Raw genomic sequence first — 68,121 nt, forward strand, 5'->3', positions numbered from 1 at the left:
TGGAAACGTAATCTGGTAAGGAAACAACCCGGAATGAGAAGACATTGGATCTTTACAAACGATCATAGTGAAACTTTGCCGGAATTATCAAGTATATCGATCTCAAGAAGGCAACAAAATTTAGAATCATTTCCAACAACATTAGATCTATTTTTTCTAGTTAAATTAATGTCAATGACATTTGGAAGTTTCAGCAGTAAGCTGATAGCCTTTAAAAAGTGTGTGAAGGGGGGACTTAACAGATTTTATCTGTTGCCTGTAAGACTAATTAACAGCAGGGTCACTTCCACTCCTTCACTGAAATTGTGTCAATTTCATGTATTTGCGTATACCGGTTGTATTGGATTGCTTCTGTATTTTGTAAACACCTTTTGATATCAATATATTTGATTTGTGGAAAAAAAAAGTAGAAACGTGGACATTTGCAAACGTGATGGTTATTACTTATTAGTAAAATGAGTTAATGCTTTTATTATTTTTTTCTCTTTAACTTCTAAACGTGATGTTTAATAAATTAAGTTAGTGATTTTTTGTTTTGAAATTAGTATTGTTCTTAGAAATTACAAAGAAATATGGAAATAAAAATACAATTAGGTGATACAAGGTCGCTTGATTACTCAAATTAGGTAATAATTGATAACATTTTTGAGTTATATATGAGTTATGTCCCTAACTTATGGTAGTTTTCCCAAAAAAAAAGTTATGAAATACTGATTTTTGAAATTTGGTTAATGATCTTTAAAAAATATTTTATTTTAGAATAATAAGATTTTTTTGTAGAGTACCGCCTCCGGCCTCCTCATCTCTAAACACGGCTCTGGTCATGCACTATTTTGCGCTTGAGAGATTTGAAGAAGTGGTGTTCAGAAACCTGAAACAAGAAATGGAAAAGATGGGCATAGCCATTGCTACCGGTTTCAACATATTTTTGGCTGTTGGGTAGAAAAAAAACTCTACGATCAAATCTTTAGACACAAGTAATTCGGAGCAAGAGTACCACTAAAAGATATTTTAATACATATACATATACAATATCACATAAACGAAAGAAAAAATGGAAATAGAAAACAATTAAATGTTCATTTTGAATTCAAAGGATCTTACTTCTTCAATAGAGGTTCGGTGGCTAACAACGCAACTCTGATTTTCTGAGTCGACCAAAATTATACCAAACAAACAACAAAAACCTTTATACTCACCGCCGACCCTTGTGTTACATTTGTTAGGCCCTTTACACTTTACATTTATTAGGCAATTGTATTACAAGGTCCGACCCGGGATACTCAAAGAAGGATACTACTATTCTTTGTGGTAAAACCCTCCTTCACTAATTATCAGAGCATTTAACTAAGCCCTTGTCATTATTTCATGTTAAAAAGACAAAAAAAAAAAAAAATAAAAAAAAAAAAAATAAATCTAAGATCCGATTACATTTTTTTCCGGTTGGTTAACCCCACAAATCGCCAATGTCATTTTATGTTTTTTTTCTTTTTGAAATAGTCATTATCCCCAAAATTCATAAGACATATTTAAAAAAATTCATATTGCAACAACAAAAGTCATTATCCCCAATAATCTGCAGGATTGGTCAAATTGTACATGCAAGAGACACAAACGACCGCTTGATGGAGTCTCAAAACATCAGTCTCCTATAAATAACAACAACAAGAAAAAAAAAAAATTGTATTGATACCAAAATAACCAACCAAACTAAAAAAAATTGAAACCAAATATACTCACATTCTTGATATGGTTGCGAAGGTTGGGAAGAGTCTGTGTTTTGAAGTTATCTATGGTTTGAAGTAGTTGGGTTAATTCTGCCAGCGCTTCTGGATTTATCTCTCCCTCTGCTCCGTCATAAGTAGCTCGGTTGGTGATTTTAAGCATGATCAATTTAAGTCGATGGATGGAACGTCATAAATTTAAGTTTAAAATAATAGAGGAAAAAATAATTAGTTACAAGAGAAAAATTACCCCAACAATGTATTCATGAAGATTAACAAGTGTTTCTTCCTCAAATTGATCAAGACGCTGCGTGAGAGGACAAGTATTGTTCGCATTATCAACCAAATCATACAGCTGGGATAGGTTGATTGCAATATCTGCTAACACTGTGAGTATTTTAATATTAGTATCACATAAATCATTCAGATATTATGTTTTCCAAAAAAAAAAATCACAATAAAAATTTTTGACACATAAAATTTGGAGCACAATATCATTATAAGCTATTTTAATATTAGTATCACAAAAAAAAATGGAAAATAGAATAGCACAAAATGTACATATATTTTAAAAGATCTTCATCTTCGGATAATCTGATTTTAGGTTATTCCGCCAAACCTTTTTTGAAGAATAATTTAAGATCAGATTATCTTAAGATCTTTGGAAGTGTACATATTTTGCTTTCTATTTTTTTTCTGTGATACTAATATTGACATACCTTCTAATGATATTATGTACTCTAGTGATAATGTGCTCCAAATTTTATGTGTCAAAAACTTCGATCTAGTAATATTGTTCTCCAAATTTTATGTGTCAAAAACTTCAATTGTGATTTTTTTTTTTGGGAAAAAATAATCACTGGATGATTTTATTGATATTAATATTTAAAAACTCTTAGGGATCTGAATTTGTTTTGTATAAAAATAAAATAATATTAAATATCATTATCCAATTTCTTTTTTTTTTTTGCTTAGATTTATGAAAACTTCTTAATTGCTTAAAGTTACTGTGCTTAATTTTTTTTTGAGATCCTAAAACGTAATCACTTTAATTAAGGTAAATAAAATTGTAATTGGATTTCCTTCCATCAGATTATCTGAAATTGAATAATTTTTCTAATAACATTTACATTCACATCAATCACAAAAATTTCTAATGAAATAATTATTGTGGCCAAATAAATAAAACATATAACTGACATAATGTTGAAATCTTATGAAGTTGTGGAGTCCTAAGTATTGGGGTAGAAGGTCTCTGAAGCATTCTAGCAGATTGGTCCCCAAGAGATGATTGAATCCGTATAAGGGTTATTAACCATCTCATAAACTTTGTCACTAACTCAAGGAATTTGTTTCTTCTTGGAACTCCAAGATTCATTAATTGGATCACCACTTCAAGATTTACAAAATTTATGAACAATCCCGGGTCTTCTTTAACACAAACTAGAAAATATTAAACAAAGCAAAAAAATTAAGAATAATATTTGCTCTATAAAAAAACAATATACCTTTGAATTGCATCTATAAAACAATTTACCTCAGATCTTACTTAGACGAATTAAACCCTAATGTAAATTCATAGATCACTCTGTTACGTTTTTAGGCCTAAGCGCCAATATCTCACGTTGGTGGTTCCTATGCATAACAACATAATAGTCTACTTCACATATCTCCTCGTTCAACCTTAACTTCCGAGCAACAGCAAAGAGCGTGGGAAAGTTGGAACTGTCAAGTAACAGAGCAGCTCTCAGGATTCTCCATGATGATGTAATAGTTAGGCATTTCACTATCCTTTACTGCTTCAGATGTTCTTGAAAAATTCTTTGCTTCATCTACTAATTCAGGGGCTCTGAAAACAGGGGATGCCGGAAGAATTTTTACAGTTGATAATAAATTCTTCCAAGTCTGTCCAAGAAAGAATCTTTGCCACATATGAACAAACACCACCACAAGAATGTCGATACTTCGTATGATTGAGAATACCTTTCAGGACAGCTTTGCGGATCTCATGGTTCTTAGTTCTTACCATAGGTGGACCGTAAGTAATCCGAATGTTCCTCATCGTTTTGAACATTGACACATCTTCTCCTTTGCTCGGAACATAACCAGCTACGTTAAACAGTGTTTTCAGATGTTGAACAGAGCTGGCTTCAGTATCATTCTTGAAAAATCCATTTAGTAGTCATTGTGAATATTTTGCAAGAAATCAAATTAGTAACTATCAAAGTGACCCCGCCGTAGTAGTTTCCCTAATTACAAACACAATCTTGTTGTACCCACGATCTGCCATCTCGGACAATAGGTGAGTGGGCCTAGGCTGGGTTCGTCTACTGGGCCAAGAGCGAATTAGTGATCGGCCCATCAAGCCCGGAGAAAGGAAGAGAGCGCGGAGATGCTTCGTGCTGGTCAGTTCGCAGCTCGGTCCCGGTCAAAGATTCCCGCATTCAAGATGATTAATTAGACCGCGCAAATCGCGTCCTATTAATGGTGCATTAATTTAGTAATAAATTGGTCGGTATAAATATGTAAGGGGGGTGTCAGTTGTAAAGGATCGAATATTTTTTCCAGCAATAGCAATACAAGTTCTTATTCTCAAATTCTCTCAATTCAGTTCGGAACTGTTTTACGGCGATAAGCTCCTCCACAATTTAAATCACTTCGGAAGGAGAAGCTCGTTCTCAGTTCTCACATTTGGCGCTAGAAGGAGGGGAGTTATCGCCTGACTCTCGTCAGTTCCGACTTCACACGCAAGTACGTTTCACACAACCACCGCTATGGCAACCAGCTCTCCCAATGAGGCATCCTTGGAGGTGATCCAGAAGCTCCTGCAGGACTTGTCCGAAAAATCTGACCGTCAGCAAGCCGCCTCCGCCGCTCTTACTGAACGATTCGACAACTTGGAGGGCCAAATCTCCTCTCGTCTGGAGGAAGTTACGACGTCCGTAGCAGACCTCTCAGACTCCCATCGCGCGTACGCCGATCGGGTTGATCTCCTGTCCACTGACCAAAACCCACGTCGACGCGCTTTGGATTTCTCCGGTGTGACTCCACCTTCTACCTCGCAGGTGGCAGCAACAGATGCCACTCCGGGAGATGCTTTTCCACCTCAGACCAACATGCAAGCAGCACCGCCGTTGGTTGGTAGTGGCCACACTCCGCTGCAGCCCGGCGTCGTCCGACCTTCCGAGGTCCCGGTCCGCCTTCCTCTCCCCGTCGATGGAAACATTTCCACTTCGGGGTATGCTACCAATCCCGAGATCTTCTGCATGCAGAGTGAGATCCGGGACATGCGGTCTGTGATGCACAGTGCAACCACTTCTGCTCCAGACATATTTCGAGTGATCGAGGAGTCGAGGCGAACTCCTTTTTCCGATCAAATAGCCCGGGTCCGCATCAAGGATACTGGCAAAATTAAGTTCTCGAGCTACGAGGGAAAAGGAGATCCGACCAATCATCTCAAGACTTTCCTGCTGACAGCTAGCCGGGTGGACCTCGAGCCCCACGAAGCAGACGCTGGGTACTGCAAGCTGTTCGCAGAAACATTTAATGGACCGGTACTGCTTTGGTTCGCATCTTTAGCAGCTGGCTCCATAACAAACTTTACCGAGCTGTCGACCTCGTTCGTCAAGCAGTATTCTAGCCTAATCGAAACTGCGGTGACGGACGCTCAGCTTTGGAACTTAAGCCAAAAGGCTGGAGAATCTCTCCGGTCTTACATAACAAGGAGATCCAGGTCAAGATTCCTGGACTCTCGGACTCCACAGCCCTGGCCGCGCTTAAGAACGGCCTCTGGCACGAATCTCGCTTCCGCGAAGAGCTGTCCGTGAATCGGTTCCCAACCATTCAGGACGCATTACACCGGGCTTCGAACTGGATTATCGCGGAGGAAGACAAAATCGCCGCCGCACAAAAACAAAACGCTCCGCCGACAGGAAAACCACGGTTCGAAGCGCCCGCCAAAAAGACTCCGCCTACGACTCCGAAGTCCGGGCCGAGCACATTCGCAGTCACTCAATCTCCCAAAAAGAATTCTCCAAAGAATTCACCATCCAAACCTCCATTTTCACCGCGCTCCAAGAGTGGTGTACTCCCAAGTAACAAGTGGGTCCAGGATGAGGACACGTACTACGAGCTCCACAAAACCAACAGTCATTCTACTCGTGACTGTAAGAAGCTGATGCACCTCCTCGCAATGTGGCGGGAGAAATGCCAAACGTCACAATCGAGGAATTGGAGCAAAAAAGGGTTCCCGAAGTGGATGAGGATGCTCCACCTTCAAAGAAACTGAAGCAGTCTGATGGAAATGAAGCTCCCAAAAAAAGAATCGACGTGATAATGGGAGGATCGCGTCTTTTTCGGAACTCCATCACTGCGATCAAAGACCATCAGCGGAAGCTCACTGGTCCCCAGCCGAAGCGAGCTAAGATAATAGCAAGTGATCTACCTGAAATTTCTTTCTCCGAGAAAGAAACTGAGGGGTTGGACACTCTGCACGATGACGCGCTCGTCATCTCGCTTGACGTGGCGAATCACGAAGTCTGCCGAATCCTAATTGACACTGGGAGTTTGGTAGACTTGATATTCCTTGAGACGCTCACCAGAATGGGTATCGGGAAAGAGCACATCGTCGGACCGCCCTCACCTTTGGTCTCGTTCACTAGCGAAACGTCAATGTCTTTGGGCACAATCACATTACCGGTGTCCACTCAAGGAGTTGTTAAAATGGTGGAGTTCACGGTTTTCGACCGACCTGCGGCCTATAATGTTATTTTGGGAACTCCCTGGCTTTATCAGATGAAGGCAGTGGCCTCGACGTACCATCAGTGCGTCAAATTTCCGACCCCGCAAGGAGTCCGGGAGGTCCTAGAAAGTCAAAGGACGGCAAGGAGCTGTTACCTTGCAAGTCACAAGCTCCTGATCCAATAGCAACCACAACTCGACGTCTCCAAGAATCCAGTTTGGAAACAGCTAAAAGGTGACCTCACTGAGTCCATTTTCATCAATGATAAGTTTCCGGACCAGGAAATCAAGATCGGAGTTGGATTGGATAGCGAGCTCCGGGCCAGTCTGGTAACCTTCCTAAAAGAAAGAATGGCCACCTTCGCGTGGTCCGTAGATGAGATGCCCGGCATCAGTCCGGAAGTTATTTCCCACGAGCTGAATGCGGACCCTACGTTCCGACCTGTGAAGCAGAAGCGAAGGAAGTTGGGCCCTGAGCGAGCTGAAATCGTTAACAAAGAGGTCGAACGTTTGCTGAAGGCGGGACAGATACGCGAAGTAAAATACCCTGAGTGGCTCGCAAACACGGTGGTAGTCAAAAAGAAGAATGGAAAGTCACGAGTCTGTGTCAACTTTACCGACCTGAATAAGGCGTGCCCCAAAGACAGCTTTCCACTTCCGCATATTGACCGCTTAGTTGAGTCCACTTCGGGTCACGAGCTGATGTCTTTTATGGATGCTTTCTCTGGCTACAACCAAATCCTAATGAATCCGGATGACCAGGAGAAGACTGCATTCATTACGGACCGCGGGATTTTCTGCTACAACGTGATGCCTTTTGGGTTAAAAAACACGGGAGCAACTTACCAGAGATTGGTGAATAGAATGTTTGAGCATCAGCTCGGGAAGACCATGGAAGTCTACATTGACGACATGCTTGTAAATTCAATGGAAGCTGGCTTGCACCTCGCTGATCTGAAAGTTTGCTTCGATATCCTTGATCAGTTCGGGATGAAGCTTAACCCCACGAAGTGCACCTTTGCAGTCCCATCAGGGGAATTTCTGGGGTACATCGTCACAGAAAGAGGAATTGAAGCAAACCCAAGGCAGATTAATGCTTTCCTGTCTATGAGTTCTCCTAGAACCTTGCGCGAAGTGCAACGCCTTAACGGACGGATCGTAGCTCTCAACCGCTTCATTTCTCGATCTACGGACAAATGCCTCCCTTTCTACCAGCTATTATGGAAAGGGGGAAAAAACTTCTTGTGGGATGCGAAGTGCAAGGAGGCCTTCGCTCAGCTCAAAGCCTACCTGTCTGAACCGCCGGTTTTGGCTAAGCCCGAGTTCGGCGAGCCGCTCTTCCTTTACGTAGCCGTATCGGACAGTGCAGTCAGCGGAGTGTTAGTTCGTGAGGAAAGGGGGGAGCAGGGACCAATTTTTTATATCAGCAAGTCTTTCACTGGAACAGAGTCCAGGTACCCTATGATGGAGAAATTGGCCTTAGCAGTGGTCACTTCGGCAAGAAAGTTGCGGCCTTATTTCCGGTCCCATACGATCGTAATCCTCACGACTCAGCCACTTCGAACGGTGTTACATAGCCTGAGCCAATTTGGGCGGCTAACCAAATGGGCTGTCGAGTTGAGTGAATATGACATCGAGTTCCGGACTCGAATCTGTGCTAAGGCGCAGGTGTTGGCTGATTTTTTGATCTAACTCCCACTAGCCTCTTCGGTTAGCGGTGATGTCGAAGCCCAGTGGACATTGTACGTTGATGGTGCTTCTTCCAAGACGGGAGAAGGAATTGGGGTCCGCCTTACTTCTCCTACAGGCGAAGTGATCGAGCAGTCATTTCGCTTGGCTTTCAGCGCGTCCAACAATGAAGCCGAATACGAATCCTTCCTAGCTGGCTTACGCCTCGCAGTGGGGATTGGTGTACGAAGACTTCGAGCTTTTTGCGATTCGCAGCTGGTCACCAACCAGTTTTTGGGGGAGTACGAGACAAAGGATGGTCGTATGGAAGCCTATTTATCCGCAGCCCGGGAGTTAGTCACTAAGTTCGAGGAGTTCGAAATCACTAAGATCCCACGAAGTGAGAACTCCGCCGCGGACGCTTTAGCATCTCTGGCATCAACCTCCGATCCCGCGATGACAAGGATTATCCCCATCAAAGTCATCCAGCTCCCAAGTATCCGTCTAGAGAGTTCAAACGTCGTCACTCGGGCGATTAAAAAACAGTTGGCAGCTGAGGAAGCAGCTCGTAAGGCGGCTGCGGACTCCTTACCGTCAGATGGAAGTTCATCCACCTCAAGCAGAGCTAGACGCGAATTTAACTCTGGCCCAATCGAGCTCACCGGTCGACAATCGAGCTATTATCCCACATGCTGCTCCTAGCGGCACGAATTCTAACAGCTGGGAGGCAGATGACTGGCGGAGCCTGATCTGGGCTTACCTGGAAAAAGGGGAACTCCCAGCTGACAAATGGGCAGCTAGGAAGCTCAAGATCGTCAGTGCGCGGTACTGCGTTCACAACGGAATACTTCTACGCCGAAGTGTAGCTGGTCCTTATTTAACTTGTGTAGCTGGTAGAGAGCCCACGATGCTGATGCGAGCTGTCCACGATGGTCCCAATGGAAATCACTCCGGAGGGCGGACTCTGGCTTTTAAAATCAAATGGCAAGGTTACTTCTGGCCTACCATGGTCACGGACTGCGAAAAATATTCTCAGACTTGTGAGAAGTGTCAGAAGCACGCCCCGTCAATTCATCAACCTACCGAGCTCCTGTCTTCAGTGTCCGCACCTTACCCATTTATGAGGTGGTCGATGGATATCATCGGTCCTTTACATCGGGGACCAGGAGGAGTTCAGTACGTGCTCGCTCTTACTGACTATTTTTCCAAGTGGGTGGAAGCAGCAGCCTACGCGAAAGTAACAAGCGACAAAGTGGAACAGTTCGTGCTAAAAAATATAATCTATCGCTACGGGGTCCTTCACGAAATCGTCACGGACAATGGTCCGCATCTCCTCGAAGTTCGAAGAGTTCTGCGCGAAGTGGAAGATTCGACTCAGTAAGTCAACTCCGCGTTACCCGCAAGGTAATGGGCAGGCCGAGGCGATAAATAAAGTTATTCTTGCTAATTTGAAAAAACGGCTCGACTCTCGCAAAGAGCGCTGGCCAGACGAGCTGCAGGGCGTTCTTTGGGCAATCCGAACAATACCTCACCGGGCCACTAGTGAAACACCTTTCTCCCTGGTCTACGGAGTCGATGCCGTAGTCCCAGTTGACATAGAGGTCCCCGGAGTCCGTACCTCATTGAACCCACTCCGAGCTGAGGAAAATGAGGAGTTCCTACAGGATACTCTCGATACAATTAACGAGCGTCGGGACCAGGCGTTAGCTAGGATCCAGAATTACCAGAACGCGGTAGCTCGATACTATAACTCCAAAGTCCGAGGCAGGCCCTTGGCAGTGGGCGACCTTGTCCTCCGGAAAGTCTATGAAAATACCGAGGAGCTCAATGCAGGAAAACTGGGAATTAATTGGGAAGGACCATACAGAATTACTCGCGAAGTCCGAAATGGAGTTTATCAGCTCGAGGATCCAGAGGGAAAACCAGTCCCGAGGTCTTGGAATTCTCTACACCTTAAACTTTTTTACAGCTAATTTATTTGTATCAAACTACGATTCAGCTTGATCCCGATAAGGGTACGTAGGCAGCCCAGTTCGGGTCCAGCTATCCATATTAATAAAACTTAAAGTTTTCTTAAACTTTTTTGTTAATAATGGTACGCAAAAAAAAAAAAAAAAAAAAAAAAACAAACAAACAAACAACCGAAGTCTGACTTCGTATCCATCAAAGCCGAGGTTAACCTCGCAAAACCTAAACCGAAGTACTCACTTCGTACTCAGCTTTACCTTAAAAGCTTACTGTTGCGAAAACTCTAAACCGAAGTTCTCACTTCGTATTCCGCTTTTAAATCAAAGCGTAGTTTCGCAAATTTCTTCTTAAACCGAAGTACTCACTTCGTACTCAGCTTTACCTTAAAAGCTTACTGTTGCGAAAACTCTAAACCAAAGTTCTCACTTCGTATTCCGCTTTAAAATCAAAGCGTAGTTTCGCAAATTTCTTCTTAAACCGAAGTATTCACTTCGTACCTAGCTCTACTTATTAGGGTTGGGTGCCATTTTCGAACTATTTAACCGAAGTTCTCACTTCGAGTTCATTTCTGCTCGTCATCTTTTCAAAACCAAAGGTTGTGGAAATTTAGTTCGCATGGCATAACAAAATTTTTTATGGAGTGGTCACCACGACCAAAACACTCCAGAGAAGTCTGAAAATAAAAATTACAAACGGGGGGCAACTCTTGCCAAAACAACCCCAAAGTAAAAACTAAGGATTAGGGAGGGGAGGATCTGACGCCGCTTCGGATAAGGCCAGGCCCATTTCTGCGAGCTCCCCTTCCGACCTGGTGTTCGCTAGATAGTCGTCCACCCCCTGATTCGAGATCTGCCCGAGGTTAGTACCAGACTAATCGATCGTGACGCTAAGCGGATTCTCGTTACACAAGAGATCGGGCGTATCCGCCAAGAGGTCTGAGAATACAGCGAGGTCGAGATCACGGGGAGTTACCTTTGAAACCTTTTCGCCGGCTTCCTCCTCGTCAGTTTTCAGGAGCCCGAGCTCGGCCTCCATATCTTGGATCTCCCCCCTGGAGATCTCTTCGACCAGCATTCGGTTAGCCCTGATCTCGGCAGCTCGGATCTGGAGCAGGGCTAGTTTCTCCTAGGGCTGGGCATTCGGGTTACCCGTTTGGGTTCGGGTATTATCCGTTCGGGTTCGGGTTAATGAGTAATGGAAAATAGAACCCATTCGGGTATTTTACTATGTTTGGGTTCGGTTCGGTTCGGGTAGTACCGGGTTCGGATCGGTTTGGGTTATAATTTTCAGAACCCAATTAGTACCCGAACTACCGGGTACCCGAAAAATATAATTAAAATTAATTAAATTTAAATAAATTTAGTTAAAATTTGACTTATGTGACAATATATTTTAGATATTTTGATTATTTTTGATATTTAGGTATAAAACTAAATGAAATATTCAAAATTATAATCATAACTTTAGGGTAATTGCATTATATTAATGATAAATATTATAAATATGTTTATATGTTCGGGTTTATTGGGTACCCAAACGGGTACCGGGTATTACCCGACCCTAACCCGAACCCACGGGTATTAGAATATAGAACCCAATAGAGTTTTATAGGCAAACCCGAACCTAACCCGAACCCGGTTTTTCGAGTCGGGTTCCGGGTTGGGTATTCGGGTACGGTTTTTATGCCCAGGTCAAGATTCCCGGACTCTCAGACTCCACAGCCCTGGCCGCGCTTAAGAACGGCCTCTGGCACGAATCTTGCTTCCGCGAAGAGCTGTCCGTGAATCGGTTCCCAACCATTCAGGACGCATTACACCGGGCTTCGAACTGGATTATCGCGGAGGAAGACAAAATCACCGCCGCACAAAAACAAAACGCTCCGCCGACAGGAAAACCACGGTTCGAAGCGCCCGCCAAAAAGACTCCGCCTACGACTCCGAAGTCCGGGCCGAGCACATTCGCAGTCACTCAATCTCCCAAAAAGAATTCTCCAAAGAATTCACCATCCAAACCTCCATTTTCACCGCGCTCCAAGAGTGGTGTACTCCCAAGTAACAAGTGGGTCCGGGATGAGGACACGTACTGCGAGCTCCACAAAACCAACAGTCATTCTACTCGTGATTGTAAGAAGCTGATGCACCTCCTCGCAGAAAAATATGTGGCGGGAGAAATGCCAAACGTCACAATCGAGGAATTGGAGCAAAAAACGGTTCCCGAAGTGGATGAGGATGCTCCACCTTCAAAGAAACTGAAGCAGCCTGATGGAAATGAAGCTCCCAAAAAAAGAATCGACGTGATAATGGGAGGATCGCGTCTTTTTCGGAACTCCATCACTGCGATCAAAGACCATCAGCGGAAGCTCACTGGTCCCCAGCCGAAGCGAGCTAAGATAATAGCAAGTGATCTACCTGAAATTTCTTTCTCCGAGAAAGAAACTGAGGGGTTGGACACTCCGCACGATGACGCGCTCGTCATCTCGCTTGACGTGGCGAATCACGAAGTCTGCCAAATCCTAATTGACACTGGGAGTTTGGTAGACTTGATATTCCTTGAGACGCTCACCAGAATGGGTATTGGGAAAGAGCACATCGTCGGACCGCCCTCACCTTTGGTCTCGTTCACTAGCGAAACGTCAATGTCTTTGGGCACAATCACATTACCGGTGTCCACTCAAGGAGTTGTTAAAATGGTGGAGTTCACGGTTTTCGACCGACCTGCGGCCTATAATGTTATTTGGGAACTCCCTAGCTTTATCAGATGAAGGCAGTGGCCTCGACGTACCATCAGTGCGTCAAATTTCCGACCCCGCAAGGAGTTCGGAAGGTCCTAGAAAGTCAAAGGACGACAAGGAGCTGTTACCTTGCAAGTCACAAGCTCCTGATCCAATAGCAACCACAACTCGAGGTCTCCAAGAATCCAGTTCGGAAACAGCTAAAAGGTGACCTCACTGAGTCCATTTTCATCAATGATAAGTTTCCGGACCAGGAAATCAAGATCGGAGTTGGATTGGATAGCGAACTCCGGGCCAGTCTGGTAACCTTCCTAAAAGAAAGAATGGGCACCTTCGCGTGGTCCGTAGACGAGATGCCCGGCATCAGTCCGGAAGTTATTTCCCACAAGCTGAATGCGGACCCTACGTTCCGACCTGTGAAGCAGAAGCGAAGGAAGTTGGGCCCTGAGCGAGCTGAAATCGTTAACAAAGAGGTCGAACGTTTGCTGAAGGCGGGACAGATACGCGAAGTGAAATACCCTGAGTGGCTCGCAAACACGGTGGTAGTCAAAAAGAAGAATGGAAAGTCACGAGTCTGTGTCGACTTTACCGACCTGAATAAGGCGTGCCCCAAAGACAGCTTTCCACTTCGGCATATTGACCGCTTAGTTGAGTCCACTTCGGGTCACGAGCTGATGTCTTTTATGGATGCTTTCTCTGGCTACAACCAAATCCTAATGGACCAGGAGAAGACTGCATTCATTACGGACCGCGGGATTTTCTGCTACAACGTGATGCCTTTTGGGTTAAAGAACGCGGGAGCAACTTACCAGAGATTGGTGAATAGAATGTTCAAGCATCAGCTCGGGAAGACCATGCAAGTCTACATTGACGACATGCTTGTAAAATCAATGGAAGCTGGCTCGCACCTCGCTGATCTGAAAGTTTGCTTCGATATCCTTGATCAGTTCGGGATGAAGCTTAACCCCACGAAGTGCACCTTTGCAGTCCCATCAGGGGAATTTCTAGGGTACATCGTCAGAGAAAGAGGAATTAAAGCAAACCCAAGGCAGATTAATGCTTTCCTGTCTATGAGTTCTCCTAGAACCTTGCGCGAAGTGCAACGCCTTAACGGACGGATCGTAGCTCTCAACCGCTTCATTTCTCGGTCTACGGACAAATGCCTCCCTTTCTACCAGCTATTACGGAAAGGGGGAAAAAACTTCTTGTGGGATGCAAAGTGCAAGGAGGCCTTCGCTCAGCTCAAAGCCTACCTGTCTGAACCGCCGGTTTTGGCTAAGCCCGAGTTCGGCGAGCCGCTCTTCCTTTATGTAGCCATATCGGACAGTGCAGTTAGCGGAGTCTTAGTTCGTGAGGAAAGGGGGGAGCAGGGACCAATTTTTTATATCAGCAAGTCTTTCACTGGATCAGAGTCCAGGTAACCTATGATGGAGAAATTGGCCTTAGCAGTGGTCACTTCGGCAAGAAAGCTGCGGCCTTATTTCCGGTCCCATACGATCGTAATCCTCACGACTCAGCCACTTCGAACGGTGTTACATAGCCCGAGCCAATCTGGGCGGCTAACCAAATGGGCTGTCGAGTTGAGTGAATGTGACATCGAGTTTCGGACTCGAATCTGTGCTAAGGCGCAGGTGTTGGCTGATTTTTTGATCTAACTCCCACTAGCCTCTTCGGTTAGCGGCGATGTCGAAGCCCCGTGGACATTGTACGTTGATGGTGCTTCTTCCAAGACGGGAGCAGGAATTGGGGTCCGCCTTACTTCTCCTACAGGCGAAGTGATCGAGCAGTCATTTCGCTTGGCTTTCAGCGCGTCCAACAATGAAGCCGAATACGAATCCTTCCTAGCTGGCTTACGCCTCGCAGTGGAGATAGGTGTCCGAAGACTTCGAGCTTTTTGCGATTTGCAGCTGGTCACCAACCAGTTTTTGGGGGAGTACGAGACAAAGGATGGTCGTATGGAAGCCTATTTATCCGCAGCCCGGGAGTTAGTCACTAAGTTCGAGGAGTTTGAAATCACCAAGATCCCACGAAGTGAGAACTCCGCCGCGGACGCTTTAGCATCTCTGGCATCAACCTCCGATCCCGCGATGACAAGGATTATCCCCATCAAAGTCATCCAGCTCCCGTGTATCCGTCTAGAGAGTTCAAACGTCGTCACTCGGGCGATTAAAAAACAGTTGGCAGCTGAGGAAGCAGCTCGTAAGGCGGCTGCAGACTCCTTACCGTCAAAAGATCCGGCTCCCGTTATGCCCACTCCGATGGAAGTTCATCCACCTCAAGCTGAGCTAGACGCGAATTCAACTCTGGCCCAATCGAGCTCACCGGTCGACAATCGAGCTATTATCTCACATGCTGCTCCTAGCGGCACGAATTCTAACAGCTGGGAGGCAGATGACTGGCGGAGCCTGATCTGGGCTTACCTGGAAAAAGGGGAACTCCCAGCTGACAAATGGGCAGCTAGGAAGCTCAAGATCGTCAGTGCGCGGTACTGCGTTCACAACGGAATACTTCTACGCCGAAGTGTAGCTGGTCCTTATTTAACTTGTGTAGCTGGTAGAGAGCCCACGATGCTGATGCGAGCTGTCCACGACGGTCCCAATAGAAATCACTCCGGAGGGCGGACTTTGGCTTTTAAAATCAAACGGCAAGGTTACTTCTGGCCTACCATGGTCACGGACTGCGAAAAATATTCTCGGACTTGTGAGAAGTGTCAGAAGCATGCCCCGTCAATTCATCAACCTACCGAGCTCCTGTCTTCAGTGTCCGCACCTTACCCATTTATGAGGTGGTCGATGGATATCATCGGTCCTTTACATCGGGGACCAGGAGGAGTTCAGTACGTGCTCGCTCTTACTGACTATTTCTCCAAGTGGGTGGAAGCAGCAGCCTACGCGAAAGTAACAAGCGACGAAGTGGAACAGTTCGTGCTAAAAAATATAATCTATCGCTACGGGGTCCCTCACGAAATCGTCACGGACAATGGTCCGCAGTTCATCTCCTCGAAGTTTGAAGAGTTCTGCGCGAAGTGGAAGATTCGACTCAGTAAGTCAACTCCGCGTTACCCGCAAGGTAATGGGCAGGCCGAGGCGATGAATAAGGTTATTCTTGCTAATTTGAAAAAACGGCTCGACTCTCGCAAAGGGCGCTGGCCAGACAAGCTGCAGGGCGTTCTTTGGGCAATCCGAACAACACCTCGCCGGGCCACTAGTGAAACACCTTTCTCCCTGGTCTACGGAGTCGATGCCGTAGTCCCAGTTGACATAGAGGTCCCCGGAGTCCGTACCTCACTGAACCCACTCCGAGCTGAAGAAAATGAGGAGTTCCTACAGGATACTCTCGATACAATCAACGAGCGTCGGGACCAGGCGTTAGCTCGAATCCAGAATTACCAGAACGCGGTAGCTCGATACTATAACTCCAAAGTCCGAGGCAGGCCCTTGGCAGTGGGCGACCTTGTCCTCCGGAAAGTCTATGAAAATACCGAGGAGCTCAATGCAGGAAAACTGGGAATTAATTGGGAAGGACCATACAGAATTACTCGCGAAGTCCGAAATGGAGTTTATCAGCTCGAGGATCCAGAGGGAAAACCAGTCCCGAGGTCTTGGAATTCTCTACACCTTAAACTTTTTTACAGCTAATTTATTTGTATCGAACTACGATTCAGCTTGATCCCGATAAGGGTACGTAGGCAGCCCAGTTCGGGTCCAGCTATCCATATTAATAAAACTTGAAGTTTTCTTAAACTTTTTTGTTAATAATGGTACGCAAAAAAAAAAAAAAAAAAAAAAAAAAAAAACAAACAACCGAAGTCTGACTTCGTATCCATCAAAGCCGAGGTTAACCTCGCAAAACCTAAACCGAAGTACTCACTTCGTACTCAGCTTTACCTTAAAAGCTTACTGTTGCGAAAACTCTAAACCGAAGTTCTCACTTCGTATTCCGCTTTTAAATCAAAGCGTAGTTTCGCAAATTTCTTCTTAAACCGAAGTACTCACTTCGTACTCAGCTTTACCTTAAAAGCTTACTGTTGCGAAAACTCTAAACCGAAGTTCTCACTTCGTATTCCGCTTTAAAATCAAAGCGTAGTTTCGCAAATTTCTTCTTAAACCGAAGTATTCACTTCGTACCTAGCTCTACTTATTAGGGTTGGGTGCCATTTTCGAACTATTTAACCGAAGTTCTCACTTCGAGTTCATTTCTGCTCGTCATCTTTTCAAAACCAAAGGTTGTGGAAATTTAGTTCGCATGGAATAACAAAATTTTTTATGGAGTGGTCACCACGACCAAAACACTCCAGAGAAGTCTGAAAATAAAAATTACAAACGGGGGGCAACTCGTGCCAAAACAACCCCAAAGTAAAAACTAAGGATTAGGGAGGGGAGGATCTGACGCCGCTTCGGATAAGGCCAGGCCCATTTCTGCGAGCTCCCCTTCCGACCTGGTGTTCGCTAGATAGTCGTCCACCCCCTGATTCGAGATCTGCCCGAGGTTAGTACCAGACTCATCGATCGTGACGCTAAGCGGATTCTCGTTACACAAGAGATCGGGCGTATCCGCCAAGAGGTCTGAGAATACAGCGAGGTCGAGATCACGGGGAGTTACCTTTGAAACCTTTTCGTCGGCTTCCTCCTCGTCAGTTTTCAGGAGCCCGAGCTCGGCCTCCATATCTTGGATCTCGCCCCTGGAGATCTCCTCGACCAGCATTCGGTTAGCCCTGATCTCGGCAGCTCGGATCTGGAGCGGGGCTAGTTTCTCCCTTTCTTCGAAAGTGACCTTTACCTCCTCAACCAAGGGGCGGAGAGTTCGCCTCATCGCCTGCCTTTCTTCCCTCCGTACCCTTTCAATCTCGCAGCTGTTGCCAACTTCGAGTAACTGATTGCGGAGCTCGATCTCGTGCAGTCTGTTTTTTGCTGCCTTGGCATCTTCCGCCGCCTCAAAGTAAAGGTTCCCCGCCTTCTTCAGCTTGTCGCGGAGGTCTTCATTAGCAACCCCGAGGTCGAGCACCTCTACCTCAGCCTTCTTCATCCGAGCTCGTATCCGCTCGGCTTTCGCTACGGTGTCAGCATTTTCGGCTTCCAGACGGGCATATTCCTTTACCTGAGCTTCTAGGTCGGCAATCCTTTCTTGAAGGAGATGCACTTCGGAAGATGACGGGGAAGCGAACAATTGCTCCTCATAGGAAGCCACCGAGGAGTTAAACTCGATCATTAGCTGAAAATGGCAGCTTAGTAAGCAACTGTCTGGCAAAAAAAAATATATATATATATATATACTTACCTCGCCGATTTTATCCGCGAAGCGAAAGAAATTCGCACAGTTGACCTCGGTCATGTCAGCAAATGCCGGAATTCGAACCCCGGGTCGAATGTAGCTCCTCATTAGATCGGCTGGGGATCCAGGGGGGGACTGAAAGATTTTCGAGCAAAATCATTTCAGTCATCAACTATCGAACAGTCAAAAAAAAAAATAATAATAATAATTTTTACCTCGGGCGGAATGACGTTGTTCCCTCAGAGGGTTTCTTCCAGAGGAATCTCCGGAGTCTTTTGGCGGTGGGGCCTCCTTAGATCTCCTCTCCGAGGAGGGACCCCTGTCTTTGGAGCTGGATCTACTTCGCTCATCCCCTGATGGGCCGGTGCGGGCTCGCCCCTTTTCGCGAGAAGAGGAGGCGGTCTCAGGCTCCTTCCTCTTCTTTGATGAATCAGTTTGCTGACAGGAGGCCTCAGCAGAGGTTTTCTTCAGTGCTGGAGGGGAAGCAGCGATCTCCCGCGGCTCATCACTAGGATCAGCAATGACAATCACAGAAGGAATCAATGGGCCAGCAGGAGCCCTTGTTGATTTTGTGCCAAGCTCGGGAGAGCCAGCTGGAGGCACGGAAGTCCCGCTCACCTCGGGAACGGTGGAATTCCTGTTAGAAATGCGAGCTTTGCCTTCGGCGAGGGCCATCGCCATCTGTTTCTTTGCCTCTTTTTCGGCAGCTCGGCACGCCCTTTCTTCTCTGTAATTCATCTCCGAAACGCTTAAGGGGGTGGAACAGACGAGAGAACGCCTTCCGAGCCTCGCCGTGGACTCTCTAATTCTTTCGCAAGAAAAAGAGTCCCAAGCAATCTGTCCCTGGCTGCAGAACCTCGAGAAGAACTCTGCGAATGTGGGGCAAAGCAATCCGCGCTCAAAGTGATCTGAAAAAGAAACAGCAAAAAGGTGAGACGGGACGACAAGCAACACCTAATCTGGACCTAGCAAGGAACTCTGTTCTACCGATTTTCGAAGTCCACTTCGATACGTGCGAACACACGCGGTGGCCGAAAGTGAGCTCGTTAACCGGGAAAAAGAAGTAGGACTTCCGCCACTTTTCATCCTTCTCGGGCAGATCGTCAAAGACCTTTAGCCCGGAAAGCGGGCTTACGTAAAGCTTGCCCTTGGTACGACCAGTCTTCACCGTGTACACCTGGAGGAAGTCGGCCAATGACAGCTGGTAGTTGAACTCCTCCCCTAGAGTTTGCAGGCACAAGACAGTCCGAACAAAGTTAGGGCACATCTGAGGAAGAGCGAAGCCCAGTTCGAACATCATCTTCACGATGAGTTCGGGAAGGGGGAATGACAGACCGCACGCAGAGAAGAAAATCTCGAACGCACAGCAGTACCCTGGAGGGGGGTTCTCCGGAGACTCATGCGCCTCCGGAAATCTGATTTCCACCTCCGACGGAATCCCGGTGGATCCTCTAATCTCGGCTATGTTCTCCGCAGAAAGATTCGACGGTTGGTGGGGGCCGAAAACGCCCGGAATCAAGGGTTTTGCGGTTTTTCCCGATGAGGATTTCGGTGGAGACATGCTTTTCCGGCAAGAGTGAAGAAGTTTACAGAGGAAAAGAAAGAAAATTGGAGAACAGAAAATACAAACACAATTGGGGATTAAAAGTGAAAGAGAGAGAAGCCGAGTTTACCTTTATACACGGAACCAGGGAGCAATGATTACCTGGGGAAGTGAAAGGTCTCGCACCGTTTTCTCTCTCTCTTATACTTAACACGCCACCTAGTGGGCCCCGAGTCTTGTTCGGGAAGGCAATTCCCATCATTACCACGATCAAATCGTGGAGATATGGGAAATATTCAGTTTCCCGAAATTGATCGCTTGAAGGTTAAAATTCCCCCGAACTGTTCAGCTCGGAAGACTTGGGGGGCAACTGTTGTACCCACGATCTGCCATCTCGGACAATAGGTGAGTGGCCTAGGCCGGGTTCGTCTACTGGCCAAGAGCGAATTAGTGATCGGCCCATCAAGCCCAGAGAAAGGAAGAGAGCGCGGAGATGCTTCGTGCTGGCCAGTTCGCAGCTCGGTCTCGGTCAAAGATTCCCGCATTCAAGATGATTAATTAGACCGCGCAAATCGCGTCCTATTAATGGTGCATTAATTTAGTAATAAATTGGTCGGTATAAATATGTAAGGGGGTGTCAGTTGTAAAGGATCGAATATTTTTTCCAGCAATAGCAATACAAGTTCTAATTCTCAAATTCTCTCAATTCAGTTCGGAACTGTTTTACAGCGATAAGCTCCCCCACAATTTAAATCACTTCGGAAGGAGAAGCTCGTTCACAGTTCTCACAAATCTGTAACAGTCCCAGCCACCCATCCATCCCAAAACAGTTTCAACAACTCAGTTTCTTCAAAACACATTAAAATAACTAGTAGAATCTACTTCATTCAATCCCCCAACCAAAAAGACATCGAATTTCAAATGGAAACAACTTGCTGTGAACCTTGAACGTCTCTTTCGCGATCTTGTCAACAAACTTGCACTCCAAGAAAAAAAAGTGAAAAAATTACAAGATTTTTGATCCATGAAGCAGTGTGACATAAGAACACAACTCGGCACGACCCTACACTTCTTTTAAGGTTCCAAAAGTCCACAAACAACAGCAGTTTCTAGTTTGGATCATTGTGAAAGATAACTCTAAAATCATTTGTTATCTCAAGGCCGGTATTGAGCTTTAAATACAGGTTTAACCAATTAGCAAACCAAAATCAACTAGTTAGCTTCTTCATACATTAGAGAAATCCACAGATAGAAATTACATAATACTAGAAGAGATTATAGAGTCATATGACAGACATAATGGGGGATAAGAAGATGAAAGAAACATATATATATTTATGAAGATGGATGATATAGCACAAAATCAATCAGACTTGTACTAGATCATTAGTAGAATTGATCAAATCTTGGAGGGTGTCAAGGACGAGTTGCAGCCGATCCTCTAATTCTTTAGGAAAAGCTTCTCTTCTCCACTCCCTTTCGTATGCAACAGTTTGCATAAAACGCTCGACGTCCTTTGAATATTTCTCATCCAGTTTGGACAACATCTCCTTTAGATGTCTCTTCCTATCCTCCTTGCTTCTCATTTGTTTCATCCGCTCCTCATGTAGCTTGTCACATTCCTCATTAAACTTCTCCTCTCGGCGTTTCGCAATCTTCTCCAAACCCTCAGGTTGGTCTTTCACGAAACCTTCGCATGCGTATTCCAATAGCCTCGACTCCACCACTTTTTTAAACCCCTGGCACAACACACCATCACATTCACATTCACACGTTCACATCCAAACACAAAGTTTTCTAATTTTGGAATAAAAATTTTAGTGGCCAAATATATAAAAACTGACATAATTTTGAAATAGTATGAAGTTACTGAGTCCTAAGTATTTGGGAAGAAGGTCTCTGCAGCATTCTAGCGGTTTCGAAACTATGAAAGTGTCTCCGTTTGGTCCCCACGAGATGATTGAATCCGTTGAAGGTTCATCAACCATCTTATACACTTTGGCCAAGAACTCGACGCATCTCTTTCTTTCTAGAGCTTCAGGATCCATTATTATTAGTATCCCACAGAGACCACTACAAGATCTACAACAAAAAAGAAAAACAAATTATGAACAAACCCGACTACCTTCAAGATCTACAAAAAAAATTGATGAACAAACTCGATTCTTTTTTTTTTTTAGCACAAACAGATTCATCATCAACAAAGCAAACAATTTTACGGATATTATTTGCTCAGTTTACCTTTGAATTGGATCTTCAGATTAGGGTTTTTCTTCAGAGAACGCTATTCAGATGATCTTGCTGCTGCGACGATAACCAACAAATAACCCTAAAATCGCCGACCCCCTCTGTTAATTTTATGGGCCATTACTCATTTGGGCCCAAATCAATATGGCCCCAATTTCATATTTCAGTAAAACACTATTTGAGTATGAATTTCCTTTTCTCTCGAGTATGATTATAGATTAATTCTTGAATGTTGAGAATTGAAGGATTAGTTTTTTTATTTTTCAAGTACTTAATTTTTCTTGTGTACTGTTTTTTGAATTATTTATAAAGGTTCTGTGTTTCTCTTCCATTCATTGCGACAAATGCTAAAGTGTTACTTTTGTTCTATTAAATAAAGTATAATTCTTTTTTTCTGCCTTTATTTTTGAATCCTCTTTTTAAGGTTTTGTGTATCAAAACTTTTACCTCAATTTTTTTAAAAAAAACAAACAACGAGAAGAATTATACTTTATTTAAGAAAAAAAGAGGAAACACTTTATTTGAGAAAACTTTTATAGCTACGAATATTAATTTTAACCCAAAAAAACAAAAAAAAAACAAGAATCTTAAGTAATTTGGTGGTATTTTTATTATTATTATTAATGCCGAATCCATATGCAATTGTGCAATAAGGCAATAATGATTTAGAGCAGTTCTACGATACATATTCATCGGACTCAGGCATTGTCAAGCGCCAATGTATTGCGTAGGTGGTTCCTATGCATACCAACATAATAGTCTACTTCACATATCTCCTCGTTCAACCTTAACTTCCGAGCAACAGCAAAGAGCGTGGGAAAGTTGGAACTGTCAAGTACAGAGCAGCTCTCAGGATTCTCCATGATGATGTAATAGTTAGGCATTTCAGTATTCATGACTGCTTCACATGCCCTAGTCAGAATCTTCGATTCATCTACTAATTCAGGGGCTACGAATACTGGGGAATTCATAATAGTTATTGCGATTGATAAAAATTCTCTCGTGTCTGAAGAAAGAATGTTGGCCACACATGAACAAACACCACCAAAAGAATCTTCATCATTGGTATGATTGAGAATACCTTTCAGAACAGCTTTCCGGATCTCATGGATCTTACCATAGGTGGACCGTAAGTAATCCGAATGTTCCTCATCATTGAACACTGACACATCTTCTCCTTTGCTCGGAACATAACCAGCTGCATTAAACAGTTTTTTCAGACGTTGAACAGAGATGGCTTCAGCATCATTCTTGTAAAGCATGATCACTAAGTAACCAAAGAAAGCGATCGACTTTTTGGGTTCTACCACCTTTGGTGGAACGATTAAAACCGTTTCTTGCGGCAGCTGAAGGAAAACTTATCGTCCGCACACTCCGACCCATAGCACGAACAGCTAGTTGCAAATCATCTGTTACTTCCGGCACTAAGCAACAGATCCCTCCAAGGTAATAGGTCGCTCTCTGATCCCTGTCTGTCAGATACGCATTCTTTGCACACTCAAGACTCAACTGAAACGCCGCATAGTTACGATTGGCCTCTGTTGTTGCAGCAGATGATGCATCACCAAGAATCATATCTACTTCCATGCTCATACTTTCAGAGAGAAGTTTGAAATCGAAACAGAACTACGTACTTTGTTTGTTGGCTTTAGAATAGAAGATCTCTATGATTAAGAGTTTTGAGTCGAGAACGTTTTATAAATACGGAAGGGATGGAAGTTGGAACGTTGATTGGAGTGACGTGACACTTCGTTACTTGTGTTGGGGTGAGTTGAGTACATTGCATGGACTCGAGTCTCAATATATTGTTCATTTGGTCTTTCCAGTTTCCTTCGTCTCCGGTGGGATTAATGCAAACGGGGTGTTGTATGCGTGGTTTCAAAAACTAGTTTTTCTACCTTTTCGTGTTTCAGTTTCAACTTAAATTTTCCTATAAATATGCATTTCACTTTATACAGTTATCTAATTTATTTTCTTTTATTAGTATTTGTTTTCCGATTTTATATAGAAATAATATAGATCTACTAATTCATGAGAGACCGACATCTCCAATTTTCACATAAATAATTCGACGAATTTTTTATCGCTAAGAATCTTATAATTTGGTATTGCTTATTATGCTTTTTATGCAATTAGTTGTGTGCTGTATCTATTAGTATTTCATTTGCACGCGGTTTTCGGATCGATCATTCTAAAATTTCTAATCATTTAACTGAGATCCCTCCCCATGTAGCTTCCTTTAGTTAACAATTATTTTCTTTTAGTTCCTTGAAATGAAATTAACTCTTCATTTATCCTTCAAATGGAACATTAAACAATGTCTTCATTTACGAATACGTATAAGTTGCTCGTGATCTCATAGAGAAAGGTCTGACTTTTAGTTTTTGTCACTTTAGCAAGAAAGAAAACTCATAACATGTTTTTGGCTGTTGCGCAGCCACTCGCTCGGTGAGCAGTGCACCGACACTTTTTAGTCCTCGTGCCAAACTATTTAAATATCTCTGATCACAATTTAAATATCTCTGATCACAATTTAAATAGCTTGTTTATCTTTGTGATCAAAGATATTTATATCTTACAAAGATAAACAAGCTAAGATAAGAATGTGAAAAAGACGCACGTTACTAGATTGATGATAACTTGTAAAACTAAATATCTGAATATTTATGCATAACTAGTTGTATCTTCAACTTCCAAGAATAATAAATTTTATCAACTGGTTAAACTAGTTAAATCTAGTTATTCAATCGGTAAAAACTTTTCTAATAAAAGAGAACATTTGATATATAGAAAACGGATCGTCGGATCCTATAGAAAACAATTACGTAGTTTAGTTTCTTGACGTTGGATAACCTAGCCTGGCGAATCTATTAACACACACGCTATGCCCAGTCACAAGTTTCTTATAAAAAATAAAAAACCTTTTATACAAATTAAAGCAAAAGAATAAAAAAAACAAAAAAAAAAAGCAAATTAAAAAAGGAGAAAAAAGTCATATTTTTTATTAGCAACTTGTGGATGTATCTATATAATGAAGAAGACAACAATGGCTGGCTTCCATAAAACTTCTAAAGCTCTCTCTCTGTTTCAGATTCCTCTCTATCCATTTCATTAACACCAAAAGAAAAGAAAAAACAAAACTATTCTTCTTCTCTCTAAGCAAAGAATAATTTAGAGGACTCCATTTTCATAAGGTATGCTTCGTTTTTCTGATTTTCCTTTTTTTTAACCTGAATTTATTGTAACCTTTTATAGTTCTGCATTTTGATCTGTACTCTGTACTTAGATTGTGTTCATTTAATGGAATTAGTTACGGCATTATAATACAATGGAATATTTGGTTTTAGTCTTGTTAGTTGTTACTTCGAAGTTAGAACTAAATTACCCATTTAGGAATCAAGAAGACTGCAAATTAAATTTTCCTATCATTAATGTGAATGCCATATGAGTTTTCTCGGCGAACTGATATGATTCAACACATTTCTTTGCGATCCAACAAAATGAATATTATGATTCTGTAAACTACTATATTCTTACAAAAGACAAGATGATGTGAAAGGATGTTTTTGGTATCTAAAAATACTAATATCCCATAATAGCGATTATTAGCAATGTTTAACAACGGATTAATATAGATTTGTAATGATGATAGTAATTGTTAGTGGTCTACACACTCTGAGCAAGGTAATAATTACAGACAACTAAAAAAGTTGGTATGAGTAAAAAAGCTAAAAGATTTCAAAACACGCACATGGAAGATGGATATGTCTTTTTTTGGTTTGTTTTGTTCTGGTGATTTACTTTTTAATAGTCTAAATTTTCAATAGAAGTAATCATGTCGATTAGTCGAATCCGAAAATAATGGGATAGAATGATATCATTCATTTTACAAAATAAAATAAAATCATAATAATTGGAAATTACACTGTAGCTCTGTAAGATACAATGTAGTTTATTTTATTCCAATCGAGATATAATTCGTATAACTATTATTGTTATAAAAGTAATATATTTGTCAGTCCTCATCTTACTATATTAAGCCATAATTTACATTGAAAACAAATACTATAGGCTTTCATTGGTAACATCGCATAATGGCAGAAATAAAAAAAAAATAAAAAGTTGCAGAATAAAAATCGCAGAATCAATTATTATGTCGACTGGATAAATATAGCAGAATAGCATAAACTAATTTCCAATATTAATTATACTTAAGATTAATAATTTCTTATATATAATATATATATATATTTATGTATTTCGACACATTATAAAACAATATCACATATCATCATAGATATTAAACATTTAAAATACTACTAGAAAGTGATATGTTTGAAGGAGATGGGGTTGTAGGTGTAAAATCCATAACAACAGATTTTTCTTTTTGATGATGATGTTGTTACAACTTACAAAGATGAGTACTTAATTTATACAGAGTGACTTATATGTGAACAAGTAAAGTTTGTAATTAATAAGATAAGTATAATATATTAAATGTAAGACACATTGGTTGGAAGAGAAACATTCGTTTGAATTAGTAACTTGTTGCTATTGACATGCATTAAGTTTTGGTTGATTACTAGCTGTTGTTATTCTTGCTGTTGACATGCAAGGACTTGGATTCTGCTGTGCTGGCGTTAATTCTCCGGCAATTAATGGAAAATTTAGATAGTTTAGGCAAAAGAACGGGTAAACACACACTTATTTGCCTAATCAACATGCATGTGTATTTTTTAGGCAAAAAAAGCAAGTTAGTTTTTGCCTTTTCTGAAATATTAGGCAAAATTTTATGAATATGGTAAAAAAACTTGCAGAATCGCATTAGAGAAAACGCCAATAGGCGATTATGCAAGCTACCGAAGCATCGAATTTTTGTTCTAATTAAAATCTTAAACTAATCGAAGCTTGTTTATTTATCTTGATAAAACTGTTATAGATCAATGGGGAGGCTTAAGCAATGTTGGTCAAGTCTGCTAGTGTTGGCAGTGGTGGTGATCGGTACCGGAGCTGTTCCCATTACGTATCTCCAGAGCGCCGTGGCTAAAGGAGCCGGTAATATGCAATAACGGTTTACATACATATTTTATTTATATACAAAACAAAAATTTGCATTTATATTATAATCAGGTAATTCAATAAGTTATTAAGCATATTCGTTTTTATTTAAAATTTATGTAGTGTGTTTGGATGGGAGTGCACCAGCTTACCATTTCGACAAAGGGTTTGGTTCAGGAGTTAACAATTGGATCGTCCATATGGAGGTAGGAAACTTAATATTGTGGCAAAATTTGAATCACTTAACCCATATATATTTAGTTCTTTATAGTTGTGTGATTGGTAAGAACTTAAAATTCTTTTGGTGGTTATTGATCATAAACAATTTAATGTTTATTTAATTTATCTCGCTGAAATCAAATTCAATGTAAAATATATAGAGTAAAGATGGTTGAATCGAATTTGAATGTAGTGTGTGTGTGTGTGTTAGGGAGGAGGATGGTGTACCGATGTTGCCTCATGTATTGAGCGTAAGGGTACAATGAAGGGTTCGTCCAAATTCATGAACAAAGACTTTGGTTTCTCCGGTATCTTGGGTGGCAAGCAAAGCACTAATCCAGGTCTAAACTAATACTGTATTAAACTCTCCTATATATATTTTCTTTCTAATGATTTACGTTTTGCATAAGAGCTATACTCGATTAGTTACTTGTGTCGACCTCTAGGTCTGTCTTTTCTTATTATAAGATGGGTTTTATTTTCTTTAGATTTTTACAACTGGAATAGAATCAAAGTACGATATTGCGATGGATCATCCTTCACCGGAAATGTAGCAGCCGTTAATCCGGTAATTTAGTAACTCGATTCTAATATATATATAACATATTGACCAAGTTTTGGATTTTAAATCCTAAGTAAAACATGTTCAATAGTATGTATGAATATGATTTTGCAGGCTAACAAGCTGTTCTTCCGTGGTGCACGAGTCTGGCGTGCAGTGGTTGATGATCTTATGGCTAAAGGAATGAAAAACGCTCAAAACGTATGTTATATGTTCATATTTCATTCAACATGAACATGTCTCTTTCTTTTGTATCAAAAATTTTAAAAATTCTTAACTTCTTATAACTAAATTAGATATACAACTTTTCAGGCGATACTCTCTGGTTGTTCAGCCGGAGCATTAGCCGCGATTCTACACTGTGACACGTTCCGGGCCATACTTCCCCGAACAGCTAGAGTCAAATGTGTTTCTGACGCTGGTTACTTCATACACGGGTATGTGTACATACTCTAGCTTAATCTAAATTAGGAGTTGGGCAAAAAAAAAGCATATGGAACCAAACCAAAAGTTTATATCTAATTATTGTCACTCATGGAACTGGATTTTATGAAACAGTAAAGATATCTCAGGAGGATCATATATCCAATCGTATTACAGTAAAGTCGTCGCCCTCCACGTATAACTCTTTATCTAATACCTCTCAATCGTTAATTATCTTAAAATCATGTAAACAAATCCTAAACTCATTTTTGCTTATTTTTGTTTGTTTTTTTCCAGGGATCTGCAAAGAGTCTTCCTATTTCTTGCACATCAAAAATGAAACCAGAACTCGTATGTACTAAAATCTCGACATTTTTTTTTGGCATCTATGGAGTGTTGTTATTAACGTACGTGTATTCTCTTATTGTTTTTGTGGCAGTGTTTCTTCCCGCAATATGTGGTTCCTTTCATGCGAACACCACTTTTTGTCATTAACGCCGCCTTCGATTCATGGCAGGTACGATACATATTACATACATGATATGTTTACTTATACAAAAACATTCATTTGATTGTAAAAATATACACAAAACCGGATACATATATTTAAATTTGGTGATTTTTTAATTTCAGATCAAGAACGTTTTGGCACCAACTGCTGTTGATAAGCGCAAAGAGTGGAAGAATTGTAAGCTTGATCTCAAGAAATGTAGTGCCGCTCAGCTCAAAACCGTCCAAGGTGAATTAAAACTTCTATAACTAAACCGGATTTCGGTATTATCTGTATTCTATTTCGGTTTATGCTAGTAGCTGTGTTAATTCTGAATTTTTTGGTTTGGTTTTTGGATACGATCAGTCTGGTTTTATTTGATTTAAATGAATAGTAAGTGATTAAACCGGATTGGTTTAAACATTATTCAGGGTTTAGAGACCAGATGATGCGTGCATTGTCACCGGTTCACAGTACACCGTCGAGAGGATTGTTCTTGGACTCGTGTCACGCTCATTGCCAAGGCGGAAGCGCTGCTTCTTGGTCCGGTGTCAAAGGTCCCCAAGTTGCTAACACGGTAAATTACAAAGCTTTCAGAAATTTATAAAAATCTTTCATTTCATCTTTACACTTATGGTTTTAATTTCGATTGTAATTTTGTTTCTTTGCAGAGAATATCAAAAGCAGTCGGAAACTGGTTTTATGGTCGGAGTGCATTCCAGAAGATAGACTGTCCATCGCCGACCTGTAATCCCACATGTCCTGCAATCTCTACTGAAGACTAGTATAATCATCTAAAAATGTTTCATTTGTCTAAAATTTTCAATTAAGATCGACTTATTGGGTTTTGTTTTCCAAATCATTGCAATTTTTATTATATCGAGGAATAAAGGATATAAACAATTTGAATAAAGAGTGTATTTTTAACTTTGATTTTAAGATTGATTTTTGTATTAATCTGAAAAAAAGTTAGTATAAAATTTATACGAATTCCAAGAGAGAGAGAGAGAGAGAGAGAGAGAGAGAGAGACTGAAGTCACTGTAGTACTCAATTTTCTCGGGTTTATAGGAAAGTAAGAGAACCCTAAAAAAATCATTGCTTTAACTTTGGAAACTCATCGATGGATTCGGCGTTTGTGGACAGAGCTTGGGACAAATGGGTTACTACGGGTAACGTTGGTTCTTCTGGTAAAGTTTTCAGATTTTTTATGCTCTCTCTCTCAATTATGGTTTTTTGGGAAGAAGAAGAAGAAGAAGAACCCAGAAAGAAAGAAAGAAAGATTCTTCCTTTTGGTGATTTGATTGTTGAATTTTATTTTTGGTTCAGGGAATCCATTGAAGGCTGCTATTTTGATTAACTATGATCCTTCAGGACCTTCTCGTCTCGTATCAACAATGTAAAGCTAATTCATAAAACTTCATACTCTATCGCTCTGTGTTTCTGCTTCACTTATTATTAGTCTTGAGGCTCAATTTTGAGTTTTATATTGCAGAGCTGAGCAAGAAGGGATCGATCTATGTCCAGTTGACTTAAAGCAGTTCCTTGATTTTATGAGACGTGGCAATCTTCCTACTGAGACCTTTGTTCTTGGATCCAACGAATGTAATGTTTTCTTTGCTTTTTTCTTTTCTCTTGTGCTTGGAGAGTATTTTTGTGGTTTGATGATAATAGGATTTGGAATCTGCAGACATAATCACATCTATTCACGAGAATTGGTTTGCTGCTCGGTGCTTAAACACTGCCCAGCCTGCTGGTGAAGGAGCTATTGTTATGCAGACTGCGGCTTACGTGTTGGTTGCTCTGTGAGTTCACTGAAACACTTTGCTCAATTGCATATTTTACTCACATTTTTCAGTCCAAAAGGAAGATGGTTATGATTTCTTCTTCTTGCAGGTATGATGGATCAATTGGTTCAGCTTCTCAAGCTATGGCCGCTGCTGATCACTTTGCATCGCAACTCAGTCGGAAAAACTTCTAGCTTCTTCATCTTTTGCTAAGATCACATTGTTCTCTGTCTTTTATAGTAATCAGCTTTGGCTATGATTTGTGAAGGATCTTTGAGTTGCGATAACTGGCTTTTCATTTTATCTCATCTCTTATAACTAGGACAGTCAGATATCAATTGGTACAAGCCTGTGAACAACCCATCTCTGCATTATACATATCACCCTGCAGTTACCAATTAGAGTAAGTAAGTGTCCATTTCAGAACCATTATGTTGTGTGAGAACAGATCATCATCAATATCATTAGACAAGAGATAAACCCTCTTAGAGAAGCATAGAGAAGGTTCAGTAGCGAAAAGAAGCAGTCAGTTTGATTAGCTGAAGTAGCAAGTATCGAGAAATAATTTTTCGTTCATTCTCATCTTTTATAACTAGAGAAGTCAGAAATCAATTTGGTACAATCCTGTGAACACCTCATCTCAGCATGTACATTCGTTTTGATTCAGTTCTAGTCCTGTAAGTATCCGGCTTCTTGAATTTTGATATCAGAAGCTTCGAACTTCATGTCAGAGTAATCAATGTGGCTCAGGTAATGGTAACCGTGTTTGTGAACGTCTCCGCGACATAGTGAATACATTAACCATTTAGAGCAACTGAGAGCTCATTACAGTAAGAACAGAGAGTTGCTGATCATGAATGAACCTAAAGCATACAGAAGATTAATGGATGGATGAAATGTGAAATCAGAGAATGAAGAAATTTATTAAAAAGTTTCTAAATGTTTCAACTAGTATTTTCTTTTAAAAAATCATTAAAATTAAATATAAATATTATTATTTGTTTGCCAAAAAAAGAGAGAGAGAAAGATCCAAAAAGGAAGAAACAAGATTAGATGCCCTGACTTGTAACCATTAGTTTCTATAGAGAACATAGAGGTTGGGGTTGTGCTTGAAAGTGAAACTTCAGGGCCTGACAAGAAAAAAAGAAAGAAAAAGTTTGTATCACATGATGCTTTCTTGTTGTTTTTTGTTTGTATAAAATTCCACACTTTGATCATCACTACTCACTCACTAACCAGGGTATGCTTACAAATTGGCTTGGACTGTGTTTTAAGAAATAGAAAGGAGTGTGTCTTTTTGTTGTTGTTGTTTCTATTTCTTAGTTGATTCTAGTATTATTCAGATCAAAACATCTATGACAAAAATTAACATATTCTTGCAAGTACACTTAGCTACAAAAAAAAAAACTATTCAAGGGAAACAAATCTTTGCCATCATCGAGTATTTTTGTAAGATCTTGCACAATTGATTTACTTCAATTATTAATGACAACAATGCTTAAATTAACACTAAACAAAAGACTTAAAAGAGGAGTAGCTGAAAATAAGGGACCCTGCCATTGACGAAACTGAGAGAACTCTTTTGACTAAATTGCTCAAATCTACTTCCCATTAGACTTGAGCACAAAATAACTTTTGGTTTACTTTACAGTTACACATACATAAATAGTGATTGTACACATTATAATTCAGTTTTTTGTAAAAAAAAATCTGTATAGGAACAAAAGATACAACAAGGTACACTGCAGTGAAATGCATAGTCTGAGACTGTTTCAACCTATTTAGATATTTAATACATACACATGATCAAATCAAACAACCAACCAACTTTATAAGTGACATTTATTATGTTATTTGGTTACGTTACTAACATCATTAATTGCACAATTTATTCCGCACTAACGGTACTAATCGAATTGGTTCTGTTTCTTTACTACTTCCACAATCCACATCATTTGTTCTCTTTAACAAATTCAGAACATTACATTATCTCAAAATGGAAAAGAACAAAAATTGAAACACTAAATAAAAGAATCTTCTTCAGTTCACATGTTTCCAATAAATCTTCTCTTCATCTCTTTTGCACAACTAACTTAACTTAATCATCGTCATCTACACAGACACATAGCGTACTGTTAATCCCTAATTCCAACTATTATCAAAAACACACGTATATAACAACAACAGTGTAAAGAGCATAACCGGTATAAACCGGACAATAGATTAGCTTCACAAAACCCAACACAACTTGGTAAAAATGAGAGTTGACTTTTACCCTTTTTACGAGTTAAAATCCGTTCACTTTGAATCTCATCATCGTCGCAACCTATCCAAAATTAAAACAATCAAAGCATAAGAATTAACTGTTACAACAGATTTAATAAATCTTAGAACTGATTACACCAACAAAATCACTATCATTTCAAGCCCTAGATCTTTAAATTCAAAACTAAAACAAAGATTGGGGCCAACAAAACAGAGATTAAAGATTATAAAAAAGGGTGAAATCAGATCAACATAACAACAGATTTCAAGATTCAAAGAAAAAGAATGTAAAAGAGAAGGAGATATATGTATATTCCAGATCTGCTGATTGGATAAGTGAGTATGGATTAGTGCACGGTCGGGGGCTCCGATTCAGTTGATGCAAGGCAGGATCCAATCCCTGCTCACAAACCAATAAAGAAAAAGGGGGCACGTGTGGCTGTGTCAGCCAAATTGGTTCCCGACCTGCACCAAGCGAATCCGAGCCCGACCGTGAGAGTTGAGTTGAGTTGAGAGAGAGAGAGATAAAGGAGGAGGAGGAGGAGAGATTTAGGCTTTTTATCATGTAAGAAGGAAGCCCTATGAAAACAGAGACAACCTTAGCCTCAGCTGTAGTAGGGTATTTATTACAGGTTAAGACCACTCTTTCACGGACACGTGTTCTTCTTCTAAAGACATCTTTGCTTTTCACACTGTTGGATGGGGGGGGGGGATATATGATAAGAGAGAAGAGAAGAGAAGATGAATTCTCCGACCTTTGTAAGTAGATTTCTTTCTACGCGAAATTACGGAAACGCCATTTAGTGATATGAAAGTATAAACCACGTGAGCGTGATCTGTACTGTACTTGTCTTGTCACGTGGACTACTTCTGGGCGTGGGGTGTCTTCCCCCACTTTTTGACTTTCTTATTATGTTGATAATCCTTTTTAACCTTTTTTTTCTTGTAAAACTTGGGGTTTTTAAAAACATATATATTACTCCCTCTTGATAAATGGATGTTTATGAGTTTTTACCCATTTTAAAAAAATAATGATTATTGTTTTAAAATAAATTATTTTCTCTCACTAAAAAGATATTATTTAATTATAAACTAATAACAATTTAGAAATTTAAATATTTTCAATAATTATTTCTTGAACTTTACAAAATATTAACTTTAGTTAATTTAAAATTATAAAAAAATTATTTTTTGTAGGACAAAAAAATATCCCAAAACATTAATTTATCAAAGATAGAGAAAGTATTGATATGCTTGTAAAATTCAAATAATAATTGTTTTAGTGAGCAATCTCTATCGAAAATATTGTTTTAATGGTTAAAAACCATACAAAACGATAATTAATATCTAAAAATATTATTTTGAATTTTATTTGTATTCTATTTCTTATATTTTTTACTATTTTATTACTTTAAATTTTTGTCTAGTATTATCATTTAGTTTTTCATTCAGAAATAATATTTTGGCAAAGTGTTATAGTGGTAATAGTTGAACGACTGAAAATCAGTCTATTATTTATTAAAATGTCAACTTTTTGTCGTTATCTCTTTCTGTCGCTAGTTTTAGAGACGCTAAAAAATTTAACAATTCTTAACGGTCATTTGTGATTCCTAACAAACAACCATTTTCTGTTCTTTTTTATGGAATCAAAGATGTTGCTGTTTTTTTTACACAAAATGTGTTGCACGTTCTTTTTGAATAATCGTGTTGCACGTTTTTCTTGAATAAAACGTGTCGCACGTTACTGAACAAAATTAATATTATATATTCTATATCAATATATGATCATTTATTCTCAAATATTTTTAAACTAAAACATCATTTAATATCTAAAACTATTATTATGAATTTTATTTGTATTCTAATTCTTTTTTTTTTTTACTATTTTGTTACTTTTTAAATCTTTTCTAGTATTAAAAATAAATAATTTTCATTTAGTTTTTCATTCAGAAATAATATTTCTATAATAATCTATTTTGAGAAAATGTCGCAGTGGCAAGTGTTGAACGACTAAAAAAATTATTTTTTATTTATTTCATCGTTAAAATGTCAAATTTTTGTCATTATATCTTACCATCGGTAATATCAGAGATGCTAAATAATTTAAGGATTTTTAACGTTCATTTGTGATTCCCAACAAACAACTATCTTCTGTTCTTTTTTTTATGGAATGAAAGATGTTACTGTTTTTCTTGAACAAAACGTGTTATATTTTCTTCTTGAATAATTGTATTGCACATTTTCTTTAATAAAACGTGTCATATATTACCAAACAAAATTAATATTATTTATTCTATATCGATATATAATCATTTTTCTCAAATATTTTTAAACTAAAACATCATTTAATATATACCAAAAAAATACGAATCAACCAATGAAAAAACAATTTACATTATATAGATTATTAAAAAAATAAAAACTAATTAGTGTTGCATTGAATAATTGATATTTGAAATGATCATCCAATTTAAAACATAAAATTTTCGCTAAAAGATCAAACAAAAATCATCTTTTTAACAAACAAACAAATAAACAAACAATCATCTTGTTAAAATCATCTTATGTATTTCATTTTTAGGTATTAGTAAAACTCAAATGATAAACAAAATTAAAAAAAAAAAAAAAATTAGTAAAGTTGTAAGAGAGGAGCACCTTAACATTTAATTAATAGTTAATCAACTACTTTAGCCTAAATGCTCCATAAATGAATATATTATAACCGTCCCATATGTTTTTTTTATTTATATAAAAATGAATAACCTTTAGTGCTCTTTATATCGGAATATTCGGAGAGATTAGAACAGAGGATATTCAGAAAATTGTTAGTATTGTATTCATGAAAACATCAATAGTCACCAAATTTTCACGTTGAAATTATTCTTCTATTAAAAATTCGAAATTAAGAATATGATTCTATTTCTGTGATAGTAGACATATGTGCTCAGTCTATTTCGTTGTATAGATTCTAGACCATTCTAATGAATATGAATGTGAATGAGTTATGGTATTTTTGCACTCTTTTACGGCACCGACAGTTTCATTTTGCTTCCATCTTAAAACGGTGACTGACAATTCCCACCACCGTTACATGATTTTCCGCTACACTTTTTGACCATGCAAATGCAATACCTCCAATTTCAGTTTTGAAAAAGTCTGAAAATATCATTGAATAATTAAATTTATACATTTTCCATATGGGAGTTACATAAGAAAAACAAGTTACGTGAAACCGAAAACATGATATCTTTTGGAATTTTGGCTATATGCACTTGACTCGGGTTAGTCTTTTAAGGCTTTTCTTGTGATTCACGAGCATGAAAGAAACTAAAGTGTGATATTACTTTACTATTGAGAGAGAAAGTCGAGCGAGTATGATACACGCGCGGCGATTTTTTCTCTCCCACCGTTTCTTCTTCTTCTGACCACAACCGCGTGCTCCGATCTGGGTCCTCCGTCAATTCCGGTGACTGCGAGGACCCTTTGGCCCATGGTTCTTCACTCGCGACTCTTTGCATGTTACCGGCGAAGCTGATGGACGAAGGGAGCAGTGGAGAGGAGAAGAATCCGCGAGACGCCGATGGCAAGAGCTCTGCCGGAGGAGTTGCTATGCGGAGTGGAAGAGGGAGATTCACGGCGACGAACGAGAGAAGAAGACAGATAGATCGGAGGATTGGAGATCTTGGAGGCTTCGCGGGATCGGTTACGATAGGGGAGGTAGTCTCCGATCCGGCGAAGCTAAACCACCGTCGAAGGCCCGCTTATCTACTCCCTGCTGCCTCTCTCTCTCACGACTGAGCGTGAAAACCTCCTCGACAAAAGGCAGATCGGATCTCTTCCTCCTTCCCAAAACGGCTCTACGGTGGCAGGACGGCAAACGGATCTTGGATCACCGTCTCTGTTCGGCTACCGTCGTCCAGGCTCACCGGAGGTCCTGTTCCGGCTGAGTATCCGTAAGTATGGGCGGCAGCTGCAAACGAGTTTTTCGTTCTGCAGATTAGGGTTTCATGGTTCCCGGTTAAGTTCGGTTTGTGAACCCGGCCGGTTTTGTTTCCATCGGTTTAGCTTTGGTTAACTGTAAATGAGTTGGACCCTAGGGATTTATGTATATGGGCCTACTCCGGAAATAGCCCATTGGACATTATATTTTATTAATTGAATACCCTTTAACAAAAAAAAAAAAAAAAAAAAAAAAAACTAAACTTGTAAACCGTTCATACCAAACCAAAGAAAAACGAATGGTATTCCGTTAGGCATTTAATTTACAAACCCGGAAAAATCAAACCAAAACCCGGTCTGGAACATTCCAAAATAGAGTTGATAGCGTTTGTATAAAAACGCGTCTGCGTTTAGATAGTTGAAAGATATTTTGTTGGGAGAAAAAAAAAAAACGCGCGTGATTAAAATGTACCGTCCAAGTGGGTTCCTAAGAGACCGTACAACTCTCACTCTCTCACGGCGACGCTATACCAATCTCCTGACACGTCTCTTCTCCTTCTCCCTCTCTTCTCTTTTTAATACTCCCCCGAGCTCCCTCACACCTGAACCACGACTCCAATAGCAGCCATGACGACGTGTCAGACCATAAACGCAAATGCTATCGCCGCACCGTCTCCTTCTGGTATGATCTTTCGTAGTGGCTTTCGAGATTTTGTCCCGATTGATAAGAGGCTTGTTAAATCAAGCTCTCGTGGCTTGAAAATACCGTCGAGGACAATGAGTTTTAGGTCTCCGGGGAGATTCTTCTCTTCGCGCGTCGCGTCTGCTGTAACATCGAGTTCTACGAATAGATTTGAAGCTTTAGAAGAGGGGATTGAGAAGGTAAAAGTGGGTTCATTTCAAATTTCATCGAATCTTTGATTGATCGATACAAAATCTGATTTTTTTTTTTTTTTTTTTAACTAGGGGTTTGAATGTGTGTGGTCATAGTTTAAAGCTGAGATTTTTATAGGAATTTGAATTGGTCTGCTCATTGTTTAAAGCTGAGGTTTTTGTATAGGGATTTGAATGGGTCTGTTCATAGTTAGCTGAGTTTATTAGAGGGTTTGAAGGTAGCAAAAGGGTTGATTCCAAAGATCATCAACTCGAATGATTGATGTTCGACAAAATCTTGTAAAAGCTGAGTTTTTTTGCAAGGGATATGAATGAATGGCCTAACGATTATTGCGTGATTTATGTTTAAATTTTCAGGTAATTTATAGTTGTCGATTCATGACGTTTCTTGGAACATTAGGATCGTTGCTGGGATCGGTTCTCTGTTTCATCAAGGTCAAAGCCACTGCAGCTTATTTATCTCCTTGCTCTTTCTGGTTTAAGCTACAACTAAAATGAAACATTGTGGAATATGCATAAGCTAGTTCTTGTCCTAAATCTTTTTGGAGTGTAATTATGTCTCTCTTTTTGCAACTCACAGAAGAAACATATTATATAATATATAGTTTCTATTCTGCTGGCTCTTTAACATTTGATCGGTGCAGGGATGTATGTATGTTGCAGACTCGTTTTTGCAGTATTCAGTGAATCGTGGGAAGGTGATATTACTTTTGGTTGAGGCCATAGGTAAGAGTGTTTGTCTTTGTTTCAGATTAAGAACATTATATTGTACGCCTTAAACCTTGTTGATGTGATGCTGATGCTGATGATATATACGAATATTTGTAGATATATATCTCCTAGGAACTGTGATGTTGGTATTTGGACTGGGACTTTACGAGCTGTTCATTAGTAATCTCGACACTTCAGAATCGATTTCACACGATAATGCTTCCAATAGATCGAGTCTCTTTGGCATGTTCACACTAAAGGTTTGCTCCTTTTATAAACCAATCTCCATCTATATATATAATTGATCAAGACCTCATTTTTGGTTCATATAATAATATATTTTCTCCAACGGTTTATTTTGCCCCTCCAGGCGCGACCTCAATGGTTAGAAGTGAAATCGGTTAGTGAACTGAAAACAAAGTTGGGACATGTAATAGTGATGCTACTTTTGATTGGTTTGTTTGACAAGAGCAGGAAAGTAGCCATAACTTCAGTCACGGATTTGTTATGTATCTCTGTCTCTATCTTTTTTTCTTCTGCTTGTCTCTTCTTGCTCTCTAGGCTCCATGGGTCACATTGAGTTAATGGTGTTGTCCCTTAACAATAGAAACTTTGTATATGATGTGTATAATAATGCTAGCAAAGTTTCACTCTCTTTTTTTATATACACTAATATTTGGTTTATAAAAAAGAGAAAAGACCTACTTGTACGTCGTCCGTACTTGTATCCCTTACTTGAATGAATACGTCGTTATACGTGTCCTAAGCTTTTTGTACTGTTACTTTCTTCATTTAATGGTTAATCAAATTAAGCATCAGACATCAAATGTTTTACAGAAACCCGTTACATATGACATCTTCTTTAGAAACCTTAATGTAATTTACTAACTTAAACCCAAAAATGTTGCGGAATAAACAGAAAACTTGAACCAGACGTTATCTTTAACCAGTTGGTTGAGAGTCGTATGTCTTTGTTCAACTCTTTACAGAAAATAATCTTTCAAAATTATAATATGTTCAAAATTTGAAATGATATACGTGTGACACAACACATTAAATGTGTAAAGATCTTTAGCAATCAATCATATCAGAATTGAAGTGTTTATTATATACATATACAACTACTAATTAAAAAAAAAAACTTAACAATACATTTCTGATTGGGTATGAAATTATGAATAAGAGTTTCCAACAACCATACCCGTACCCATAAGTATATCGTCCTCCAAACTACTCATATAGTTATTATATCTTAAGAACTCGGAACAAGTTGATCAAGATGAATAAATACCCAATCGGAAACAAACTCTATTTTTTTTCGAAACTTCTACGCAACAACTAACGGAAAGTACTGTATCCCTGTGTCACTGTGTGTGTACAAGAGTGCACACTTCTGAAAGAAAACATTTAAGCACGTTCAAAAATAGGAGATCATAAATTTTATTAAATTCCATCTACCAGTCAGCAACTTGCATTGGACAATCGATTCGATGATATCAATGCACCTATAATTTACATTAAAAAGGGTAAAGATAAACCTCTAAATCTGGGGGAGGAAATGAGAAACTTATAATGAATGATGATAATTATGAGGGACAGGTATTGTTAACTGTACTGTCTTCTACATTCAATTCTTTTGTTTTTGTCTAAAAAGGGTCCAGTTTGGTACCTTGATCACTCAGTGGTTGGGCCCTTTTATGATCTCTGCACTTTCTTGATTCTATCATATTTTTGAACATTGTCAAAAAAAAACTTGATGTAATTGATATTAATCATTCAATACTACTATGATTTTATCATTCCTTTTGATATCTTGAGACATTCGCACATGGGTGAATCAGACATTCACTTATTTACTAGTTAGTTTAATTGTTTAGTATGATAATCAGCTTTTATCATATAAAAAAAGTTAGAACAAAGATATGTGAGTGTGATAGAAACAAAAACGTTTTTACAAGTGAATGTAACAGAAACGTTTGAAAAAGACCCAAACCAAAATGAAACAGAAACGTTTTGTCAGTTTTATTCATAGACTCACCGATCTATATATTATCTTTCTATATATAACATGTTGTGATCCATATATTTCGTTCATTGATAGACATCATGTCATGATCACTTAGTAATCACTTGCAACACAAATCTTTACGTAGTTGGAACTACTAGCCGTCGTGATTCTGTTTTGATTATTTATTACAAGTAAAGTGGATATGTATAAACAATTTAATACTTTTATAAAAACTATGAAAAAGTCAAAGGTAAATATACTGATTTTGGAAAGAGTAAATTACACTCCATCTGGCTAGTCTAATACTACCCATCCTCTAATTTCTTTCATTTTTGTTTGTGGATTTTAGGATACATACGACTACGAATGACAAATAAGTTTTCGCAATACTGTACATATACATATCTATAAATATCAAAATTAAAATTAAACGTAAGATAATATGTCCTTAATTAATATATAATATTTCAGAAAGTTTGACTAGTTTAACAAAAATAAAAGGCTTGAATAAGAAAGATTAGTCGTAATTAGTGTTATTTTAAGAATGATATCCATGCTTTCTATAAAAAGAAAATCACAAGAATTTTTTTTTAATATATTGTGAAAACATACTTCAGAGCAAACCTGTCTTCTTGCCTGGTATCGGAATTTTCCTGCTGGTACCAACCTATTTGATATGGTTCATGTATCAATTAATATACATACATTCGTACATACAATATATTATACGCAAGTATGTTTGTATTTAAACCCCTTGGTCTCTATATAAATAAACACGACACGACATATACTTCAGTAGTACTAGACACAAATTTAAAGTTAAAATATTGAATAAATGGAAAACCAAAACAAAAGCTGCCTTGAGAAAGATCCGATGTCAGAGGCCAAATTAGACGTAGAAATTGGAAGCCTCCGGCAGAGAAAAGAAACGAAGCCGTTTTATGCAAACTCACTGACGCAGCGTGAGATGGAATCTTTAGTGGCGATCTGCGATACCTTGATACCCTCCATCGACGGCTCCGGTGTAGGACACGTGGATGATTCCGTCGCTGAGTATTTCTCCGCCTCCGCTTCTCAGACCGGAACTCCAGACCGCGTAAGTGCTATTAACATACATGCATGGCCATATATATAGAAGATATCTACATAGATGATAGATCCCAAATATATACACATGCATGAACTGATGAACATATCATAAGACATGTACATATGCTTCCTCTACTTTTTATGGACATAAGTTTTTGTTTTTTTTTTGTTTGTAATCTTTCTCGATCAAGATTCGTTTTTAAAATTAATTTTGTAGGTGTTTTACAAACGTTAAACCTTTTTTTTTTCTTTCTCAAAAGTGATGTATTTCCAGGATTTGACAACGTTAAACAACAGTTTTTACTGGTTAAACTATATATAATTGGATTACATGAAGTGATTAATTAGCAACTAGAGGGTTATATATTGAATCTGTTGAGTAGTTCCGTAATTATAGTTGCATATTGCTTGCATGTGTGAATCAGTACTTTTGTCGCTAAAAGAAGAATCAGTACTTTAGATGACAACAAAAAATCAGTACTCTCAGTGAAATATAGGTCCGACATATTTCGAGTACACCTAAAATTCCGTCATCACGCTTGCCATTGATGCCAAATATATCTTAAAATTAAATTTCAAAGAAATAAATTTACAATATATTATACTACTCCGATGACCAATTCTTTCTTTTTGTAAACCCTCCGATGACCAATTCAAATATTCCTTTTCGTGTCATAATTACATTGGCAAGTAAAAAAGTCAAAACAGATCGATACTTATCAGGTATATACGATGCTACGTACGTTATACTTCGTGTAATTAATTGATCTTGACTTTAGTCAATTTGGAGATTTTTTATTTATTATGTAACTGCTATGCAGTATCACATTACAATTAGAAAACTTTCAGTTAAGCTAGGCAGCGATATAAAATGTATAAGTTCCTTAAATCTGATTAGGTAGTAGTCGATTCAGAGCCTGCCATCAACATATCCATTACAAACTAGCGAGACTGGTTTGACCGCCTACTTGTTGGGCGATCCATACAATAAGAATAAGGAGCAAAAACATTTAGGGTCCAATTGTTTTAAACAAATACAATAGGAATAAAAAAAAAAATTATGCTAAATATATTAGTAAGAAGACTTTTAAATATTTCTTTCTGATTCATATTCATCCCATCCTTGTTATTTAAGTATATCATAAATTCAAAATAATAGGTGGCGAAGTTAATAAGTGAGAGACTTGACCACCCAAAAAAGTGGATACTAAGAGTTGCATTGTGGTTTCTCTCCACTTGGATCGGAAGTTTCATCTTGTGCGGTCGGAGAAGTTTCACCGGCGAGTTTCCTTACTTCCGGATATTCTGCCGGCTGCCGGCAAAACAGAGAGAAGATATTTTGCTCAATTGGTCTGCAAGCTATTTCTCACTCCTTAGAATGTTCTTTAAGTGCATCAAACTTATCACTGGCCTTGTCTTCTTCACTCAGGTAAAGTACTCAAATCTTAGTTACTCATTACAATTTCTTAATATTATATATGTACTCCTAATGTTTCTTTAAGTTTTATGTTTTATGATTTTTACACACTATATATCAAGTTTAAGCTTACTCTACTAACTTATCAAGATATTTCAGTTTTACATCTTATTCACTTCACATAGTATGAGAATATTGAAAATAAAACAAAATTTTACATAGAAGAATTTAACCATGAAGTCAAGGACATGAGTGAGTTGGTAATGACCTGGATGTAGTACTAGTGATTCTTAAATTTTGAGCCAAAATGCAAAATATCTATGTGACCATATATGGTTACGAGTTCTATATGTCCCAATGATTTACGTGTGGTGGACCTGTTGAAAAGTATTCTTCAAAGAGACTCATTAAACATGGAACTTGTCAACTGCTGACAACTGATATGCCATATAACTTCTATAACGAATTAAATTTCTAGTGATTTAATAACTTTCAGGTCGATGGAAAAGGAAGGAACTTGGCTTGGAAAGCAATTGGCTACAATGGTCCCAGCTTAGATGATAGTGATCTTCAAGAAGAACTAAATGAGAAGAAGAAGAAACCTGATGAGATCTTTGGACCACTTTACAATGGCATAGTCGATCTCAAAAGCCCTAGAGAAGTCGTTACAAAGAAGTTAACCGATCGCGGGTTCACAGTTTCAACTCCAAAGAAGATTCAAAAAGGATCATCTCTCTCTAACCGGGTGATGACAATCCGATGTGATGCTGTGGTGGTTGGATCCGGATCCGGTGGAGGAGTTGTAGCCGGAGTATTAGCCAAGGCGGGTTACAAAGTGTTGGTGGTGGAGTCAGGAAATTACTATGCAAGAAGCACACTTTCTTTACTTGAAGGGCAAGCTATGGAGGAGATGTACTTGTCCGGTGGGTTGTTAGCGACGTCTGATATGAACGTAGTGGTTCTCGCAGGGTCCACGGTCGGAGGTGGTTCTACAATCAATTGGTCCGCCTCGATCAAGACACCAGAACATGTGATGAATGAATGGGCAGAAAAGTCCAAACTCGAAATGTTCGGAAGTGATTCATATCGAGAGGCAATGGATGTTGTATGTAAGAGAATGGGTGTACAATGCGGATTTGTAGAAGAAGGGTTTAATAATGAGATATTGAGGAAGGGTTGTGAAGAATTAGGGTTACCGGTGAAGAATATTCCGAGGAATGCTCCATCCGATCATTACTGTGGGTTTTGTTGCTTGGGGTGCAAGAAAGGTCAAAAACAGGGGACTTCAGAGACTTGGCTTGTAGATTTAGTTGAATCTGGTAATGGTTTGATCCTTCCAGGTTGTGAAGTGATGGAAGTCTTGTACGAATGTGAACAGGGGAAGAAAAAGAAGAAGGCGAGTGGAGTTTCGTTTGCGTTTGGAGAAGAGATATACGTAGTGGAGTCTAGAGCGACGGTAGTAGCTTGCGGTGCACTTAAAACGCCGCATCTGTTGAAACGCAGCGGTTTGAAGAATGGTAACATTGGGAGAAACCTTTGCCTACATCCTGTTGTTATGGCTTGGGGATGGTTTCCAAAGGAAGATAAATGGCCGGAGAAGAAAAAAATGAGCTACGAGGGCGGAATAATGACCGCAATGTCTAGCGTTGTAAATGCAAAAACGCAGAGTTCATATGGCGAAACGGTGATCCAGACACCTGCTCTACATCCAGGAATGTTTTCAGGGGTCACTCCTTGGACATCAAGCAACGATTTCAAAACCCGAATGCTCAAATTCTCAAGAACCGCACACATTTTTGCGCTTTTGAGAGATAAAGGAACCGGAACTGTCAATTCCACGAGCTGCATTGACTACAACTTAAACGATGAAGATGAAGAGAGTCTACAGAAGGGTCTTGAGAGAGTCTTGAAGATTCTGGCCGCATCTGGAGCTGAGGAGATTGGGACACATAACTTAGAAGGTAAGAGTTTGAACCTTAGAACAGCGAGTGCGGTAGAGATTGAACGGTTTGTGAGAGAAGAGAGTTCAAAGCCGTTGAAGGATTTGTCAGGGCAGTTATGTTCAGCTCACCAAATGGGAAGTTGTAGGATGGGAATTAGGCCAGAGGACTCCGCAGTGAGACCAACAGGAGAGACTTGGGAGGTGGAAGGCTTATTCGTAGCGGACACAAGTGTTTTTCCGACGGCTTTAGGGGTTAACCCGATGGTCACCGTTCAGTCTATTGCTTATTGTATTGGACTTAACGTTGTAGATGTTCTTAAGAGGAAGTAATATATATATGGTCTCATCTGTTTTAAATAGAACTTAGTTTTAAATGAAATAACATTTTTCCATAACAATTGATTAACTTTATGTTAAGAATTTCTTTCTCAAGTACCAAGTAGCGATAAAACCATTTCTTTTATTCAAAAAATAATTATTAGTAAAACAATAGCAAATTGTTTAATAAGAAAACAGAGATGAGAAAAATGTATGATACTTCCTACACTAGTAGGGCAATAGATGATATGAAATACAAATCAAACAAAACAAAACAAAAAAATATAGAAAAACTTTCAACTCTTATAACTAGGGAAGGCTTAATCTATATATAGACCATGGCACCATGCCATTATTATGTTTTTGTTCTTTTTATAAAGGTCACACATTGACCTCGCCTTTAGTAAACGCAAATCATATCTGTTTCCATAGAATGGTTTTGAAATATATATCATTTAATATTATAGTAATATTCTCCCCTCTTTTATTTCCATATTCATCAAGAATTTGCTTCACATATCCAAAATTTTAAGATTTCTGTTGAACTTGTATTATACGCCATAATCTATTTTCTTTAAAATGGATTGGGAAAAATATCATTTGATACAATCAAGAATATATACTCCTCCTCTTTTTTCTTCCTCTTATATTATCTTGTTGGTGAAGAAGTTTCCTCAAGCCTATAAAATAAAAATAAAAATAAATGGAAAAACTCCTGAGAAATTGACTCAAACAGTTTAAAGTATAGCATTAATGTTGTAGAATTTTATACATCTATGTAAGTGCGTCCGATTGATTTATTCCATTAAGGCACAAAATCATTAGAAACTATGCACAACCTTTATCTCTACTCAGTCGTGTTCTCTCTTGGTCTTGTTTCCTTCGTCACATGTTTCGCCGCCGAGTTCAAGAAGACAAAGGTACGATGACATAAACTAACTTTCCATCAGAATATTATCTTTCTTTTTTTTTTTGTGTGTTTCTTAATCGACAAAGTCGAAGCAAGTTTCCTGAAATATTCCAATTGTGTATATATAGAAAGAAGATATTCGATGGGACACAGAGAGGAACTGCTATATACCAGAAAGCCATGCGTTTGGGCTCGGATCAGCTGCTGTTCTTTGCTTTTGTCTTGCTCAGATCGTTGGAAACATAGCTGTCTTCCGAAATCACCGGACAAGAAGTAAAAGAGAAGATGATTACAAGATTACCGATCTTAGTTTACCCACCGTTCTTTTGCTCCTTTCCTGGTATGATATTTTACTCTCTTAACTTTTGTTTGTTTTGGTTCTCATCATCTAATTTAACCAAGAATCCCCAAAACACCTCGTACTGAACTTGTAAGTATGAGTGAGTAATTCGGTTTGGTTTTTCTGGTTTGGTATAAACTAAAACCAAATAAAACCATTTGTATATTGGTTTGGTTCGCTTTCCGGTTTGGTTGTTTAAGTTTTGTTTTGGACTAGGTTCGGCTTTAGTTCAATAATATCTTAAATTTTAAATATATCATGAGTTCATTAATATTTTACTTGTGTAGTACTATGAATAAAACGTAAAATTTGGACTGTTTGGGTTAGGTGACACTAAAATTGGTTTCCACTAAATCATTATGTTTGGTTCGGTTAGGTTCGATTTTAAGGTCGAGAGTTTTATATATGATGTAACATCCAAGATCTTAGAAAGAAAGGATCTCTAAGATTAGTTTCTTATTTCTCTTCTCTTTCTTACCTATGTGTCAGGTCCAATTTTGTGGTAGTGGTTTTGATTCTGAGTACTGCAATAAGCATGAGCCGAGGTCAAGCTTATAGAGAAGGATGGCTCGAGGGAGATTGTTATCTGGTCAAAGACGGTGTCTTTGCAGCTTCCGGCTGCTTAGCCATCCTTGGACTTGGAGCCGTGACCATATCAGCCACTAGGATCAAAGTAAAGAAACAACAACTTGTGAAAGTCTTAATCAAAGACCCAAACCAGGAACAAAAAAGATCAATAGAAGAAGAACAAAAACATGATGAGTACCAAACAAACAAGTCAGAAACTGTCGTGTACTTGGTGGAAGAAGCGTCGTCCACTAATATAAGCAGAATATAAATAAAATAAATGATGTAAAGCAAAAGGAGAAACAAAGGATTTGTTATTATTTACAAAGTTGTATATAATTAATTGGTTAACGCACTTATATTGGGAATGTTCAATGGACATAGCACCCGTCAACCACTTAAGGTCACAAAGGATACCAATTAAAGAGTGTCATGACAACTTGTGTATAATAATTATGCATCATATATGGTATTTTCTTCTTTATCTCAACTTATGACTGACGATTAGGAAGATTCGTTCCCAGTTATAAGTTATAACCCCACAAGCACAACTAGTGGGCTACATAACTCTGACTAACTTACAAGTTATACAACACATAAGATAATGAAAAGAAGACTTCACGCGTGTGAGAGATACCCCCACCCAGGACCAATATACCTAGTCAACCCTAGTTGACCTATTCAGATTTAAGTAAAAAACATAATATGGAAAACTAGAAAATAAGACAGTAAAGACCGGTACGTACATATGTTTTGAAGACATATCAGTGTTTGCTATAGAAGAAGAAAATAAATCAACATTCTCAATCCTTAGTAAAAAGACAATGATATGTGCCACAAAAGATATCGACTCAAAAAAAAAAAAAATGTTAAAACCAACAGAGATAAGTCAGCAAGGTGTATTGTAATTGAAGGCTCCTCTGTAAGTAATTTCCAAATACCTGAAAAGATGAAGTTACTAAAATTGTGAATAAAAGAACATCTTCTTAATAGTGAGAGGGAGAGAGATGCTCAGTACTCTTTCTCGTAGCTTGGAATTTACTTAAATCTTTCAGTGGATATCTAAGGTAAAAAGGTGTCAAACAAACCTCGGTATGCTTCACAGGTCTCGCAATAGGCTCAAACGCGAAATCATGTAAGAAGGATCGTCAACATTATAAGCAGGCTGCAAAATAAAAAACAATAACAGATGTTGCAATACCAAAATTAGTTAATAGTCAAGAACTTGAACATCTGACATCAAAGCGATCTCTACTAAACTAAGCTAGAGATATTATATCACCTTGGCTTGCAATATCTTCTTTCTTGTTTCTGGGAGGACCCCATATGTTGTACTGTTTGAAGTTCCTAGTATCAAACCTAATTCCTTTATAGTTCTACAACCAAAAGACAAGTGAAATAGTTATGGCATGGTGGTGCATAAGGGATACAAAACAAACATCATAATAATAAAGAGAGTCATGAGATTACCTGTGGAGCCGGCGGAAACGTGGTGAAAAAGCTTTGATCATCAGTTGCAGCAAACGTCAGCTCGGAGGCAGATGAGTGATGAGGCCAATACGGCGATGTCGCAGCGTTCATTGGAGCTTGATTAAGTACGTTATAAGGCATAGACATAGACTGGTAAACATAAGGGTTATAGAAGTTTGATGAACCGGGAAACTGTGGTTGAGAAGCAATGCGAACTCCATCATTGACTGATCCCATAACTGAGACAGCATTAGAATCTATCATCATAGCTTGCGGTTTGATGATGTTTTCACTAGATATCAACGGAAGTTTCTGATTTATCTTAGCACCGTTTCGATTGTTCGATGAGACAATCATAGGGAGTGGTGGTTTTGTAGCATGACAACATTTACTACATGCAGTTCCTCTTGCTAAACAATAACCACAACCCGTAAAGCTCGGAGGAGGCTTAACTATAATTTCCTGAAGATCAAATACATGAATTATTATATATATCTCTAACTCTAGTGGTGTTTATGCCTCACAAAATCAAATAAACACAATGTAAACTAACCTTAATGTCAGCTCCGCTGAAAAGAATGTAATCGTAAATTTTGTTAGAGGGATAATTTTGAAACTCCTTTTTGTTCCTTCCCTCTGGGCCATAACATATTACTGCACAAAACATTCAACCAACGAAAAGCCCTATATGTTATCTAAAGATTGCACCACAAGGAAAGAAACAAATCATGGAGGTTTTGGAATCGAAATCAGTACCGTTTTGGAGACCTAAAGTTGAATCTTGAAGATTGAGATGATAGAGAATGCCTTCGTAACGCAGTTCGTGGTTAGAAATCAGAGTGACAAAGCTTCCTAAGTACAACGATTCGACGGGATTATGTGGAGGAGTTGGCGAGGGATGTTGATAACTTTTAGTTTCCATTATTATTCTTCAGCCGAAGAATTTTACCGGAAAGAAATTAAGAAGAAGAAGAGAGGATTTTGCCGATTAGGGTTTTTGATCGCTTTGTCTTGCTCTATGGTTTGCGGTATTGTTTGTTCAAGATTTGAAATATTGCCTTTATAATGTTTTCGTTCTAAGCTGATGTATTTAAGTTCGTGGCGTATGCGTTACTTCATCTTTGGGCCAACGTGGACCGTGTCTGAACGTAAACCTTATTAGAGGCTTTAATTGGGCCTATATGATTTTTTTTAATCTTTAAAATACAGATATGAAATCACTGAATTGCTTTTTAATTAGGCGGTTTAACTGAAAAACAAAAAATAAAGAAAAACTTTTAGGTATAATTACAATTTTATCGGAAAGGTTTGAATTAAAAAATTTTACCCCATAAAAATGGAAAAAGACTCTCTCTGTCCCGACTATCGAGATCTCACATCACACCACCCTCTCTGGCGCCGGTAAAGCTTTTGCTTGCCGGCATCGGGACTTCATTCTCTTCTCTATGCTCTGTTTCCCAAAGCTCTCTTCTTTTGTTTCTGGCCAATTTCTCAATCGGTTCATCCCACCACATGCACCCCTAAGTTCGACGGCGGCTTGTTCACTTCGACGACGAGAGAAGAGAGGTGCCTTCCGATGAATCCCATCTCGCTTCAACCTCGTCGCATCCTTTCTCCGTCGAACCCGATACCAAGAGAACCCTCCTTAACCGGCTGGGCTCCAATTTCCGATTTTGACGTAGATCTACTTGTTTTGCTCAGATCTAAAGAAACTGGTTCTCTCTTGGTCTCCTTTGAAGTCTTCCCTCTCTGGATCCCATCATCGGTTCTGGTCTCCACCCCCCTCGCTACGCTTCACCCAAAACTTTCCAGCACCATCTGTGAGCTCTCGGAAAGATTCTTGTCCAAAGGGTTCCGTCTGATACTTGCTCCGGTTATGACAAAGGTGAGGGCTGACGGCGGCGCAATCCTAACCTCTCTTGGTGCTCCCCGTTTGACCTACCCCTCTCACCAGCTGGACTTAGGCCCATTTCTAATCCCATTAAGGCCCATTTACAAAAGGTGCGATACAATTTTAATTCTCCTAAAGCCCAGGTTTGCTCCATCAATCTCTTATTTGTATTCCTTCTTTAGCGTATCTTTGTACCGAATCATGCTTCTACTTGTCCGAAGACTGCAATTAGAATATGATCGCTCAATGTCCCTATGTTGGTACAAAAACTATCTGAGAACCTTGCCTTTAGATTCACCTAGGGTTGGTACCCATGTTTGGATTAGCTTGAAATGTAACGGCATTATGACCCCTTCTCATAGACGATGGGGTTACCAAAACTTCTTCAAGTGCCATGCTCCTTCTCCCCTGTCCCCTGAACCTAGTCAAGAGATATCTTGCTTCTCTACGGATGTACCAGTGACCTCTGCTTGGTCAAGACGAGGTTACCTCGATAGCAGAACATTGGTTTCTTCAGAGTTGCCTGATATGTTTTGTCGGGGTCAGTCTATTCACCCTGTCCGGATGCTTGCTCTGTATAGCCATAGTTATGAATCTGACCCGACAGCTTGCTTGAACCTTACTCCTAAACCTTTTGATCCCCTATACCATCTACCGCCACTAGATAGAATGCTTGGGTCTGTTGACTTTTTCCAGGACCAAACTGATGACAAGCTTTGTGTGGAATTCATTTACCTCCATTGCCATTTGAGGGATGAGCCACCTGCTTCGTTACGGCTTGAATCCCATTCTCTTCGACTCCCGATTATTGCTTCTTCTAGATTCATGAGGCTTGTTCCAAAAGGCATGAAGGATTTTGATCCCATGCTCCTGAATCTCATGTTGGCGACAAACCCCATAAGTGTTTCCCCCGTGGAACAACCTTTCACTCGCTCAAACGCATTATCTGCTAGAGCCATCTATGATCACACGCTGGTCAAGGATTTCGTGAAGCCTCACTTCGAATACGAATCCACTTTGGATCCAATAGACTTCTTAAAGATTGTAAAACCTTACCAGTTTGAAAATCCTTTTGTTAAGCTCATGGAACCTTTATCTTTAACTTTCTATGTCTGTTTTGTATCATGTTGTAAGAACACACCCGTTATTGGGAATTAATTGAATGAAAGAATCTTGTTTGCCAAAAAAAAAAAAAAACTTTTAGGTTTTGCTTTTAGTTTCATATGTTTGAATGTTTGATGTTATATAAATCAAATGTAGAAGCTTTTTGTTCTCATATATGTGTGTCTCTCTCGGACATATTTCTAGGTTGTTGTGAATTTGCATGAGACATTAATTAATTAGGTAACTGACTCTAAAAATCATTCAAGTTATCTTAATTTAATCATAAAAGCCTTTGATGTGTTATTCGTGGTGTGAACTTGGGTATCGCGTAGGCCGCTAAATCCACTTTGTTTACTATTATGCGTTTATGCCACTGACCTCTAATGTGTTAAGTCCACCATTTTTTATTTGAAATTCTGATTTTATTGTCATAATGACTCGAGCTCAGTATACATGTAATGGGAATAGCAAATAATGATTAAAAAAAACAGCGAAATATATACAAAGGTTAACAGGTTAATTTGCTTCAAAGGGTAAGTAAGCTATTAGGAATGTAAATAAAATATCAGAAAAGAAAGAGAAATTCTTTTAAATACCACTAATTTTTTTTTTCCAAAATACCACATTTTAGTTTTTTTTCTAAAAATACCATAAATTTTTTTTCCAAAATTACCACAAACATAAAAAAATTGAATTTTAAGGATGTAAAATTATTTTTTTTATGTTTAGGTTGACAAATTTAGTTTTAGGGTATAGTTTTTAGGGGTAGGGTTTAGTATTTATAATTTAGGAATTAGTTTTTAGTATTAGAATTTTAGTTCAATTATGTGGATTTTTTGGAAAAAATACATTTTAGTGGTACTTTTGGAAAAAAAATAAATTGTGGTATTTTTGGAATAAAAACCTATTTTAGTGGTATTTATGACAATTGCCCGAAAAGAAATCCAATAATATTGAATTAATTTATTTTTATTAGAAAGCAAAAAACATATCATCAAAGATGGAAAATGGTAACAAATTCGGATCAACTCCTAATAAAAAACAAGAAAAATGGAAAAGGTCAAACCAAAAGCATATTGTTGATCATTGCAACGACTGCAAACAACGCAAGACGGTATGAGACCAAGGGACTCTAAGCACAACGTCTTCCCATTCAACGTGACCCCAAATTTCACCGTCATGGCGCTTTTCAAGCATAATCATAGCACACCAAATATCCAGCGTTTTAATAAATGGATACACCGCTGGACCAACCCAAAACATTACGAGTTTTCCACCAAAATTACTTATTTCAGTAATATCAGATTTAAAATACCGATCAAGTTTTTTTTTTTTTTTTTGTTAAAAGGCTTTCAATTAAACTGGAAAATGAAAAATAAAAGTTTTACAAGGCCAGTAGGAAGCCCAATACATCTAAAACCCAAAGTTAAACCCAATACAACAGGAAACATAACTGAACCAGAGTAACCAATAATTAGAAACGAACCGATGGTTAGAATCAAACCAGTGATATGGTTGAAGAATTTAAACCGCCTGCCAGTACTCAATAATGGCATACGAAACGCATGGAGAGAGAGTGGAGCTTTGTAGAGATCGCAGGGGAGATTAGGGTTCCTTATGCTCTAGTTACCATAGACGTATCAATAGAGAACCAAAGATGGAGTAGAGATAGAGAGAGATCCTGATTACTGGCTCGAAAGCTCAATGCTTTGTTGCGGATGGTGGTGTCGATTTGATGAAGGAGAAGATCTGCAGATTTGAAGGAGTTTCGGTGTAGTCGGTGATTCCGTTCTGTCCAGATCGTGTAGATGACTGCCTGCCAAGCGATGAGTAGAAGCTTCTTGGCCACTCGTGTTCCTCTATAGCGTGTGAGAGAGTCAATCGTTTGAGTCCAGGAGGAGAAGGGTACAAAACTGCATCGCCGAGCAACCTCCGACCAGATCGCCCAAGTAAACTGACACTGATAGAAGATGTGATCTCGCGACTCAGGCATAGACGCACAGAGTAGACAGTGAGAGTCTACTTGAAGTCCCCATCTCAGGAGACGATCTCTTGTCGGACAGCGATCCAATACAAACAGCCAAGAAAGAAAGTTATGCTTCGGGATCCAACTTGAAAACCAGACGATGCTATGCCAGGGAACAGTAGTGAAAACACCCCTAAGAGCAGAGTAGATGGTACCAGTGTTGTGTCGAGACTTACAACAATCATCAATCCACCATTGGTAAGAGTCATCTTCCTCAGTTAATGTGATTGTTGAAAGTTCGATATGGACATTGACCTCAGTTAATGCCGATCAAGTTCACTTAAACCTTTGACCATTCTCCACTTTTCAAACTTTGTGTCATACCACCAGCAATTCTTTTGATTATAAGTGTAAACAAAGTTCTTCTTACTTGTCTTAACGTAAAGTTTTTCTGGATCCGCTTCGATCTTTTTAAGTGAAGAGAACTGGAGCTCAATGCCAGGATCCGGTAAAGGTTCCCAAGTTTGAGTCTCCAGGTAGAAAGCCTCTGCCCAATACAGAGATCCTGCTTCACATCCTCCTATTACATATATCTTCCCTTCATAGGAAAACATGAGAGCATTCCTACGAGGAACCATCATGCTAGGGGCCTTACACCATCTGCCAGCCAGCTTGTTGTAGACCGACATGTCGGTCGTGTTTTGTCCATGGATTTCGTATATTTCCGAACCAATAGTGTGGTAGAGTATTGGTAATCGAGGAGAATAGTTAGAGGGCATTGATACCAACAATTTTCCTGTACACTTGTCTTGGTTTGTGCATTGGGTTAAGGTTTGATGATCTGATGATCATTAGGATTTATCCAGAGACTGAACCATCTGTGAGAACAATGATAGGTGGTCGGCTGTAGGCAGATATAAAGACATTCTTCTCGGGTTCCAATGTGTAACTGCTCCATGTCGAGATCCTTGGAGAGGATGAGCGAGCGGAAGCTCTTAGAGATAAGAGAGACTTCTGCGTGGTACAATATTGGTATGCAAGCCAAGATACTCAAAACTATATCATCCGGTAATGACGAAAATGACGACTGAGATGGTGGCGGTGGAGGCTGTGGAAGAGGGTTTGACTCGTTCGGTGATTTCATATGGCCGGCGTTTTACTTGTAGTGGGATTAGGTTCTTTATAAAACCAACGTATTGTAAACTGCCTTAACTCATTGTAATTAAGGGCTATATATAACTTATTATATAAAGTTTGGTTCTTAAAGTTAGTAACTCACTAGATCATGACATGTGTCAGTTTTAACGATTAAATATCCAAGTTACTAACTCATCAGATCGTGACACGTGTCAATTTTAAAGATCAAAAATCACATATCAAAGTTAGTAACTCATCAAATCGTGAGACATGTCAATTTTAACGATCAGAAATCACAGTTTCAAGCTTAGTAAAACGATGCATAAGATAATTGCCAGATCGTGACAAGTGTCAGTTTTAACGATTAAATATCCAAGTTAGTAACTCATCAAATCGTGACACATGTTAATTTTAACGATCAAAAATCATATATCAAAGTTAGTAACTCATCAGATCGTGACACATGTCAATTTTAACTATCATAAATCACAGTTTTCAATTTTGGTAAAACGATGCATAAGATAATTGTAATCTTTTATATTAAAAAAAAAAACTTTGTTAATCCTAAAAGAAAAATGATTGTAGATACACCCCTCTATATAAGCAAAGAGATGATGACATATTTTTCACCAAACAAAATAATTTCGACTACCTTTGTTTTTCTTAGTAAAATTTTCTTCTTGATTTTTTATTAACCTTTTATTTGACACATCATTGTTCTTGAACAAGTATCTAAGGCAATTTGTTTGTTGTATAATCGCAACAACTATATAAAAAGATTCCTAGATAATACCATGTGTTTTCGTCGTCGTTTCTTTGAATTTTGTTTCATTTCTCAATTTCATAATGCATACTATATATGCAATCTTTGACTTTGAAATGTTAACAAAGTTTCTTATGCATAATAACTAAGATTTTTGGGATTAACAAATTTCTCACGGTGTTATTATTATTACTATTAATTTGCAGGACAAGTAGCATAAAAAAAAGAAGATGAATACACAAATGCAAGATAACAACATAGATTATATAACACTAGATCAACTAAACAGAAAGCGTTCTTATCGTCGAACGATAGTACGTCTTACAAGAAAGTGGGAAACAAGAATTTTTTTAAAAAACAATGAGCTCATTGGAATAAATTTTCTCATAAAATAGAAAAGGAATTAAGGAAAATATACAGAAAATTATTAATTTTAAAAAATGTAAATACTCATTTTTATATAAACATAGATCGTCTCATATTATTCATCTAATAAAATAATTTATTCAAGAGTATTGCTTTCAACTTTGTTCTATTGGTCAAACCTTTTTAATGAGAAAACAAATTTTCCTTATATTTTTAAACCAAAATATACGCCTACTTTCTACTTTCTCAGTTTGGAATATGTAAGATTAATATGTTGACCTAAAAAAAAATGGAAGATTAATAGATGCATCTTCTTTTTCTAATATTATATTTTAAAATATATTGTAGTAGTTTTAGATTGTTATATTTAATTTATATCTTCATCTTTGAATTATTTGAGATTCATATATTACCGTGCTTATAATTTTCTATTATTTTATTAATTATGTCAAATTAATTTTCTTCTAATTTCTCAACCTTGATTGTTTGGTCATAGACCTTTTTTTGTGCAAACATAATTGTTACCATTCGTTTAATCTCAAAAGGAGATAAAGAAGAGAAAGTCATCAACCTAATGGTTAGATAAAATAGGCTAATCAAACACAAGTCTACAACAAACATAGATAGATTGAAGACAGAGGCTACATCATAGTGTGTCAAAGAAACTTCCATGAACACATTGGAAATTTTAACATTAGCTACTATCAAAAGATTTTGTGACATTGGAAAAGGGTCTTTAATTTCATTGGTTGCTGGAGCAAGCCACATTGAGATAGCTAAAAGACGTGAACATGTTCTCTCTATATAGGAAGAAGGCAGAGTCAAGATTCTCTCTATGGTGGAGGAGGTTGCACGCAAGATTATCTCCCAAAGGGAGGAAGGTGTGAGAGGTTGGACGCAAGGTTATCTTCCCAAGGGAGAAAGGCGGAGTGAAGGTTTTCTCTTTGGTGGAGGAGGTTGGACGCAAGGTTCTCTCCATAAGGGAGGAGGGCAGAACAGTGGTTCTCTCTATGGTTAGTCATACACTATCGTAATGTAGCTAAAATTTTTAGTGATTGAACAAACTATGCAAAAGTGAAAGTAAAGAGACATATAATAATTGGATTAATTTGTTCATATAGATCTTTACTAGGTGGTGGTAAATAATATATTTGTAACATACAATATGCCTAGATGTAAAAAAGATACACTTTTAATGGTAACATACATAAAAGATTTATATATGGATATAAATCAGTGTATTATAGCAAAAAAAAAATAATAAATAATGTACACTAAATTTTAATATATTTTTATTAAATTTTATTTTATTTCTAAAATTTTAAACCCGCACATCGGGCGGGTCCTTATCTAGTATATATATTGTGACAACCCGTCCCGTGGACCCCGCTAGCCCACCACTAGCTGCCCCAACGGACCGTCCGTGGACCCTGCTAGCCCACTGCTAGCCGTCCCAACGGACCCCAGGCTGACCCTGCAGGGTATCGATCCTAACCCATCACTGTGGATATCCCAATCTACCAGTAGGTTATTGGTGTGCCAGGTGTTCCTCGAACCCTGGTCCCCATCCTTTAGCCCCTCGCTAGCTGCCCTAACGGACCATTCGTGGATCCTACTAACCCCCTGCTAGCCGTCCCAACGGACCCCAAGCTGGCCCTGTAGGGCATCGATCCTAACCCCTCACTGTGGAATGGAACTATTCATCCATATCCACAGTGATGGGTTAGGATCGATGCCTTGCAGGGCCAGCTTGGGGTCCGTTGGGACGGCTAGCAGTGGGCTAGCATGGTCCACGGACAGTCCGTTGGGGCAGCTAGCGGTGTGCTGGTGGGGTCCGCGGGACGGGTTGTCACATATATATACACTAGTATATATATATACACTAGTATATACAAATTCTAATACAATTAGAAGTCTTCTAGCCTTCCATATTCGAGTTGGATAGGGTCTTCCAATTATATTAAACAAGTTTGAAGCGAAAGATACCGAGGTGAGATCCGATGCAATAGCAACTTTGATTGCCATTAGAGTTGCTAAAGCTTCGGCTACCAATGGTGAGATGATGTGCGAAGCTGATGTCGATCCTTCGCAGAGTAGTTCCTCTTGGGGGTTTCTATCTCCCACCCTAGCCCTGTCGATTCATCTTCTCTCCACACAGCGTCTGAGCAAACCCGATGATTTGAACCTCTCGGAGCGGGTTGAGCCGGTTTTCGCATCGTGGTAAGTGGTTTTGCTTTTCCAACTTGTGTCTCTTGCCATTCCTTTGCTCGCAATATCGCAATAGATAGAACTTCACCTGGTGTCAGTTTTTTTTAATTGAAAAGTAGTCGATTTCTTGCTGTCCAGATTGCCCAAAGGATCCATGGGGATAGATGACCCGTACTGATGCCGGTAGGAGGGAGGCATATCGATTTCACAGTTAGAGCTATGACCTCCTGAACAGAGTTGAAACTCAAAGGTTGGATTGGAGGGTAAAGGGGGGGTTTGTGCCCAGATTTGTGCAGCAAATGGGCATTGGAAGAGTAGGTGGAGCTCAGATTCAGCACTCCCGCAATGGGGACAAGTAGCTGTCGTACACACTAGTCGGTGTATCAGGTTTTCGCCTACCGGTAATGCATTTTGTTCTAACTTCCAAAGAAACATTTTAACTTTTGGTGAGATTTCCTTCTTCCAGATATGTGCTCTCCAGTCAAAATCCTCAACAAAATAAAGATGGAGGTTGAAATATTATTCCTCTCTCTCTGCCATTGTTTCATAGTATCCGGATTTAACCGTGTACACTCCAGAGTTTTGTGGGAGCCAAGCCCATTCGTCTGTTGCTCCTAAGGTACTTGGTGTCAGCTTCCTTATAGCTTCTTCATTTGCCGAGAGGATAGTGCGGATAATATCAATATTCCATTGTCCGGTTCCTGGTACTATGAGAGCTGAGACCTTTAAATCTTGAGTGAGTTTCATGGGAGGTCCTATAGGTCTACAGGGGGAGGAAAGCGATAGCCATGGGCTATACCATATTGAGGTAGCCTCTCCATCTCCGATCAGTTTGCATAGCTTTTTCTTTTGGAGATCACGTCCTATGCATATTCCTCTCCATCCATGCGAAGCTGATCCTGGGACTTCACTCGCCAAAAAGGAGGAGGATTTGTAATATTTGTCTTTTAAGACTTTTGCGAGTAAACATCCTGGTTTGGTAAACAGTCTCCAACTTTGTTTTGCCAGCAGGGCATCATTGAACACTTTGATATCTCTAAACCCCAACTCACCATTTTTGAAAGATCTTGTTATCTTTTTCCAGAAAATCCAAGTCATTTTATTTTGGCCCGTATTGGAGTCCCACCAGAACCTAGTAAGTGCAGCTTGGATTCTTTTACACAGAGAGTTTGGGATGTGGTTATTAGTTGATTGTGCTGATGCTAACATATTCAACTAGTATTGGTCTAGAATGACAATTTTTTTCTTACCGTTGTGAGATAAAAATTATAATATTTTGATATCAATCACAAAAAAACAAAACAAAGAGAATTAACGGTTTACAATTCTTAATTATTACTAATGAAAAGTATCTCTAGAGGATAAAAAACAACTAGGATAAAAAGAAAACAGATGAAAATTCAAAAATTAATGTTCTTCTGTTTAAATAAATATTTTGATTGATACGATTTTAACAAACAAAAAAAAATACATACGAAAAGTTCTTTTTTTTTTTTTTTTTTTGAGAACTGCAAAAAGGGTGCAGCATCACACACATATACATTTTTTTATGGCCCGTAAGTTTGATATTATTACCAAATGTTATTTTTTGTTAGAACGATTTTTTCATTAAGCAAAAGAGGTTTACAAAGCCATATAAGGATCAGAGAATACTATCATCAAAAAGAGTTTTTATGGTACTATATTCCAAAATAAACAAATTGATGGACAACAAGTGTTTCAATACTTGAAAAATTGCTATTAAATAACTCTATTCACCATTTCATTTCCTGACACATATGATGTCGCAAACCATATACGAAAAGAATTCATGGATTAAATATTTTATAATAAATCTACAAATAATAAAAAATTTCAGTTCAAAAAAAAAATCAAATTATTAAAGAACAATAGTTTAATTATATAGAAATTACATTGATCATAATATGTAGTTAAGTAATTTGTATTACTGTTGTTATTAAGTCACTATGGTATATAATGTATGTTGTTAACAAAACACAAAATGTAATATTGGTAATAATAAAAATTTAACATAATTATGATGATATATAAAATGTAGCATCTAATATTTAAAAAAGAACAATTCATAAGTGAAAAATAAAGAAAGAAGGATACTTAGTTATTAAAAATAACTAATTCTTAAAAGCTTAGTTCCTTAGTATAGGACTACTTTGAATTATGGTGGTTGGAGTGTGCATCACCAACGCTTCTCCTTGGTGGCAATTTTGGTGGTACATTGAGATAGAAAGCACGAAATCATTAATTATATATATATATACATATATATATATATATATATATATATATATTTTGTAACTTTTGTATTTAACTTAAAAGCTCTGGTTCACTTCTTCTATAAAATGATTGCATTTTCTTCATTCTCTCTTCGCACACATTCATCAAACGAAATTTCTCTCTTCAAACACGAATCACTTAAAGTCTACGATCTCTACTAACTACTTCTTCAAAATGTATCTAGACAAACTACCCCTCTTCCATTCTCTTTTTCTCATGTCGATATTCTTGCTATCATCATTGCATTTACTCATTTCTTGCAAGGATTTTCTGAAAATGTAGCTAGCAAAATATCTTCTTCCATTTTTTGTTAACTCATATATAGTTTATGCGCAATCATAATCTCATTTCTCTGAAAGTTTATTTTTCTTGCTATCATTTCATTTAGTTTTTTTCTTTTTTTTTTTGGTAGAAATCATTTCATTTAGTTTGGAGAGACTTCTGATATCTTCCATTTTTTTTTTATTTTTTTTATTCATATAGTTTTTTATGCTGCCATCTCATTTCCCCTTAAATTTGTTTCTCTTGCAGGCCTTGGTTGTTGTACCGTGAAATGGGATCCCGAGAGGCCCGTTTCTATGACCCTGTAAGAGAGACGGTACACAATCGGCCGGAATACCGAAATCTTGAAGGTACCAGATTCCTGGGATCAACATTGGGTTGGGTTGTCATGTCCAACTCCGTTGCCGTACACCCACGCGAACACCACCAAACTTCCTTATACAACCCTTTCATATCAGAACGGTACCAACTACCCCCTCTCATCATTAGAAACCCACATCCCAGGACTGTGGTCCGTTACGGTGTGCTCACCGGAGATCCACGTGAAGACAACACTTATGTTTGTCTCTTAACCGATAACTTTTACATATATAATGGCATAGTTACTATGAGTATTCCTAGGGAATACATGTATTATGTAGCCAAGAGGAACGGACAATGGGATCAGTATTGGTCAGTGACTTCTATCCCTAACCATCATAATCATGGCTCGCCTATAGAGTCCATCTCCCCATCTGCGGACAAAATATCACTTATTATAAGGGGCCATAGTTTGGAATTCACCTTCCAAACCCAAGACTGGAATGTCAGAGAGACTCAAGAGAATGATCCCATCGAATGGAATCCTTTCCACGGCCAAACTTTTGACCAGATAAAACATCGACTTCAGATATCTCCACAGATTCCCACAACTCTATCCATTATTGGCACTAAAACCGATCGCGAGAGGGTGAAAAACAGCACTTGGGATGGTGGCAATCATAGCGTTTCTTACATTGAGGGAGTTTGGATTGAGGTTCGCGTTTAGCATGATGTTTCTTCTCTTTTATATCTATCTACGTACCTCCTCATGACTCTCAAGTTATTTCTCTGTTCTTCTTTTTCGTTTTAATATGTGTGTGGTTTAAGATTTGTAGTATTTACTATTTTATTGTGTTGCAAGCTCTACTTATTGTGGTTTGGTTAAAAACTCTACGTTGGTTTGTTAATAATAATAATAATAAAAGTTTCTGATCTTTTATTAATTTATTTTACGTTCAATATAATAAACAAAAACAAAGAACTCTAACTTCTTTGTACAACATCAGAACATCTATCTCGGCGTTCATATGTACAGAGAAAGTATATTATACTAACATATCGTACAAATAAACGTATCAACCTGTGTGCAACCATTTGAAGTTATAATAATTAGTCATGTACATGCCTCAGTAGTCAGTATAGGCATGCGCAGCAGCTGTATTCTCTTCATTCTCTCTTCCCACATGTACATTATTCACCAAATGAGATTTCTGTCTTAAAACAAGTATCACTTTAATCATGTACAGCTGCTAACTAGATCTTAAAAGCTTAGTTACTTATAATATATTAATTCACTGAGGCTTGCGCTGTATACATTCCAGTCTTGGGTTCTAATTCAAAGTAGTCCTATATTAAGTAAATAAGCTTTTAAGAACTAGTTAGTAGAGATGGTGATCATAGCAGGTCAATTTTAAGTTTACTACACTTTCTCTTCTTTTTTTTCCGCGTACCCTGAAGTCCTATCCATGCTGGTCCCAATACGCACGTTATGAAGGTACCAAAGACGGTAATACTGTTTTGCAGACGTAATGACAAAAGTAAAGGTTGTTTTGGAATTAAACATTTGAGAAAATTCCACTAACCAAGTTAAGTTTTGTTTGACCCTAACATGTAAATCTTCTTACTCTTATCTACAGAACGTTTCCCACAACGTATAAATACTACTGTTTGTCTAGTCGACATTTCTTTCTTATTGACATTTTAAGCAGTTCTTTTAATTTAAATATTTGTAAATACTATTATTAAACTAACCAATTTTTATAGTTAATTTGTAAAATTACTTTCTTACCTATTTTATGTTCTTAGTAGTACACATATATATTCATTGCATTTATTATGTTAATTGATAAATATGCAAATAAATTTAAACATTGAACACTTAAATTATGTACCCTAAACCCTTTAGTGTATTGAGTTAATGTTTCAATCTTCATACAAATTTGAGTATTTTTTTTTAACTTAGAAAATAAAATGTCATAACATATATTTTTATTGTTGATAACAAAAAATGTATATATCTCAAATCCCTATACTCTTTATACCACTCCAAACCCTATATCCTAAACTCTAGTTCAAAATTTCATTAACATTCTATTTTATTTTTCTTTATTGACGATTAGCAAAACATATTTCACAAGTGTGAATTTATTATATATATCCTAAATTAAATATTAATGAATCCAAATTACTACTATAATTTTATTGTTTTAGATTTTAAATCCTATACCCTAATCCTCAAACCCTATTTAGTATTTATGCCCTAAACTTTAAATAGAAAACTCATTATTTTGTTCTTTTCATTTTTTTCTTGAGATTTAGCAGAAGAATATTTTACAAGTGTGAATTTATATTCCCTAAATTAAATATTTTATTAATCCATAAAATTATGTTATAATTTTATTGTTAATAAAAATTAGAACTCTAAACCTCAGACCCTATCTATGTCCTAAACTCTAAATCAAAAACTCAATAATTTTCCTTATTATTTAATACTAGGTATTTGCGGGAGAACTCATTTAATAAAATAGTTATTACAAAATTTATTTAATTATTTATATTTATTAAGTTATTTAATAATAAATTCAAAAAGAATAAATTTTTGAAACTTTCTTCATATATTAATTGATAAATATTCTTAAAAATAACTTTACCTTCACATGTAAATAATAATTAATACTATAGACATATGATTAAAAAATTATTACTATAAAATAAATAATGATTAATACTAAAAACATATGATAGGTAATAACATTTTTAAAATAAAATTTGATGTACTCAAATCAACATATCCAAAAAAAAACACAAAGTAAAGTTGTAATGAAAATATGATATTTTATAAAAGAAAATGTGGTTATAAATATAAACAATTAAAAAAAATTACGATAAAAAAGAACAAACCAAAAGTTGCAAATGTTCGACAAATCACTTTAATTTAATTAAATGACAACAAAAAATTATTTAATTATATTTTAGTATGATAGACACAACCATAGATATCAAATTTTCCAAAACTTGCAATGGTTCACAATAGAAATCGAAAGTTTTTATTGGTTTATCAAATAAACTAAATTTGTAGTGGTTTAATTAAAAGGTTGTAATAACTCATTTAAATATATTTTTGTAATTAAAATATAATAAATCAAATATTTGATGAAAATGTGCAAATGTTCTTCACTTTTGTTCAGATTTATGAAAAAATCTGTGTTGAATAGAAAGTTTGAAAATTTTCTAAAAGAAAAACAAATATATGAATTTCTAGAGATGTGTACCTTTGAATTGAAAAGAAAGTTTGAAAATTTCATAAAAGAAAAACATATATAAGAAAGTTTAAAAATTTCACAAAATAAAAACATATTTATAGATTTTAAAGATTTCTCAAAAAATAATAAATATATAGATTTCTAAAGATGTTGCCTAAAAAATAAAAAAATCATAATAATAAGATTTTTACTATTTATGTTGCCTAAAAAATAAAAAATATATACTATATGTAATTGTGAGAATATGGTGAGGGAATGTGATATTGCACCTTTAAGTTATCAGATCTTCATGTGTGATTGTGTCATTAATCTTCGTAATTAGTCTCAAACAATATTGAATTATATAGTTTGCTTTATGATGATTGTCATCGCGTCTCTCACATACACGTTTTGAATGTACATACATGTCTTGAATATGACATTGAAATAACTTGTATACATATATGTTTGAATGTTTTTTGTAAACAACTTGTGTGTTCATATGTACATATGTATATTAAAATAAGTTGTGTACGTTTATGTTTTGAATGTTTTGGTTGTAAACAACTTGTGTGTTCATATGTACGTATAAGGCCCAGTCACTCTGTTCTGAAAAGCAAATAACAAGAGTTTACATGAGACATATTGATCAGAAAGCTCAAATTAATCTGGTTAACTGTGGCTATACGTACCAAGATCAACCATGGTTGGTTTGACTACATTAAGCAATCATGCACGGTGTACATGTGGGCGATGACTACATTAAGCAATCATGCACGGTGTACATGTGGTTGAGATATCGGAGGAAACTCAGTCTCCCCTTCGGTGACGTTGTGTGGAAGCTGGTAAATTAGTTCCAGGTTGTTGGTGCGGGATTTAGCACCCCTAACATACCGAACTAAACCAGAAAGATAATTTGATTATTTAACTGGGAATCCGGTTAAGAACCCAATTAGGTATTACTTGAGGCCTGTTCAGAAGCAGGAAGCCCAGCCTTGGAGACGAAGAACCAACTTCCCAGTTCGCTTGGTGGCCGACTCAAGAAATGAAGCAACTTTCCTTATCTCAGTTCGTCTCAGAAGGAAAGTTAATATATTATGTAATCTACGGACATGTATAAATAAGGAGAGACTTCTCCATTGTAAAGCATCCAGTATCTAATACAATAATTCAGCTCTCCTATTGTTCTTAGCAAAAACCCTAGTTCGAGAGATCTAAACCCCTTTTCTAATTTCTAAGCTTAGATCGACTTTTTAGAGAGATTACTTCCTTCAATTTGAAAGTTTCTACACAGGTCCTACAAACGAAAGCAAAGTCGTCAACTACTGTTTGCTATAGAGAGCGAGACAATATTCTCATCATCATCATTAGCAGAGATTTAGCTTATTCATAATGAATTCACCTTAAAGAGAAAAGTATCAAAACCAAGACTGATTAAGGACATGAGTACGGTTAAGAAAAACGACACACAGATGTCTCATCATTCACAGATCTAGAGTGTTGGTATTCCAGCCTTAAGAGAAGTCTAAAGACTTAAGGCTAATGAAGAATAAGACCGGGATTAATTAAAGAAAACTACACATACCTTAATTTCTCTCTCTCGAATATGAACATGACCATGAAGTTCATGGCACGGTAGAACTTGAGAGCGCAAATTCCTCTCCCTACCTTCAGTACCGTAGCATTTTGCTACAGTGAAAAAACCAAAAATAGCTTTAGAGAGTTGCTCAGAAGATCACACACCTCGGTTTAGTTCATAAAGCAACTGGAAACGTAGATGCACAATATCTTTAACTCAAACACTTAACAAGCTTTAAATTAGTTGATATCTATCAAGTATAACAACACTGCAAGCAAGAAATAGCTTAACACATATAAAAGTTCCCTAGCGTCAAAGTTCATGACCTCCTACCTATAGCTACATCACTAAACCAACTAACTATATATCCATATACAGTACATGAGCACCTTAAGATTCAAAGATTTCAGCAAAAAAGGGTTTCGTTCCGCCTACAGATCAAATGGAAAGTTTTTGTATTTCATCTTCCATAACTAAGCTTTAATAGGACTTCGTCTGAGCAATAAAAGTTCCGTAATAGATCGACACTAGACACAACTTCTTGAAACTGTAATCAGTTCGTTAAAGATGATGAAGCTTTTCAACTACGGGAAAGTAGAAGAGTAGCAGCAAGGGTTAAAAAGCGAGAGAAGAATGCGAACAGATGAGAATGGATAAGACGTTCAAAGAAGAAGAGAGGTCTATTTTTGTGGGAAATTAAGATTTCTTGGTAGTTTCTTGCAAGTCAAGAAAGTGGAAAAAAAAAAGAGAAGAAGAAGAAGACCACCATTGCTCAAAATGATAAGCGATGCTTTGAGATCGACATAAGAAAGAGTCCCTTCAATTCTGACTTCTTCCCTTGTGGTGACGCTAACGACGTGACCGATGTCAGAGTTCGCCATTGTTACTCTCTCTCTCTCTCTCTCTCTTTTTCTCTGTTTAGTTTCTTCTGCGATCGTGATGTGAGCGGGGAGAGAGTTTTTTGGTTTGTTCTAAAACGCAACGTTTTATATAAAAGAGAAAGAAGTTAAAGCATATGGGCCGTAAAGCTTTCCATTGGGCCTTCCCGAGAAAATAAAATCTCTCCAACTATTTTAGATTTTTTAACTTGTTTTATATAAACGAAAGAAAAAGAAAAAGGAAAAAAAAAAAGGTTAAATCATTTTCATTGCGGGTGAGATGGAGGAACCGGGTCAAGAAACGAGTATTCCGGGTTGTAGACAAACGAGTGTGAAAAATTTATTCAAATCCGCTCTTCGATGTCTTCTCACTGCTTGCTCCAGACAGGTAACTAACTACTGCTCTCTTCCCAATTGTCGCAGTTTGGGTTTCGAAAAACTGTTACAGTAATTGAAACTTTTAGGATCTTTTTTGAAGGGTTCTCGTTGATAACTGAATTGAATCCTTGCGTTTAAAAAACGCTTGAGATGAATAAGAATGGAGTTTTGGCTCTGATTTTGATTTGTTTACTAAAAAGATTTGCAAATAAAAAGTTAACTCAATCCAGTGAAGTTTTTTTTTTGTAGGGTTTATTTGTAAACTGAAGATGAGACTGAATTTAAGTGTCAAAAAATTAAAGCTTGAATTTTTTTTTGTTGTTGTTTCTTCTCTGTGTAATGTACTAATAACTAATAAAGCCTTTGTGTTTTTGTTAGGATTTTTTTGATATTTTGTCGAAATTTAGTGGGGGTGAGCAAGAAAGGCTTTATCGGTTATATACTCAGGTATTTTTTTATTCTTTAGTATAGAATCCATTTAGTTTCCATAGATGTTTCTGATGTTATATATCTCTCTCTCTCTCTCTCTTGACATGTTTCTAGGTTGTTGTGAAATTGCATAAGACATTAGAGGTAAAACTCATTTGACTCTGTCTGAGGTTATTCAAAGTTTTAAACATTAACATACCTGTGATGATGATGGGTTATATTCATATAGTGTGATCAGTTAGAAACTTTTGGTAACGTTTTTCAGCATTTAATTGTTTACAGGAATATTTTGATGAATACTGTCACAAAACTCAGGTTACCTTTGACTTAGACATCTTCTTATTTTGCTTCTTACACAACAAACAAACTAGTGAATGTTTTTCATCGGTTACTCTTTATGATGGATGACACACTTGTGAATAAGTGAAACACTTTTTTTTTCCCTTTTCGCAGGTTGGACCAATTCTTGATACAGTCGAACAGCTGATCGAAGAACAGCATTTGGATCCCTTGTTCTCAGATGAGTAGGTCTCTCATCCATGCCGCTTAATCCCTTATTGTGCATTTATGGCATTGGCCCTCAATTGTAAATCCCCATGTTTTGGAAATTCTGATATTACTGTCACCATGACTTCATCTCAGGACGGATGTAATGGCAATAGCAAATGATCTTACAACAGTAAAGAAGAACGAGATACAAAGGTTAACAGCTTTACTCCAAAGGGTAAGTAGTACTACTGTCACAAGAAACTAATCCTTTGCTTATATAGTCCCATCTTTTGAAAACGATTTCTTCTCGTGTTCATCCACTATCCAGGCTGAAGAACAGAATCGCCAGAAGGAAGCCCGCATCAGCCTGCTCAAAGACCAAACACAAGATTTCTCAGACGCAACTGCCAGAATCGAAAAGGTATTCTAACTTATATTCCATTTTCAGAATCTTAAGCCCACGTCTTATTCTCTGTTTTTAGTCGTCCTCAAAATGTAAAATCTTTTGCAGCTGA

General features: G+C 38.0%; 10 protein-coding genes, 1 long non-coding RNA gene and 1 pseudogene across 16 annotated transcripts in view; 7 read left to right on the forward strand and 5 right to left on the reverse strand.

Moving 5' to 3' along the window:
- Positions 1 to 14,258: 14,258 nt before the first annotated feature.
- Positions 14,259 to 16,469, forward strand: LOC147930479 (uncharacterized). Its single transcript, XM_087476886.1, has 2 exons — positions 14,259 to 14,415; positions 14,497 to 16,469. The coding sequence occupies exons 1-2, from the start codon at positions 14,259 to 14,261 to the stop codon at positions 16,467 to 16,469; spliced, it is 2,130 nt and encodes a 709-aa protein (XP_087333012.1).
- Positions 16,470 to 17,193: 724 nt separating this feature from the next.
- On the reverse strand, positions 17,194 to 19,663 carry LOC147930480 (uncharacterized). Its single transcript, XM_087476887.1, has 4 exons — positions 19,057 to 19,663; positions 18,318 to 19,010; positions 18,109 to 18,218; positions 17,194 to 18,042 (listed from the first exon to the last, which is right to left on the reverse strand). The coding sequence occupies exons 1-4, from the start codon at positions 19,661 to 19,663 to the stop codon at positions 17,194 to 17,196; spliced, it is 2,259 nt and encodes a 752-aa protein (XP_087333013.1).
- Positions 19,664 to 20,839: 1,176 nt separating this feature from the next.
- On the reverse strand, positions 20,840 to 22,024 carry LOC104731627 (uncharacterized). The gene is made up of 3 exons (XM_010451056.3): positions 21,887 to 22,024; positions 21,490 to 21,727; positions 20,840 to 21,384 (listed from the first exon to the last, which is right to left on the reverse strand). Exons 2-3 carry the CDS (start codon positions 21,691 to 21,693, stop codon positions 21,013 to 21,015), a joined length of 576 nt encoding a protein of 191 aa, XP_010449358.1. The 5' UTR covers positions 21,694 to 21,727; positions 21,887 to 22,024; the 3' UTR covers positions 20,840 to 21,012.
- A 2,803-nt stretch (positions 22,025 to 24,827) lies between these two features.
- On the forward strand, positions 24,828 to 30,732 carry LOC104731629 (pectin acetylesterase 7). Its single transcript, XM_010451057.2, has 18 exons — positions 24,828 to 25,086; positions 26,832 to 26,947; positions 27,074 to 27,156; positions 27,381 to 27,510; positions 27,658 to 27,737; positions 27,846 to 27,932; positions 28,044 to 28,168; positions 28,290 to 28,350; positions 28,452 to 28,505; positions 28,594 to 28,671; positions 28,788 to 28,893; positions 29,076 to 29,221; positions 29,316 to 29,355; positions 29,761 to 29,832; positions 29,972 to 30,041; positions 30,138 to 30,247; positions 30,333 to 30,447; positions 30,539 to 30,732. The coding sequence occupies exons 2-18, from the start codon at positions 26,836 to 26,838 to the stop codon at positions 30,621 to 30,623; spliced, it is 1,554 nt and encodes a 517-aa protein (XP_010449359.2). The 5' UTR covers positions 24,828 to 25,086; positions 26,832 to 26,835; the 3' UTR covers positions 30,624 to 30,732.
- A 1,605-nt stretch (positions 30,733 to 32,337) lies between these two features.
- Positions 32,338 to 33,289, reverse strand: LOC104731631 (uncharacterized). Its single transcript, XR_758628.2, has 2 exons — positions 32,705 to 33,289; positions 32,338 to 32,541 (listed from the first exon to the last, which is right to left on the reverse strand). It is a non-coding gene; the product is annotated as an uncharacterized LOC104731631 (long non-coding RNA).
- Positions 33,290 to 37,053: 3,764 nt separating this feature from the next.
- On the forward strand, positions 37,054 to 38,893 carry LOC104731632 (uncharacterized). Its single transcript, XM_010451061.3, has 5 exons — positions 37,054 to 37,515; positions 37,885 to 37,962; positions 38,172 to 38,253; positions 38,356 to 38,498; positions 38,609 to 38,893. Exons 1-5 carry the CDS (start codon positions 37,261 to 37,263, stop codon positions 38,816 to 38,818), a joined length of 768 nt encoding a protein of 255 aa, XP_010449363.1. The 5' UTR covers positions 37,054 to 37,260; the 3' UTR covers positions 38,819 to 38,893.
- A 1,917-nt stretch (positions 38,894 to 40,810) lies between these two features.
- LOC104731633 (long-chain-alcohol oxidase FAO4A) lies at positions 40,811 to 45,092 on the forward strand. The gene is made up of 3 exons (XM_010451062.3): positions 40,811 to 41,342; positions 42,495 to 42,764; positions 43,249 to 45,092. The coding sequence occupies exons 1-3, from the start codon at positions 41,082 to 41,084 to the stop codon at positions 45,022 to 45,024; spliced, it is 2,307 nt and encodes a 768-aa protein (XP_010449364.2). The 5' UTR covers positions 40,811 to 41,081; the 3' UTR covers positions 45,025 to 45,092.
- Positions 45,093 to 45,369: 277 nt separating this feature from the next.
- On the forward strand, positions 45,370 to 47,204 carry LOC104731634 (protein MODIFYING WALL LIGNIN-2). The gene is made up of 3 exons (XM_010451063.3): positions 45,370 to 45,932; positions 46,051 to 46,262; positions 46,752 to 47,204. Exons 1-3 carry the CDS (start codon positions 45,843 to 45,845, stop codon positions 47,098 to 47,100), a joined length of 651 nt encoding a protein of 216 aa, XP_010449365.1. The 5' UTR covers positions 45,370 to 45,842; the 3' UTR covers positions 47,101 to 47,204.
- A 779-nt stretch (positions 47,205 to 47,983) lies between these two features.
- LOC104733488 (uncharacterized) lies at positions 47,984 to 49,293 on the reverse strand. The gene is made up of 5 exons (XM_010453065.2): positions 49,056 to 49,293; positions 48,853 to 48,953; positions 48,300 to 48,761; positions 48,112 to 48,205; positions 47,984 to 47,994 (listed from the first exon to the last, which is right to left on the reverse strand). Exons 1-5 carry the CDS (start codon positions 49,219 to 49,221, stop codon positions 47,984 to 47,986), a joined length of 834 nt encoding a protein of 277 aa, XP_010451367.2. The 5' UTR covers positions 49,222 to 49,293.
- A 3,084-nt stretch (positions 49,294 to 52,377) lies between these two features.
- On the reverse strand, positions 52,378 to 54,404 carry LOC109127942 (F-box/kelch-repeat protein At4g19330-like; annotated as a pseudogene).
- A 5,662-nt stretch (positions 54,405 to 60,066) lies between these two features.
- LOC104731635 (uncharacterized) lies at positions 60,067 to 61,555 on the forward strand. The gene is made up of 2 exons (XM_087478669.1): positions 60,067 to 60,205; positions 60,561 to 61,555. Coding segments are annotated over exons 1-2 (780 nt in total). The 5' UTR covers positions 60,067 to 60,203; the 3' UTR covers positions 61,339 to 61,555.
- Positions 61,556 to 66,516: 4,961 nt separating this feature from the next.
- Positions 66,517 to 68,121, forward strand: part of LOC104731636 (uncharacterized) — a 1,865-nt gene continuing 260 nt past the window's right edge. Inside the window, exons 1-8 of one of the 6 annotated variants that reach the window (XM_010451065.2) lie at positions 66,535 to 66,698; positions 67,067 to 67,135; positions 67,232 to 67,261; positions 67,400 to 67,432; positions 67,571 to 67,641; positions 67,760 to 67,841; positions 67,935 to 68,027; positions 68,118 to 68,121. The exon at positions 68,118 to 68,121 is cut by the window's right edge and continues 260 nt beyond it. In XM_010451065.2, the coding sequence (XP_010449367.1) occupies positions 66,591 to 66,698; positions 67,067 to 67,135; positions 67,232 to 67,261; positions 67,400 to 67,432; positions 67,571 to 67,641; positions 67,760 to 67,841; positions 67,935 to 68,027; positions 68,118 to 68,121 (490 nt within the window). In that variant the 5' untranslated portion in view covers positions 66,535 to 66,590. Of the gene's footprint in view, positions 66,699 to 67,066; positions 67,136 to 67,231; positions 67,262 to 67,399; positions 67,433 to 67,570; positions 67,646 to 67,759; positions 67,842 to 67,934; positions 68,028 to 68,117 lie in introns of all 6 variants that reach the window. The other 5 variants (XR_015575495.1, XR_015575496.1, XM_010451066.2 and 2 more) reach the window with 5 other exon arrangements.

Source organism: Camelina sativa, chromosome 12 (assembly GCF_030686135.1).
Source record: "Camelina sativa cultivar CO46 ecotype springtype chromosome 12, ASM3068613v1".
Classification (NCBI taxonomy): domain Eukaryota; kingdom Viridiplantae; phylum Streptophyta; class Magnoliopsida; order Brassicales; family Brassicaceae; genus Camelina; species Camelina sativa.

Excerpts from the sequence above, each read along its gene's own strand:
- LOC104731627 (XM_010451056.3), bottom strand. The coding sequence starts at position 21,693 with ATGGATCCTGAAGCTCTAGAAAGAAAGAGATGCGTCGAGTTCTTGGCC. Across the intron at positions 21,385-21,489 it reads TCATACTATTTCAAAATTAT|GGGTTTAAAAAAGTGGTGGA; the intron begins GTCAGTTTTTAT and ends GTGTTGTGCCAG.
- LOC147930479 (XM_087476886.1), top strand. The coding sequence starts at position 14,259 with ATGGAGAAATTGGCCTTAGCAGTGGTCACTTCGGCAAGAAAGCTGCGG. Across the intron at positions 14,416-14,496 it reads CAAATGGGCTGTCGAGTTGA|CCTCTTCGGTTAGCGGCGAT; the intron begins GTGAATGTGACA and ends AACTCCCACTAG.
- LOC104731634 (XM_010451063.3), top strand. The coding sequence starts at position 45,843 with ATGCACAACCTTTATCTCTACTCAGTCGTGTTCTCTCTTGGTCTTGTT. Across the intron at positions 45,933-46,050 it reads CCGAGTTCAAGAAGACAAAG|AAAGAAGATATTCGATGGGA; the intron begins GTACGATGACAT and ends GTGTATATATAG. Across the intron at positions 46,263-46,751 it reads GTTCTTTTGCTCCTTTCCTG|GTCCAATTTTGTGGTAGTGG; the intron begins GTATGATATTTT and ends CCTATGTGTCAG.
- LOC104731629 (XM_010451057.2), top strand. The coding sequence starts at position 26,836 with ATGGGGAGGCTTAAGCAATGTTGGTCAAGTCTGCTAGTGTTGGCAGTG. Across the intron at positions 29,222-29,315 it reads GTCCCCAAGTTGCTAACACG|AGAATATCAAAAGCAGTCGG; the intron begins GTAAATTACAAA and ends GTTTCTTTGCAG. Across the intron at positions 29,356-29,760 it reads AAACTGGTTTTATGGTCGGA|CATCGATGGATTCGGCGTTT; the intron begins GTGCATTCCAGA and ends ACTTTGGAAACT.
- LOC104731632 (XM_010451061.3), top strand. The coding sequence starts at position 37,261 with ATGACGACGTGTCAGACCATAAACGCAAATGCTATCGCCGCACCGTCT. Across the intron at positions 37,963-38,171 it reads CGGTTCTCTGTTTCATCAAG|GGATGTATGTATGTTGCAGA; the intron begins GTCAAAGCCACT and ends TGATCGGTGCAG. Across the intron at positions 38,254-38,355 it reads ACTTTTGGTTGAGGCCATAG|ATATATATCTCCTAGGAACT; the intron begins GTAAGAGTGTTT and ends GAATATTTGTAG.
- LOC104731633 (XM_010451062.3), top strand. The coding sequence starts at position 41,082 with ATGGAAAACCAAAACAAAAGCTGCCTTGAGAAAGATCCGATGTCAGAG. Across the intron at positions 41,343-42,494 it reads AGACCGGAACTCCAGACCGC|GTGGCGAAGTTAATAAGTGA; the intron begins GTAAGTGCTATT and ends TCAAAATAATAG. Across the intron at positions 42,765-43,248 it reads GCCTTGTCTTCTTCACTCAG|GTCGATGGAAAAGGAAGGAA; the intron begins GTAAAGTACTCA and ends AATAACTTTCAG.
- LOC104733488 (XM_010453065.2), bottom strand. The coding sequence starts at position 49,221 with ATGGAAACTAAAAGTTATCAACATCCCTCGCCAACTCCTCCACATAAT. Across the intron at positions 48,762-48,852 it reads TCAGCGGAGCTGACATTAAG|GAAATTATAGTTAAGCCTCC; the intron begins GTTAGTTTACAT and ends TTTGATCTTCAG. Across the intron at positions 48,206-48,299 it reads CGTTTCCGCCGGCTCCACAG|AACTATAAAGGAATTAGGTT; the intron begins GTAATCTCATGA and ends TTTTGGTTGTAG.
- LOC147930480 (XM_087476887.1), bottom strand. The coding sequence starts at position 19,663 with ATGTCTCCACCGAAATCCTCATCGGGAAAAACCGCAAAACCCTTGATT. Across the intron at positions 19,011-19,056 it reads CCTTGCTAGGTCCAGATTAG|ATCACTTTGAGCGCGGATTG; the intron begins GTGTTGCTTGTC and ends TTTCTTTTTCAG. Across the intron at positions 18,219-18,317 it reads ACAACGTCATTCCGCCCGAG|CCGATCTAATGAGGAGCTAC; the intron begins GTAAAAATTATT and ends CTGGATCCCCAG.